Consider the following 72089-nt stretch of genomic DNA (forward strand, 5'->3'; position numbering starts at 1 on the left):
TGGCTAGAACTTCCAAAACTGTGTTGAATAATAGTGGCAAGAGTGGACATCCTTATCTTCTTCCTAATCTTAGGGGAAATGCTTTCAGGTTTTCACCATTGAGAATGATGTTTTCTGTGGGTTTGTCATGTATGGCCTTTATTATGCTGAGGTAGGTTCCCTCTGTGCCCACTTTCTGGAGAGTTTTTATCACAAATGCATGTTGAATTTTGTCAAAAGTTTTTCTTCATCTAATGAGATGATTATATGGTTTTTATTCTTCAATTTGTTAATATGGTGTATCATATTTTTTGATTTCCGTACATTGAAGAATCCTTTCATCCCTGGGATAAAACCTACTTGATCATGGTGTATGATCCTTTGAATGTGTTGTTGCATTCTGTTTGCTGGTATTTTGTTGAGGATTTTTGCATCTATATTCATCAATGATATTGGTCTGTAATGTTCTTTTTTTGGTATTATCTTTGTCTGGTTTTGGTATCAGGTTGATAGAATGAGTTTGGGAGTGTTCCTCCCTCTGCTATATTTTGGAAGAGTTTGGGAAGGATGGGTGTTAGCTCTTCTCTAAATGTTTGATAGAATTCACCTGTGAAGCCATCTGGTCCTGGAATTTTGTTTTTTGGAAGATGTTTGATCACAGTTTCAATTTCATTACTTGTGATTGGTCTGTTTATATTTTCTATTTCTTCCTAGGTTATGCCTTTCTAAGAATTTGTCCGTTTTACCAGGTTGTCCATTTTATTGGAATAGAATTGCTTTTAATATTTTCTTATGATGCTTTGTATTTCTGTGGTGTCCATTGTAACTTCTTTTTCATTTCTAATTTTGTTGATTTTGAGTCCTCTCCCTCTTTTTCTTGATGAGTCTGGCTAAAGGTTTATCAATTTTGTTTCTCTCAAAGAACCAGCTTTTAGTTTTATTGATCTGTGCTCCTGTTGTCTTTGTTTCTAGTTCTTTTATTTCTTCTGTGATCTTTATGATTTCTTTCCTTCTACTAATTTTGGGTTTTGTTTGTTCTTCTTTCTCTGGTTCCTTTAGGTGTAAGATTAGATTTTTAATTTGATATTGTTCTTGTTTCTTGAGGTAGGGTTTTATTGCTATATAAATTTCCCTCTTAGAAGTGCTTTTGCTGCATCCTGTAGGTTTTGGAACCTCATATTTTCATTGTCATTTGTCTCAAGGTATTTTTTGATTATCTCTTTGTTTTCTTCAGTGATCTCTTGATTATTTAGTAACATATTGTTTATCCTCCCTGTGTTTGTGGTTTTTGTGGGTTTTTTCCTGTAATTTATTTCTAAATCTATAGTGTTGTGGTCAGAAAAGATGTTTGATATGATTTCAATTTTCTTACATTTACTGAGGCTTGATTTGTGACCCAAGATGTGATCTATCCTGGAGAACGTTCTCTGTGCATTTGAGAAGAAAGTGTAATCTGCTGTTTTCAGATGGAATCTCCTAAAAATATCAATTAAATCTGTCTTGTCTGCTGTGTCATTTAAAGCTTGTGTTTCTTTATTAATTTTCTGTCTGGATGATCTGTCCATTGTTGTAAGTGAGGTGTTATAGTCCCCCACTATTATTGTGTTACTGTCGTTTTCCTCTTTTATAGCTGTTAGCAGTTGCCTTATGTATTGAGGTGCTCCTATGTTGGGTGCATATATATTTATAATTGTTCTATCTTCTTCTTGGATTGATCCCTTGATCATTATGTAGCGTCCTTTCTTGTCTCTTGTAACATTCTTTAAAGTGTATTTTATCTGATATGAGTATTGCTACTCCAGCTTTTTTTTGATTTCCATTTCCATGGAATATCTTTTTTCCATCCCTTCACTTTCAGTCTGTATGTGTTCCTAGGTCGGAAGTGGGTCTCTTGTACTCAGTATATAAATGGATTTTGTTTTTGTATCCATTCAGCGAGCCTGTGTCTTTTGGTTGGATCATTTAATCTATTCACATTTAAGGTCATTATTAATATGCATGTTCCTATTACCATTTTCTTAATTGTTTTGGTTTTGCTTTTGTAGGTCTTTTTCTTCTATTGTGTTTCCCACTTAGAGAAGTTCCTTTAACATTTGTTGTAGAGCTGATTTGGTGGTTCTGAATTCTCTTAGCTTTTGAATGTCTGTAAAGCTTTTGATTTCTCCATCGAATCTGAATGAGATCCTTGCGGGGTAGAGTAATCTTGGTTGTAGGTTCTTCCCTTTCATCACTTTAAATATATCATGCCACTCCCTTCTGACTTGTAGAGTTTCTGCTGAGAAATCAGCTGTTAACCTTATGTTATTAGCATACAAGGGTTATTGTATGTATTGTATGTATTGTATGTTATTTGTCGTTTTTCCCTTGTCACTTTCAATAATTTTTGTCTTTAATTTCTGTCAGTTTCATTACTATGTGTCTCGACATGTTTCTCCTTGGGTTTATCCTGCCTGGGACTCTCTGCACTTCCTGGACTTGGGTGGCTAGTTCCTTTCTAATGTTAGGGAAGTTTTTGACTATAATCTCTTCAGATATTTTCTCGGGTCCTCTCTCTTCTCCTTCTGTGACCCCTATAATGCGAACATTGGTGCGTTTAATGTTGTCCCAGAGGTCTTTTAGGCTGTCTTCATTTCTTTTCATTCTTTTTTTCTTTATTTTGTTCTGCAGCAGTGATTTCCACTGTTTTGTCTTCCTGGTCACTTATCCATTCTTCTGCCTCAGTTATTCTGCTATCGATTCTTTCTCGTGTAGTTTTCATTTCAGTTATTATATTGTTCATCTCTGTTTGTTTGTTCTTTAATTCTTCTAGGTCTTTGTTAAACATTTCTTGTATCTTATTGATCTTTGCCTCCATTCTTTTTCTGAGATCCTGGATCATCTTCACTATCATTATTCTGAATTCTTTTTCTGGAAGGTTTCCTATCTCCACTTCTTTTAGTTGTGTTTCTGGGGTTTAATCTTGTTCCTTCATCTGGTACATAGTCCTCTGCCTTTTCATTTTGTCTGTGTTTCTGTGAATGTGGTTTTTGTTCCACAGGCTGCAGGATTATAGTTCTTCTTGCTTCTGCTGTCTGCCCTCTGGTGGATGAGGCTGTGTAAGAGGCTTGTGCAAGCTTCCTGATGAGTGGGACTGGTGGTAGATAGAGCTGAGTGTTGCTCTGGTGGGCAGAGCTCAGTAAAACTTTAGTCCACTTGTCTGCTGATGGGTGGGGCTGAGTTCCCTCCCTGTTGGTTCTTTGGCCTGAGGCAGCCGAGCACTGGAGCCTGCAGGCTCTTTGGTGGGGCTAATGGCAGACTCCAGGTGGACTCATGCCAACGAATTCTTCCCAAAACGCCTGCTACCCATATCCTTGTCCCTGTGGTGAGCCACAGCCGCCCTGTCCTCTGCAGCAGGCCCTTCCACACTAGCAAGTAGGTCAGGTTCAGTCTCCTATGGGGTCACTTCTCCTTCCCCCTCAGTCCTGATACACACACTACTTTGTGTGTGCCCTCCGAGGGTGGAGTCTCTGTTTCCCCCAGTCCTGTCAAAGTCCTGCAATCAAATCCAGCTATTCTTGAAAGTCAGATTCTCTGGGAATTCCTCCTCCCATTGCTGTACCTCCAGGTTGGGAAGCCTGACGTAGGGCAAACATTATGGAGATGACCACCTGGATTGATTATGTAGTAGTATGCTACATGTACCTAGGACACAATCCACTTTCTTGAGATCTGCCCACCGTGTTATGAACTCTTTCTGCTCTGTCAAGTGCTCCAAAGCACTAGTTTGCCACATTTCTTTTTAAAAAGTCTCTTTTATTGCAAAATGGGCATGAAGAGTTGTAGAATTATACATTGATATCAAGAATTTGAGATCTTGATATATACTTGCTGCAAAGGTGGCAAAAACATATTTGTTAATGTGTCCGTTTGTCATTTAATATTCACTGAGCATTTATCATGTTGCGTGCTTTATACTAAGTATGTAGTCTACAAAGATTTGGTAAACATAAGCCTTGTTCCTCAGGAGCAGAGTTTAGCAGAATTGGGAGTGAAGTCAAGGAACAGATTAAGCCTGGTTGGGAAAGAGGATGGGGAAGACTCAAAAAATCTTCCATGAGTTGATCTCATTCTTAAAGGATGAATAGGAGTGAGATGTTAACCAGGAGAGTAGTTACAAAGGGAGTGGTGGACCAAGTGATTAGTTAACCAGCAGAAAAGGAGGGGAAGACCGTTACAGAGACAGAGTAGTATAAGCAAAGCAGGAAATTTCAAAGAGGTAAGTTCTAAGGAGCTCTAAGTGATTTAAAGACTTGGAATGGGGAATGTGAAATAAGCAGTGGCAGGAGATGAGACTGCAGAAGTATTTAGGGCTCAATTAGGGAAAATAACATTTTAATTACTTATACCTATATAGAAAACACAGAGTCACCAAAGCTTTTTTGGGCTTTGCAAACTATATATTATTCTTCCTCCCTATTCTTCCTCCTCCCTGAGATATGTGACGCATAGGCTGTGATTCATAGGGTGATCCTAGGGTTAACTAACCCAAGATAGGTAACATTTATACCCACTGTCCCAGCAGAATCATCAGTAGTGTCCAATTTCACTCTTGAATGTGTCCTGGTTTCACTTATAAATGATATAATTGTATTCAGACCATTGCACTATTTACTAAAGAAATATAAAAGCATTGCATAATTAAGGATGTGTCTCATTTTATTCCTTTTTTACGGTTCCTGTCATCTGAGACTAAAATTCTGTAAACTAAATTGGATTGATCCTTAAAGAAAGTGAATTGTAGGAAAAAATTTAGTGTATCTAGATTTTAGCTGGAATGCAGACATTTAGGGCAAAATTTTGGATGAGGAGGAAATAATGAAGGGTGACTGCAGTTATCTTACGCAGTTTACCACAGTAATTTTAGGTACAGCTCTAAATTTAGACTCTGTGAGTAATAATTCCAGTTCCAACATTCACCAGAGGTTGGAAAATGTACTAGACTTCCCTGCCCACAGTTTCTCCATTTTTGAAATAGCTATAATAATACTCATGATATTATTGTAAGAATTAAAGCAATAAGCATACATAAAACAGTTATAATACACTTGGTATAGCACTATATAAGATATTATTATTGCTAAGTGGTTTGCTTGTGCTGAATTGTAGACTCAGCTTTAGCTGTTGTGTAATACACACCTGGTCCTGATTTCCTTAAGTAGTCACTTCTTTCTTTGGGTCTCAACTTTCCCTGCTAAAACTGATAACAAAATTGTTATCAATACTATATACTTGATGCACTTTGTTATATCTTCCAGTGTCTTTTTCCCCACCAGTTTTTGGGCTCCCCAAAGGCAGGGCAAATCTACTTCTTATTCAAAATTACATCCTTCCTTAGGGCATTAAAAACTGTGCTTAGAATATAGCCCATGCTAAACAGATGTTTTTGAATGAAAGAAAGAATGAATGAATAAATGAATTGTTCCTATTATTTTCTGTGATGGTGGGAGGTTCCTGGGGGTTATCTGTAATCTGTGTGTTTCTCTGGCATGTTAGACAACCAGAGCAATATCTCATATCACTTTTCGTAAATTGCCTCAGGCCACTGGTCTCAATAAGGGGCGATTTTGCCATCCAGAGGACATTTGGCAATGTCTGAAGACATTTTTTGGTTGTCACAATTAGGGGAGTCTTACTGGCATCTCATGGATACAAGTCAGGGATAATACTTAACATCCTACAATGTACAAGGCAGCTTCCAACAACAAATAATTATCCAGCCCCAAATGTCAGTATGCTGAGCTTGAGAGATCCTGGTAGGTACATTGATATAGCACATCATTTTTGTGACACTTAACCACATTTGCTTAATACACCTTTGATTTCAGGTTTATGTCAGTGCGCCACCTTAAGCCCATGTGATATTTATGTGTGTGTTTTTTTTAACCTCAAGAATTTATTCCCAAAGGCTTAGGCACTTAGTTAGCCTGAAGTCATGTATGCTGGGCAACCCAGGAGTGGCAGGAAGTCAGTGGTCTTGGAGGACAACCTTAACCAATGCGGAATAGGATTTAGTGGATAAATGGCTGAGCATACAAGTATTTTAAGAGACTGGTTTTTTTCACCTACATTCTACAGGGTTATTCAGACCTTTCTCTGTGGGACTGAGACCCAGTGGTCTTAAGTAATAACTTTCTTGGATTTTTCTCCTTCCCTCTCTTGCTCTCCTTGCTCTATCACTCCTATTCTCAAATAAACTACCTGTACGCAAGTACCTGTCTTAGCTCTGTTTTGGGATGAACCCAAACTTAGGCAATGGATCTTCCTTTAAAAAAAGTAACAACACCCAGAAGTGATGAAATAAGGGTATGAAAGTTGGGCTATTCCAAATCCACTGTTGGGCACATTGGAAATATAATAGTGAAATTAGTCAAAACTAAACAGATTCCCATGAGTCACTTTCATTGATCTCAGTCATTTATATGACTAAGGCATGAGCTATGAAGGTTTGTGCACCCTGTGTACTGAGGCAGAGCTGGAAATTCCTACTATAGAAGTAATATCTACAGTTCTTACTCACTCATCTTACTGTTTTTGGTCTGAGTAGAGTATGTGATAAGGGGGTTAAGAAAAAGAACTAGCTATTGTAATAACTGGGAAAGAGGAGGTGAGAAAATCAGTATTCATTTACCGCATTCCCTCCTGTTCAGATGTCACAGATGTTCTTTAAATCACTGCACAAATTTATAGAGTCTGTCATTCAATTGAAAGCATTAATGAAACCCTATTGAAGGCATAATATTATGAAAAATGATGTAGAGAAATGAGGAAGACATATAAGTTCTCTAGATCGAGACAGGATCCACATTTGAAGTCCCATACTATACATTTATATGTAATTTTTCTGAGGGTAGATAAGAGTTGCCTTAGCAGGTGGAGTTAGCTGGAGACCTCGCAATATCCGGATCCTGACTTCCAAAAGCTTTCAGGGTTCAACGCAATCAGTCATATGAGTGCCTACATGCAATATTATTCTGCCTAGATTTCTTCATGCATTATATATAGGTTAAAAGAGGTTGCCATAAATAGTAGGTTCATAGAAAGGACAGATTGAACGTTTGAACTCTTTGCAAAAGAAAAAAAAAGTGAGAGAGAGAAAGACCATTTTTCACTTCCTTCCTGGACTCCCCGTCACCCCTCTAATGCAGGCAACTGCAGAAGCAACATTAGTTCAACATTAAAATTCGATCAGCCTTTTTCTTGATTCCAGTCTGACAGGCCTCCTGCATGGCAGAGAAGCCACAAGGTTGAATGAGTGGGTTTCTAAACAAATTGGGTCAGATGCTGCTTTTGCTTGACTTACTTAAGATTGATTGGTAATTAAGTGGTTTAAAATTGGTTCTTTCCTAGAGGAGCAAACTTGGAGCAGGGCTTCTCAGGTTTTTTGAGACCTGCAGAGAATTAGAAAAATAATAGTAAAGAGAAACAGATGTTTTTGAAGTGTTTTGGTGTCAAAAGAAGAATGGGATGTGATCTCCTCTTTTGAGTATTCCTCAAGCATGGGGAAGATACATTTAATGATAGAAAATCACTCCATGGTCAGAATTGCAGGGGGTAACAAGTGCTCTCTCTTCTAGAGAACACAGAATAAATTAATGTACACCCACCTTCCTCTTCAAATCAAAATCAGTGATTTATGGACTGACCAGCAAATGTGGAACTGAATTGACTCTCTCTGGTGGCTTAGATAGTGTTTGGTAAGTGAGTGTAGAGGCAGAAGTAGGGGGAAATGGAACCTGGGAAGAAGCATAAGTGACAGCCCAGGGTAGGTAGGTCAGCTCAGGGTGAGACTAAATAGATTGGGAGAAGAAATCCCAACACCACTTATTCAGGACCCAGTAGAGTACAACTAAGCATTACTAAAAATCACAGTTAAATCAAAGTCACCTATCCTGTACTCCTGTGGAAATGTATGCATATCTTACATTAAATATAATGGAAATTATAAACTTTATGAAATATGTATTTATTTGCTTATCTCAACCCCTAAAATATGCACCCTGATATTTCTTTTATATCTTTCCTAGGTGACAGGTCTTATTTATTTTTATTTATCTGGAATCTGATGGAAGTTTGTATAGAACTTAATGCAGGCTTGAATACTTCAAAAATATATAGAGCTAGGGCTTCCCTGATGATGCAGTGGTTGAGAGTCCGCCTGCCGATGCAGGGGACGCGGGTTTGTGCCCCGGTCCGGGAAGATCCCACATGCCGCGGAGCGGCTGGGCCCGTGAGCCATGGCCGCTGAGCCTGCGCGTCCGGAGCCTGTGCTCTGCAACGGGAGAGGCCACAACAGTGAAAGGCCTGCGTACTGCAAAAAAAAATGTATAGAGCCAGACAAAAGACACAGCGGAAACTTTGTGGTTATTGTTGGGGGGGTCAAGGGCATAGAGAATTTTATCTATTTTCATGCTTTGAGTTTCCGGGAAGCATCAGAAGTCTTTCTAATGCATATATTAATTTAATGAAAGTTTCTGGGGAATAAATAGTTGTAAGACACTGAAGGAAATAAGACAATCGATCAGACAGATATACTATCTTTAAAACATCTATACATCCTACAGGTAATAAGATGATAATGACTCTGTAAGGTAAAGGGTTACAGGGTATAAAAGTACAAATTATTATATTAGTTGGATTAATTATATAGAGACTTTTAAATGGAACAGACATCAGAGAAAGCCTGGAAAATAGACAAAATTAGGGCTGGAATTGGAGGACCGTTAGGATTTGAATCTGTGTAAGTTAGATGTACTCTGTGAAGAATTTTTTTGAAACACACACATGTGGAGAAGGATAGGGACAGGTACACAGAACATTAGATGGCTTGGCTGCAATGTACAGTTTGTGAAGGAAAATAAGTGTAAGTTGGGACAGATCATCTAAGGTCAGATAGTCAAGGGTCTTAAGTGGCAATTTGAGGTCTGGAGCTTTGTTCAGTAATCAGTGGGAACCTACCGAAGATTAGTGAGCAGAGTTATGCCCAAGGCAGGTACATCTGGTAATGGTATTCAGGATGGATTCAACTATGGGGATTGGAGTTAGGGAGTCTGAATTAGTATCAGAAATGTGCCAGGGGAGAATCCTTTCACAATGTATATGTTTATCATATCATTGTGTTACACACTTTAGATATTTTACAATTTTATTTTTCAGTTATATCTCAATAAAGCTTAAAAAAGTGTGCTAAAAGTGCACTTTAGCTAAAAGTGTGCTAAAAATTGCTGGCTCAGTAGTGGAAGAGAAAGACAAGAGAGAGATTGGTTTCAGACATGTTGAATTCAAGTACCATACCAGCTACTTCAATGACCTGATCTCCAGAGCTTTTGATTACCCATTGTTATGCCAAAGATATTATATGTAATAATACCTTTTTTTCAATGTGAGTTCTTTATTTCACTAAGCTTTATGCTAACCTTAAAAATGATTTTCATCTTCTAAGCAAGTATTTTTCAACCTGGGCTATACATTTAAATCTCCTGAAGAGTTCTTAAAACTAGGGAAACCTGGAGCACCTCCCCAGACTCATTTGGGATGGGGCCCAGGAATCTGTTTGTACTGTTCCGGAGCCGATTTAGATGTGTAACCTAGGCAAAGATGATAAATAGTGCTGATTTTGTACATTTATGCTCCCACATGGGAAGCAGTCCTGTATTATATGCTGCCTGTGACTTCAGGAAGGGACAGTAATTAGTGCAATCACAGATGCTTACACTGAGTGATTCATAGAACATCTTAAAATTTTATGAAACCCTTACAGTTTGTAATTATGCATTTCAACAGTTTTTTTTCTTTACTTTTTTCCTTACTTTACTAGTTGGTAACCTAGGATTATTCTTGAAAATTCATTTTTGAATGCTTATTTTTAAAAAGTTCATTATCATTTAATTGGTTGGAGTTAGAAATTGCTTCATAGTGAAGCAGTGAAACCACTTTTTTGGCCTCCAGTGTGTATATTGAACTGTATCCTAAGAAAGGGAATAGAGATTGCCCTGAATAAGACCATCATATTATGAGAATCAAAATCTCAGTCAATTGTGTATAAAAATATTAAACTTTAAATACAATTTCTAAAAAATGTGAAGAAAAAATTTCAACAAAGAATCCACAATCATTTTCATATTTATATGAATATAAATATATGTAAATATTTCATATGTAGGCTATTTTATTTTGTCTTCCAGTTCCTGTTCATGTATGCATATTTTTGCATAGTTGTAATATAGATATTCAATAAAATTTCCTGCTTTCTCATGAGTTACTTTAGTTACCATTATATCATTAACTTTTTTCAATATCTTAATACTGACTTTACAACAGCATTTTAATGAGTGCATAATACTTCATCAAATGGATACACTATAATTAAGAGATCATTCCCCCATCCAGTAGACACTTGGGTTGTGAGTATTCTTATGATAAACAATGCTGTTGTAAACAGGTCATCTCTTCTCTCTTTCGATTAACAAATATTCATTAAACAATTATTTATAGAATTTCCTGTTGGGGAAAGATTCAGATGTGAATAAACCACTACTTGGCTTCATAGAGCTAACAATCTCATAGGAAATCACATGAACCATGCCATAATAGATAAACATACAAATATGGATACACAATGGAGGGAAATTTAACTATGATATATGGATCAAATACAGTTGACATGAAGAAACAGCATTTGCATTGCGTCCTGAAAGATACAGAGAAATTTAGCAGGAAGACAAGGTGGGTAGCAACCCATTCTGAAGAAATTAAGATTTTTATAGAGGTTCAAAGCTTATAGAAAGGCACAGAGATAAAACTGGAAGGAGCAGTTTGCTTGGTGTGATAGTTTAAAACATCTAAGTAAGAATAGTGGAAAATGCATTTGCAAAGAGAGCAAAAACTTAATTTCTGTATTTTTTTTCTTTGTAATAAAATGAGAGATATTGTTATGAGGTCAGAAAAAAAGAGGATTTTCATAGTTCTGGGTATGTATTGCTAAGAACTTTGCAAAAGGTGTGCATAAGCACACCAGCTTCACCAGCACATGACTGGTGTTACAAATATAATTAGCATCTTAGGTGTATTTGGTTAACTTCATTTGGTTAACTCTTTATTGTGAAATATACATACTGAAAAGTATATAATATGCATAGTATGCATGTATCCAATACTAAGCTTAATAAATAAATAGTTTTCCAATGGAATAGAAGTCCTCCCACATTAACTCATCCTCTTTACCCACCCCTTCACAGGAATAACCACTTCCTTAAGTGCTGTACTATTCTTTATACTTACGCTGAGTTCTAACATATACGTATATAACCTTAAAAAAATATTTGGTGAAATTTTTGCCCATTTTGAACTTTACATACATAGAATCATATGTTGTATATTCCTTTTGACCAGCTACTTTTGCTCAACATTTCATTCTTGAGATCCATGTTGTGACTACTTGCTATAGTTCATTTATTTTCACTGCTTTATAATACTGTACTGAATAAGCAGAATATATACCACAATTTATCTGTCATCTATCATCTATCTATCTTCTCTACTGTTGATCAAATTTTTCATCATTATTACTGTTTTGAACACTTTGTACATGACTCCTTGTGGCCAGTCTCTCTAGGATAGACACCTAAGTATAAAAAGGCCAGGTGTAGATATGTGCATCTGCAGCCTTACTAAGTGATGTCAAATCTTTTCCAAAGTAACTGCGAGCTTACGTTCACACCAGCAAGTATGAAAGTTGCATTGTTCCGTTGCTCTACATCCTTGGCATCACATTTTAATTTTAGTCATTCTAGTACCTATGGAATACTGCTTTATTGTTATTTCATTTTGGATTTTCTTATTTTTTAAAGGTATTGAACAACTTCAATGTTTTTGAACCATTTATGTTTCTTATTCTAGTTGCTACTGCCCAGTCATGATTTTGCAGTTATTTTTTTTCCTTTGGGAATTTTGTAGTAATACATTTTACAAATTATTAGTTTGTTACTTGTTTCAAATGCCTTCTCCCTGTTTGTTGCTCATCTTTTCTTTTTTTTTCTTTCAAGTGTTTCTGATGAGCATTAAAAAGAGTTTTGTGCGATTATCTTATTCAAGAGAGAAGAGCATGCTTGATAATTGAGACAACACTAAGAAAGCAAAACAGATTTCTATAGAAAGAGAAGAAGCAGGCCATGATCACTTTGTTTGAACCCTGAGCCAAGGGCATGCCTAAATGTTATCGCTGGAATATCCAGATTCTAATAGGTTTCATTTTTTCTTAGAGCCCATTCAGGTTAGGTTTTCTTTCAATTGCAAATTATATTCCTGTAATGGACAGTGATGTCATGCTCGTGTCTAGGATTTTGTTTACACTACTTCATGTCCCCAAGCTGGAATTACTATGCAGTTGTTAAATAAAAACCCAACTAACTTTCATTTGTCTCATTTCAGAATCTGGAGATTTTTCTCTGCACAATCCCTCAGGAGTCTTTATTATTTTTCCAAGTATGTTTCTTACTTGCCTTGAATATAGGCAAGTCTCTAATGTAGGTCTTTGTGAGCAAGAACAAACTTCTCCCTTCAGGATACTGGGAGAAAAAAAAAAAATGCATTTCACATTTCCACACTGAAGGACATTTTCCTCAAGATGAATTGGTAACCTTCAAATATATTGGATGACTGACTTTCCAGGCCTAATTTGGAAAAGAATTACTTTGAGACCTATGAAAAAGACATCATCTACCAAAAGACCCCTCTGGTGGGCCAGTCTCTCCCCTTGGACCCTGGATCGCAATCCTCCTTGCCTTGTCAGGGACTTTGTTCCTTCATTTATTCCTTCTTTTCTGTCTCAGCACTCTCTGCTCTATTTTTTTTTTTTATTTCTATAAACAAAGAAACATTCTTTAGTATCTCTCATTAATTAAAAAAAAAGTCCCTTTTCTCCTCATGTCCCTCCCATTTCTCTGTTCCCCTTTAGAGCAACACTCTAAACAAATAAAACAGTTTCCTATACACAGTGTTTCCACTTCTTCCCTTGCCAATCTTGTCTCCAGGGCAGTTTCATCCTTATCACTCCAGTGAAAGTGTTCTTGTCAACAGACACGTTTTTGTCTTACCCAACCACTTCATATTCTCTTTTCTGAAGGATGTTCCTCTCTTGGCCTGTTGGACACCATACGCTCTTCCTGGCTTTCATCTATTTTCATTATCTTCTTGATTTACTTCTCTTTTTCTACTATTTGCCTAAATCAGGAACTTCCCCACAGAACAATATGGACCCCTTACTTATCTCCACCTTTACCCCTAAGGTGGTCCATTCATTACCATAGTTTCGATCAGTATCTGCGTGACAGTAACTGCAAAATTCATATCTCTAGCTGAGATTTCTCCATTAGACTAAAGGGACATATTTCAAACTTGTCTACTGTATATCTGCATTTGGATGCTTCAAGACCATTTCAAATTTAACATGAGGAAACTTCTTACTTTGAATATTTTCCAGAAAACATCTTCACCCTTATTCTTCCTCATCTCTTTTAAGGGCACCATTATTACTCAAGAATGATTTGATTATTACTCAATAAGTTGGTCAGATCAGAAATCTGAAATACATTCTTGATTCTTCTCTTTATCTCACCCACAAAATCAAATTTACTGACAACTCATTAGTGTTTTTACAGAATATGCCTTGAACCCACCCTTGCTCTTGATAATTACTTGTATAATCATATTTTCAGAAACAATCCTATTTCATCAAGATGGTTCCTATAGCTCCCTAATTGGTCTTTCCCATTTACTCTACTATGATCCATTTTCTTCGTAACAACCAGACTGATATTTTTTTCCAACATAAGTAAAATTATGTCATTTCCCAGTTTAAAAACTATTAGTGACTTTCTACTCATTTAAGGAGAAAACCCAAACTCCTTTTCTTGGCCTGCTTGGCCCTGCCTGACCTTTCCCTAGTCTCTCTCCATCCTTATCTCATGACAGTCTCCCTCTCCTGGCCGTGTCCTTTCTGACTTCAGAGACTTTGCATTTCCTAGGTGTTTTGCCTGGATTGTGGTACCATTACCCCATGCCTCCAGATTCCTACATGACTGGCTCCTTCTCATCCTTTAGTTTCATCTAGACCCACAACTACCTTATCTCAAATAGTTCACCCCAACATGTGATTTTTCTATCACCTTACTTTCTCATGTTAATGATAGCACTTGCCAAAAGTCTGGAATTATTGATATGTTTGTGTAGTACATTGTAGATACACAATAAATTTTTGTTGAATGTGTATTAATGGCAGTGTTTACTGGGACTGAAAAAAAAAACGATGTGTATATGGTAGTTATCAGTCTGGCATTAATTTTTTTTCAAAGCTGTGACTTCTTTTCACTGCCCTATTTATTCAGTGTACAAATCATAACCTGAGGGATGCTCTACAGTATTCCCCTCTATTTTTTAGGCGGTTGTACTAGTTTGCCAATAAGGTGAAAGTTTGGATGAACTAACCTACACAATTAAAATACTAACAAAAACGTTTAAATGAAAAAATCACATTGCTCAAGAAGTAAATAAGCAAGAAAAGTAAACAAAAAACAAAAAGTTTATTTGACAGTAATTTTACACCTATTATGAACCTGACAAATCTTGTTTGGCTCTCTGGAAACACGCTGGTATTAATGTGATCCCAGTATTTACACGCCAGGGGCAATGGATTGGTACTTTTCAGTCAAGAGACTAACTAATAACTACAGAGACTAAGTCCTATCTTTCTAAACTTTCCTTATTCCTTCAAATTTTTCCCTCAGAAAATTTTGCTAATATATTTCAGACTTTGATTAATCTGAATGCAATTTTCTCGACATCTGGCACTTATTTAAGCTTTTTGCATTTGTACGTAGTTTTTTTCTCTTTAATTTACTCCAGTTCCTCAAACAAGAAAGTAAACTTCAAAATTATAAAGCATGATGATCTGATAAGAGAAAATGAAAGTGTTTACGAACTCTTGAGGTTATTCTGTGTCTACATCTGGAGTAAGTGTGGAAATGTATATGGTTGTAAGCTAATTTAAATAATGTTGGAAAGTAGTGAAAAATGTTTCATGAATCACGAAACTTGGATTAGCATTTTATTCATCACAGTGTTTCTCACCTTAATAAAGGGCTGAATGGGCCAAGAACAAGCCGTGGTGCTAGTCACATCTTTATGAGTAAACACAAATTTGGAGACATGCCATACAGAAATCATGGGAACTCATTACAAAGAAACAAACTAAGGACATTGTTAGCGATGTGTTGTATTGATGTAAAACAAGTAAAATACTCATGGGTAGGGCAATTTAGGCACATACGATAGCTGAAGAAAAAAATTTCCAAAGTTGATATTCCAAGTTCATGACCAAGTTCATGGAGTTCCAAGTTCATGACCAAAGTTATTTAGTCTAATTCTTAATCTTATCATTATTATTATTTTGGCCACAGCACGTGGCATGCGGAATCTTAGTTCCCTGACCAGAGATCGAACCCATGCCCCCTGCAGTGGAAGCACGGAGTCTTAACCGCTCGACGGCCAAGGAAGTCCCCTAGTCTGGTCCTTTAAACCCACCACTAGATATTGAGCTGCTTAAGGACTATACCTTTTCATATTCACATCATAGATATATGACAAAGTTTTTTTGGCACATAATAGTCATCTTTGGAATTAACCAGAGAAATATGATTTGTCCAACCTTCATTTTTTTGTTAAATAATGAAATGTTATTGTCACTACTTTTAGCTTACATGACAATAGCTATCATTTGTGCTGTTTACAGATGGTCCCCAGTTTACAGTGGTTCCACTTATGATTTTTTTAATTTATTTATTTATTTATTTTTGCGGTACGCAGGCCTCACACTGTTGTGGCCTCTCCCGTTGCGGAGCACAGGCTCCGGACGCGCAGGCTCAGCAGCCATGGCTCACGGGCCCAGCCGCTCCGCAGCATGTGGGATCTTCCCGGACCAGGGCACGAACCCATGTCCCCTGCATCGGTAGGCGGACTCTCAACCACTGCGCCACAAGAGAAGACCCACTTATGATTTTTTTACTTTACAATGGTGCAAAAGCAATATGCATTCAGTAGAAACCGACTTTGAATTTTGGTCTTTTCAGGGCTGATGAAATGTGGTACAATAGTCTCTGGTGAGGCTGGGCAGTGAGCCACAGCTCCCAGTCTGCCACGTGATCACAGGGTAAACAACTGATACACTTACAACCGTTCGGTACCCAGACAACCATTCTGTTTTTCACTTGCAGTAAAATATTGAATAAATTACATGAGATATTCAACACTTTATTATAAAATACGTTTTGTGTTAGATGATTTTACACAAGTGTAGGCTAATGTAAGTGTTCTGAGCAGGTTTAAGGTAGCCTAGGTTAAGCTGTGATGTTTGGTATGTTTGGTGTAATAAATGCATTTTTAACTTATGGTATTTTCAGCTGTAATGAGCTTGTTGGGATGTAACCCCCTTGTAAATCTAAAAAGATCTGTATTTGGTTTTAGATTGTGTCCTTTGGGAATAAGCTACCTGAAATTCTATAAAGAACTGAGCATATATTTGATAGACACCTTTCTTGCCCTAAATGTACTTTTATTTATATTGCAAATATGCTAGTCCTTACTACTGTTTGTTTTTTAGGAATTGACAGAATGATAAAAATACAGTATTAGCAAAGTTAAACACAATTCTGTTTTAATAAATGTTATTGTAACTTTCAGACTGAGGAAAATGGCATATCTCAAGAAATTTCTGATGACAAATCTTCAAGCAGATTTTAAACTTCCAAGTAATCAGTAAAATTTAGGAGTGCCTTTCACTCTCCTTATTAACTTTAAAGATTATGTTGGAGGTCAGGGTAAGAAGACTGAACAAAATTATTCCCAAATTTTGATACACTCCCTTTGAGTGTACATTTATTTTTATTAGATAGGAAGAAAAAATAACAGTCACGATGAAGCCATTTTTAACTGAAACTTAGATGTATCTCAAGAAGTAAAAGAACAAGGTGATTGTTAGGGGTGCTAAGAAGGCAAATTCTTGTTGAAAAGTTAGCAGCCATTTAAAGGCTGCATCTGGCCCACATACGGTATTTTATGTTATTTTGTTTTTACCTTTTAAGGAGACAGTATTTTCTCTGTCCATGCTTATCACTGAAATGAAGGAAGATTAGAAGACTTTTAAACTTAAGAAGGGGGTCAGGGGATATTTGTTATTTAGATCAGGGAGATGCGATCAGATTTAAATTATTGAGTAATAGATAACAGCTGAAATTTACTGTGTGTGGGGGGTAATTGCAAATTATAGCCAGGTGTTTCTACTTTAAAAGTCTAGATTTTATCTTAAATGTGATATGCAAATAATGGTAGGGATTTATTATTATTACTATTATCATAATAGAAATATTAATGTGGATTAATTTAAATAACTATGCGTGCTATTCAGTGAATGGCATGTAGGTATTTCTGCTCATTAGAAACCAAACTGCCCCAGCCAGTACTAATACTTAAAGTCCCTTTTCACCCTGTGGCAGTGAATGGAAAATTTTACACAGTTCTGAAAATGACCTAGATTTTAGGAAGGTGATTTTATTGAAGAAAGCATAAGAAATGTCTGTCATCATAAATGATGTTTTTTAAGGAATTTGTTTTGTTGTATTTTTATTAGTCAAAAATGAAAATAATTTAATGTAAACAACTAGAAAAAATTTTTATTTAGAACAGAAGACATTATAACTGGCAGTTTATAAGGAGGAGGTGGTAATACCTTCATGAGAGACTACTGTTAGCTCTAAGTGATACATTACTTCTTCTGTGCATCTGATACTGCATACGCGTCCTACATCGGAACAGGATAAGCATGTGTTTTGGCCACATCCTTACGGATTCTGATCCAATAGCTCCAGGTGAGACTCAGAAATCTACACAAGTGCTTGAGGGAATTCTGATTTTGGTTCTTAAAGGAAAACAGATTGAGGAGCACAGATCTAAAATACCCTCCCACCAGCAGAGACCAGGAATGTGCCTCCATATGGCCTTTCTCTTCTCTACTGAATTTTCCCCCTTATCTCAACTGGTTCATTTTAACACCCTCTCTGAAACCTTTGCAGATCTCCTTCTGCAAGTAAATGCAATTTCCCAGTGCCCACTACATGTCCCTTCAGTTATACTGCCTGAGCACATTGAACTATACTTATTTTATACTGTTTCCAACTACTTTGTCGGTTCTTTGAGGACAGGGACTGGGACTATTTTTTTCTTTTTACTTACTTTTTAAGATCATTGGTCCAACGATAGTGCCTAGTGTATAGGATGCACCCAGTGCATATTGAAATGAATGAATATATTGAAATGAATGGATAAAAACAACTAAGCTGTATCTGTATAAGCATGGCTGTGGCTTTGAAAGAAATGAAACACATGGAAAACATCTTTGGTCGGAACTGTTACTTTTTGTGCTTCCAATTTCATGATCATTTTGCATTCTCTGCATATATTTTTTTTTTTTTTTTTTTTTTTTTTTTGTGATATGCGGGCCTCTCACCGTTGCGGCCTCTCCCGTTGTGGAGCACAGGCTCCGGACGCACAGGCTCAGCGGCCATGGCTCACGGGCCCAGCTGCTCCGCGGCACATAGGATCTTCCCGGACCGGGGCATGAACCCGTGTCCCCTGCATCGGCAGGCGGACTCTCAACCATTGCGCCACCAGGGAAGACCCTCTGCATAATTTTTAAGAACATAAGTTCTTGGCAGATATCCTGGTTTATGACTTAGTTAAGTGTCTAAGAGTCCAGTCATTGGTATCTGTTGTGTAAATCTATGTTTAGTATGATAAAATCTAATGGAATCCCAATTTACTGATCATAAGAAATAGCTGATTTTTAAATACTGAAAGTAAAACATCATGCTAAGTGCTTTAATTATTTTTTCCTTGAAACAGATGGTTTTATTATATCTGACACTATTAAGAAAAATGAATTCTTTGAGGGACTAAAAGCTGAAAAGGCTGCACATTTTAAGTGCTTTCTCTTTGGGTGAAGATTTATTTTATTTTAATGTGGGACCACTTAGTGAGTAAGAAGGTTGTAAAAGAGTTTTGTGTGCACATTAAAATTTTACGTGCTCTATGTTCTTAATATTTTACAATGTATATCAGTATATATTTCCTGAAAAAGTAGAGGATCCCTCAGCATGAAAACAATAATACTTAATATTGCTATTTTTGTGTACCTAGTATGTTACAAACACTCAGATGCCTGCCTTATGTATATAAATGGGAGACTTGGAGGGTTCAATGTGATATGGTTGTTTCTTGGTAGGTGGTTTTCATGTTGAATGAGAGAGTCAAAAGTTCGACTAGACCTGCTAAATGGCACCTGCTCAAGTTCCTTCATTAATATTCGTTAAGACGATATGCAGGTATACCTGGTTTTATTGTGCTTCACTTTATTGTGATTCAAAGATACTGCATTTTTGGGCTTCCCTGGTGGCGCAGTGGTTGAGACTCCTCCTGCTGATACAGGGGACACGGGTTCGTGCCCCGGTCCGGGAGGATCCCACATGCCGCAGAGCGGCTGGGCCTGTGAGCCATGGCCGCTGAACTTGCGCGTCTGGAGCCTGTGCTCCGCAACGGGAGAGGCCACAACGGTGAGAGGCCCGCGTACCGTAAAAAAAAAAAAAAAAAAAGATACTGCATTTTTTTACAAATTGAAGGTTTGTAGCAACCCTGCATCAAGCAAGTCTATCGGTGCCATTTTACCAACAGCATTTGCTTTTTCATGTCTATATCTCACACTGCTAATTCTCACAATATTTCAAACATTTTCATTATTGCTATATTTGCTATGTTGATCAGTGATCTTTGATGTTATTACTGTGACTCGCTGAACTCAGTTGATGGTTAGCATTTTTTATCAATAAAGCATTTTTAAATTAAAGTATATACACTGGTGTTTTTAGACATGGTGCTATTGCACACTTAATAGACTACAGTATAGTGTAAACATAACTTTTATATGCACTACGAAAGGAAAGAATTTGTGTGACTTGCTTTATTGCAATATTTGGTTTATTGTGGTGGTCTAGAATCGAACCCACAGCATTTCTGAGGTATGCCAGTACTTGGATATGTTTGATTTTTAATAAAGACCTATAATCATGAGAACTATGCTTAATTAAGCTTATAAAATGACACTGGAACATAACATTTGAAATTGGAACTAATTTGAAAAATGTGGGGAGAGTAGTCATCACAACTAGCAGTCTGAGCTTTCTGAAGCTATGTGCAAGTGCAGTGCAGGGTACATTCTTGGCTCTAAAGATGTTGCTCCTTCAGATGGAAACACCTAAGCTGAACTAAAAATGCTATGGGACATTAGGAATCATGATCTCAACCTGGTTTATGGAGGCTTTTCTGAGGGAGAACCTCTTGCCATGGACATGACAAGGCTAAATGAAAGTGAGTTTGGGGTCTGACGTCACAGTTAATAGTATAGATGATTATGTTATTTCCAATTTCCTTTGTGGATCCAAGGCAGAGGATAAATTTTTAAGTACATCAAATTGATATATTTTGCAATAATTTCCCTTGCATTCAGCATGTATGTGGTCTTTTCTTGTACCACTTGAACTAATATAATCCCAAGATGCAGCCAGTCTCAAAACTTGACCTACACATTTCTTTCCCAGATTGAAAACAAAAGTGTTTCTCCTCCATAATTTTCTCTTTTCTCGTTACTCAAAATGAGTAACTATTGCTAGTAGCTACTGAAAAAAAAAAATAAAAAGGTTTGAATAAAAGATTACACTTGCAAAGTGTGACTAAATTACAGGGATGTATGTTGAATTGCATGATGTTATTAAAGGCATGTTTTAATAGAGTTTCACATTCTAAGACAAAAGGATTTTCTGTAGAAAGTATGTATTTTGCAATAAAGGCTGAGATTGAAATAGTGTTCTTTTTTTAGTTGAAGTATAGCTGGCTTAATATTATATTAGTTTCAGGAATACAACATAGAAATTAGATATTTTTATAGAATTTATTCCATATAAAGTTATGAAATATAGGCTATATTTCCTGTGATGTACATTACATCCTTATAATGTATCTATTTTATACCTAGTAGTTTGTAACTCTTCGTTCCCCTCACTTATTTTGCCCCTCCCACCATGCCTCTCCCTTCTGGCAAAACAGTTTGTTCTCTGTATCTGTGAGTCTGTTTCTGTTTTATTTGTTCATTTGTTTTATATTTTAGATTCTACATATAAGTGAAAATACAGTATTTGTCTTTCTCAGTCTGACTTATTTCACTAAGCATAATATCCTCTAGGTCCACCCGTTTTGTCACAAATGGCAAGATTTTATTATTTTTGTGTCTGAGTAATATTCCACTGTGTGTGTGTATACACACAAATGCCAAATCTCCTTTAGCCATCAATCTGTTGATGGACACTTAGATTGCTTCCATATCTTGGCTATTGTAAATAATGCTGCCATGAAAATTGGGGTGCATATATCTTTTCAAATTCGTGTTCTCGTTTCCTTCAGATAAATACTCAGGAGTGAAATTGCTGGATCGTATGGTAGTTCTAATTTTAATTTTTTAAGGAACCTCCATACTGTTTTCCACAGTGGCTGTACCAATTTACGTTACCACCAACAGTGTTATATGGTTCCCTCTTCTCCATACCCTCACTGATAGTTGTTATTTCTTGTCTTTTTGTTGGTAGCCATTTTGACAGGTATGAGGTGATATCTCAGTGTGGTTTTGATTTTCATTTCCCTGATGATTAGTAATGTTGAGTATATTTTCATGTGCCTGTTGGCCATCTGTATTTCTTATTGGAAAACTGCATATTCAGGTCCTCTGCCCAGTTTTAAATTAGGTTGTATGTTTTCATGATATTGAGTTGTATGAGTGCCTTATATATTTTGGATTTTAACGCCTTATCAGACATATCATTTGCAAATACCTTCTCCCATTCAGTAGTTTGCCTTTTCGTTTTGTAGGTTTTATCCACTGTGCAAAAGGTCTTAAGATTGATTAGGTCCTATTGGTTTATTTTTGCTTGTTTCCCTTGTCTGTGGAGACAGAGCCAAAAAAAATATTGCTAAGACCAATGTCAAAAAACATACTGCCTAGGCTGTCTTCTAGGAGTTTTATAGTTTCCAGTTCATTTTGAGTTTGTTTTTGTACACAATGTGAGAAAATATTCTAATTCATTCTTTTTACATGTAATTATCAACTTTTATCAATACTATTCATTGAAGAGTTTGTCTTTTCTCTATTGTGTATTGTTCCTCCTTTGTCATATCAATTGACCATATATGTGTGGGTTTATTTCAGCTCTCTATTCTGTTTCACTGATCTATGTGTCTGTTTTTGTGCCAGTGCCATAGCCATACTGTTTTGATTACTTTAGTTTTATAGTATAGTCTTAAGGTCATTCTCATCAAGAGTTGCTGTATATTTAGTTTTAGTTTTGGTGTGTTGGTGGAGGGTGGCGAGCTCAGGGACTTCCTATTCTGCCGTCTTGATCCCTCCCTCTCCTGAAATCTCAAATGTTGTTCTTGTACTGGTAGCTGGGTGACTTAGTGTGGTCTATTTCTCTGAGACTCAATGTCTTGATTTGTGATATTTGTAAAATAAAATTATATGTACCTCAACTTACTTCCTATAAATATAAAATGAATCAAGAGATTTAAGCACATACCAGTGTCTGTCGCACATTAACAACCTCGGATATGTTCATTTGCATTTCTCCCAGCCCATACTGAGAGCCTTACTGATACTGGCATTGAGAAAGGACCACGAAGTTAAGATTTAATCAAATGTAAACGACCCATGTGATTTAAAGCTTTCACAAGTGTGTATAACCAGTTAAATAAATCAACTGAGCAACCAGTCACACAACAGATGCATTTCATACAGAACATTGTCATCATATCCTAATAAACACATTGCAAAGCTCCCCTCCCTACCACTGCTATTTTGTTGATATTGTTGCTGTTTTTATGGCAGCAGAAAAACTGAATAACATGGAACGTCTTCATTAGAATAATGGAATTTAGCAGGATTTCTTAGAGAAACATATATATCAATACATGTGTTAAATGTACATACTTTTTTTTTTTTTTTTTTTTGCGGTATGTGGGCCTCTCACTGTTGTGGCCTCTCCTGTTGTGGAGCACAGGCTCCAGATGCGCAGGCTCAGCGGCCATGGCTCACGGGCCCAGCTGCTCCGCGGCATGTGGGATCTTCCCAGACTAGGGCATGAACCCGCGTCCCCTGCATCGGCAGGTGGACTCTCAACCACTGCGCCACCAGAGAAGCCCTACATACATATTTTAAAAAGACTGTCCCTTGAGTACGTTTGAGAAAGTGATTGGGGAAGTATTATTATATAATATTTAATAATATTTATAGATAGTCTAATGTACCTGTTTATATATACATCTATCAGTCTTTGTCAGATTCCCTAGACCTCTCACTGGGATCTAAATTTCAGATCCTGTGGTCCCAAATCAAAATACATATATCTTGTAGAAATCTTGGGCAAGGAATTATCCAGAAATAAACCACATCCAGAATGGCTACAGCACTACGAACCGTGAAGAGTAAAGTGCAAAATTGCCCTGTAGGGATTCCTTCATCATCTGGAGCACATGTGGTGGATGTGGAATAGTACTGAAGATGAGTTCTCTGCCAAAAATGACAAATGTGCATTTCTTCAATTTAGTAATTATATTTTTCAATTTTGGAAATTTCATTCAGTTATTGACTTTTGATCCATTTTTCTTTTATCTCTTTGAACATAGTAATCATGTTTTAAAGTTTTTTCTCATTTAAGAATTTTTAATTTATATTTTGTCTTGGGGAAATCAGTCACCATACTGACAAATCAGCAAGCCGAACAAAGCAAAATTTTTGAACTTTGTTATTTACTGAATTGTGTCCCCACCAAACGTATACATTGGAGCGCTAACCCCAATGTGACTGTATTTAGAAATAAGGCCTTTAAAGAGATAAATAATGTTAAATAAGGTCATAAGAGGGGCTTCCCTGGTGACGCAGTGGTTGAGAGTCCACCTGCAGATGCAGGGGACGCGGGTTCATGCCCCGGTCCAGGAAGATCCCACATGTCGCGGAGCGGCTGGGCCCGTGAGCCATGGCCACTGAGCCTGCGCGTCTGGAGCCTGTGCTCCACAACGCGAGAGGCCACAACAGTGAGAGGCCCGTGTACTGCAAAAACAAAAACAAAAACAAAATAAGGTCATAAGAATGTGGTCCTAATCCAATAGGACAGGTGTCCTCATGAGAAGAGGAGAGACAACAGAGATCTCTTTCTCTCCCTTACTCCTTATGCACGTAGAAGAAAGGCCACGTGAATATACGAAAAGAAGAAGACTGTCTGCAAGCCAGGAAGAGAGGTCTCACCAGAAACCAACCTGCTGGCACCCTTATCTTAGATTTCTAGCCTCCAGAACTGTGTGAAAATTAGTTCTATTGTTTAAGCCACGCAGTTTGCAGTATCTTATTATGGCCACTCGAGCTGACTAATACAGCAAGAATTATAAATGCGTAAATTATCTTTAATTATCTTTAATAATCTTCCAAACAATTATGATGGCAATGTTTAAAGAGATAAAATCTTTAAAATAAGAAAAACAACGTGGCAAATAACTAATTAGAAATTCCAGATATAAAAAATATATTTATTAATTTACCTAAATGGACAATAATTATCAGAGTAAAAGTAGGTTTCTTATAACAGGACTGAAACCATTGCAAACCTCAACCCCACCTGGCTGGGTCCAAATGTAAGCATATACAAATGCCGGGCAGTATATAGCAAAAGTTATAGCTTAAAAATTAATGGCTATTTAGGTCTTCTGCCCATTTTTGGATTGGGTTGTTTTTTTGATATTGAGCTGCATGAGCTGCTTGTAAATTTTGGAGATTAATCCTTTGTCAGCTGCTTCATTTGCAAATATTTTCTCCCATTCTGAGGGTTGTCTTTTGGTCTTGTTTATGGTTTCCTTCGCTGTACAAAAGCTTTGAAGTTTCATTAGGTCCCATTTGTTTATTTTTGTTTTTATTTCCATTTCTCTAGGAGGTGGGTCAAAAAGGATCTTGCTGTGATTTATGTCAGAGAGTGTTCTGACTATGTTTTCCTCTAAGAGTTTTATAGTGTCTGGCCTTACATTTATGTCTTTAATCCATTTTGAGTTTATTTTTGTGTATGGTGTTAGGGAGTGTTCTAATTTCATTCTTTTACATGTAGCTGTCCAGTTTTCCCAGCACCACTTATTGAAGAGGATTTCTTTTCTGCATTGTATATTCTTGCCTCCTTTATCAAAGGTAAGGTGACCAAATGTGCGTGGGTTTACCTCTGGGCTTTCTATCCTGTTCCATTGATCTATAGTTCTGTTTTTGTTCTAGTACCATACTGTCTTGATTACTGTAGCTTTGTAGTGTAGTCTGAAGTCCGGGAGTCTGATTCCTCCAGCTCCATTTTTCTTTCTCAAGATTGCTTTGGCTATTTAGGGTCTTTTGTGTTTCCATACAAATTGTGAAATTTTTTGTTCTAGTTCTATGACAGATGCCTTGGTAGATTGATAGGGATTGCATTGAATCTGTAGATTGCTTTGGGTAGTATAGCCATTTTCACAACGTTGATTCTTCCAATCCAATAAAATGGTATGTTCTCCATCTATTTGTATCATCTTTAATTTCTTTCATCAGCATCTTATAGTTTTCTGCATGCAGGTCTTTTGTCTCCTTAGGTAGGTTTATTCCTAGGTATTTTATTCTTTGCTGCAACGGTAAATGGGAGTGTTTTCTTGATTTCACTTTCAGATTTTTCATCATTAGTGTATAGGAATGTAGGAGATTTCTGGGCATTAATTTTGTATCCTGCTACTTTACCAAATTCACTGATTAGCTCTAGCAGTTTTTTGGTAGCATCTTTAGGATTCTCTATGTATAGTATCATGTCACCTGCAAACAGTGACAGCTTTACTTCTTCTTTTCCGATTTGGATTCCTTTTATTTCTTTTTCTTCTCTGATTGCTGTGGGTAAAACTTCCAAAACTATGTTGAATAATAGTGGTGAGAGTGGGCAACCTTGTCTTGTTCCTGATCTTAGTGGAAATAGTTTCAGTTTTTCGCAATTGAGGACGATGTTGGCTGTGGGTTTGTCATATATGGCCTTTATCATGTTGAGGTAAGTCCCCTCTATGCCTACTTTCTGCAGGGTTTTTATCATAAATGGGTGTTGAATTTTGTCGAAAGCTTTTTCTGCACCTATTGAGATGATCATATGGTTTTTATCCTTCAATTTGTTAATATGGTGTATCGCATTGATTGATTTGCATATATTGAAGAATCCTTGTGTTCCTGGGATAAACCCCACTTGATCATGGTGTATGATCCTTTTAATGTGCTGTTGGATTCTGTTTGCTAGTATTTTGTTGAGGATTTTTGTATCTATGTTCATCAGTGATATTGGCCTGTAGTTTTCTTTCTTTGTGACATCTTTATCTGGCTTTGGTATCAGGGTAATGGTAGCCTCGTAGAAAATAGACATTTCTCCAAAGAAGGTCTACAGATTGCCAACAAACACATGAAAGAATGCTCAACATCATTAATCATTAGAGAAATGCAAATCAAAACTACAATGAGATATCATCTCACACCAGTCAGAATGGCCATCATCAAAAAATCTTCAAACAGTAAATGCTGGAGAGGGTGTGGAGAAAAGGGAACCCTCTTGCACTGTTGGTGGGAATGTAAATTGATACAGCCACTATGGAGAACAGTATGGAGTTTCCTTAAAAAACTAAAAGTATAACTACCATACAACCCAGCAATCCCATTACTGGGCATAGACCCTGAGAAAACCATACTTCAAAAAGAGTCATGTACCACAATGTTCATTGCAGCTCTATTTACAACAGCCAGGACATGGAAGCGACCTAGGTGTCTACCGACAGATGAATGAATAAAGAAGATGTGGCACACATATACCATGGAATATTACTCAGCCATAACAAGAAACGAAATTGAGCTATTTGTAGTGAGGTGGATGGACCTAGAGTCTGTCATACAGAGTGAAGTAAGTCAGAAAGAGAAAAACAAATACCGTATGCTCACAGATATATATGGAATCTAAAAAAAAAAAAAAAAAAAAAACAAGGTCATGAAGAACCTAGTGGCAGGACGTGAATAAAGACGCAGACCTACTAGAGAATGGACTTGAGGACACAGAAGGGGGAAGGGTAAGCTGGGACAAAGTGAGAGAGTGGCATGGACATATATACACTACCAGATATAAAACTGATAGCTAGTGGGAAGCAGCCGCATAGCACAGGGAGATCAGCTTGGTACTTTGTGATCATCTAGAGGGGTGGGATAGGGAGGGTGGGAGGAATGGAGATGCAAGAGGGAAGAGATATGGGGATATGTGTATATGTATAGCTGATTCACTTTGTTATAAAGCAGAAACTAACACACCATTGTAAAGCAATTATACTCCAATAAAGATGTTAAAAAATAAATATATAAAAATAAAAATTAATAGAAAACTTTTTAAAGAAAACATGGGACCACTAGTTAGTGGAAATAAAGAGGAATTTCAAAGTCATGTTCTTATGTTACTTATAATGCCAACCTGGTGCTATGATGTAAAGAGTCTTCTAAGCACTTCTGCTAACTAGGAGGGGTGTCTGAGGGAGGGGAGGTGGGATGAGGATGTGATGTTAAAACATTGAGTTAACTGTGAGTGCATGGAGTCCTGAGTGTTGGCTTATGGAAGCTGAACTCTTACAAAGTGGCACCAAAGTGACTGAAAAGAGAGAATAGTTATTTCTGGTTGCTTGAACCTCCAGGGAGGTTGATTGGAGAATTTAGAACAGTGGGCTACCTTCTTTAACCCTGGCTTAAATCAGACTGTGACCTCAATTCTTGTCTGAAACTTAGCTTTTCAGCTTCTCCCCTGAAAAGAGCCCTAGCTTGTTTCTGACCTCACTAAATATTATAAGTCACATATGCATTTCTCCACTAAAATGTCATGATGTTCAACTGGAACAGCCTGCTTATATATGTTGCTCTTTTCAGAAGAAAGAACAAAAAGGGCCCATGCTCTGTTTTTCTTTTCCTGTCAGGATAGGTTCATTGTGAAGAACAGAGCAGCAGCTGGACCACACCTGCCCCAGCCCAGTGGGAAGTTCTGGCTCCTCCTTGTCTTTCTGCCCAAAGGGCCCACCCCCGCTCACTGTGTTCCCAGGTTTGGGGCAGCTTACAAAGCAATGTGCCCCTCTCTGTCTTCTAAGAATCTTGGGAATACAGTTGTATTTCCAGAAGAGCAAGATGAGACTAAGTAGTACATTTTCATAGGGCTCCTGCTTTATCTGTGGTTGTAATTATTAGCTTTCTTAAACTCCCTTTCTTTATCGAAAAGTTGACAGCAATCCAGTTTTACAAATATTCTATGCGATAGCCATTTGAGATGAACTCTTTGAATCGATTTCTAAAATAAAAAGAAAATAATTCTCTTTGCTTGTTGCCATAAATTTAAATAATGTTTAAGCATCATTCTTCCACTCAAGGTGACATCAGTGATAAACCTGGGATGGGTGCTCTGTAAATATTAATAACATATCAAAATGTGTAATTTGTCAGTCAATATTGTTACAAAATTGGCCTGAATAATGGAATATAAGGCATCAGTGACCAACAGAACAAACTCAAAATGTGCTCAGATTGATTAAAAGAATTGGAGAAAAGTGTTAATATACAACTGCTTTTTAAATGTCTTTGCATTCTTTGGTTGAAAGATCTCTGCTGGCATCTCAGCTCTACATTTTAAAGTCATTAAAAGTGCCTCACTTTCTAGGAAAAATGTTAAGAAAATGTAATTTGGTAATGTTTTAATTTTTATAGCTAACACACATTACATTTATAACTAGGAAATAATATACATTAAAATAATAATGGCCCAGGAATTTTGCCTTTAAAAAAAAGGTGAAATTACAAAATGAAACTGTAAGCAATGCAAAATCTAACCCTCTGTTCAAAATACATAGACATGATATACAAAGTATGTTTTACAATTTGAAATAGATATATAGATAAATGTCTGTACTCAAAGTCATGAGCACAATTTATGAGTAACACAAAGAGAAAAAAACAGAGTCAAAGGACCTGTGGAGAGTCTGGACTACATATAAATGATCTGGTCCAACTTTCAATGCCAACTGAGCGCCAGCTGCCAAATGTATCTCATACTTGGAAGGAAACAAGAACCCAGTTTCCTATGTGTAAATAGGGATTAAATCTTGCACCTTTCCAGTATGCTGTGACTAAAAGGGTACCATCCCTCCAGGGTGCTGACTCTAGTCACATTGTCATTTCTATAGAGGATGATCAGAATAACAGCAAATTTCTCATCACCAATAATATCTATTAGAAGATAAGGATGCAATAGCTCCAAAGGGTTGAAGGAATAACTGTCTATACACATTTAAATTAGTAGTAGAGGTTGAGGGCTGTATAAAGACATTATCAAGCTTAGAAAAATTAAGATGCACTAAATGGAGACTGAAATGGAAAAAATAACTTCAAATTTAATAAATAAAATACAGAAATATTTATAAAGTAAATTGATAAATTTATTAGAAATTTCATTGCAAATTAATCATACATTATGATGATAACAGCATGAATTATTTTACTTTAAAGTGAGCCAGAATGGAAATTTTAATAATAATGCATGGAAGATGGGGAAGAGAATAGTTAGAATGAGAGAAGTTAAAAGATTCTGAAGCCTTATTCTTGGAGGAAGATAAAACACTGATCACATTTAGACAATGTGTTAAAGATATGAAACATATGTTAGAATTTTTTAAAACAAACAACAAGAATAAATACAATATTTAACTCTGATGTGGTAGAAGAATAAAGAAGTACTTTTTATTAACTAATTTATTTATTTATTTATTTTGGCTGCATTAGGTGTTCATTGCTGTGAGTGGGCTTTCTCTATTTGTGGCGAGCAGGGGCTACTCTTCATTGCAGTGCACGGGCCTCTCATTGTGGTGGCTTCTCTTGTTGCAGAGCATGGGCTCTAGGCACGCAGGCTTCAGTAGTTGTGGCACGTGGGCTCAGTAGTTGTGGCTCACGGGCTCTAGAGTGCAGGCTCAGTAGTTGTGGCGCATGGGCTTAGTTGCTCAGCCGCATGTGGGATCTTCCCAGAACAGGGCTAGAACCCATGTCCCCAGCATTGGCAGGCGGATTCTTAACCACTGCACCACCAGGGAAGCCCAAGAAGTACTTTTTAAAACTTATCGTTTTAAAGGATGTCAGCACTGAACAGCTGTGCCAGCTGTTGGATGATTTACTCAGACTTCTGCGTGTGAGACAAGTGATCTTCTGGCTCATTGGCGCTTTTGAATTTTATGTGTTCTCTGTTGTAGGCACTTAACTTTTACTTAACTAATACAGAATTTGGTTAACAGAAGTGGGATTCTGTCACAACAAAACTGTAATAAATGACATTGGCTTAATGTTGAGGCAACAGATAAGCAGGGCACAAACTGCAGGCTAAAGAGTGGTTACTGTATTTACTAGTCAGAGTTCAGCTTTTGACCAGAGAAACAGATACAGTAGGATCTCTCTAGTTATCAATATCTATCATCTACTTATCAACCAATCTATCATCTATAATTTATCTATCATCTCTCTGTCATCCATCTATCAATTATCTGTATCATCTGTCTATCTATCTTCATCATCATCGTCATCATCATCACCGTCATCTGTGTAACTATCTTCATGGCTTACATGACTGTGAGGGCTTGCTAGGCAAGTCTGAAATCCATAGGGCAGGCCATCAAGAAGGACAGGCTGGAACTCTTAGGCATGGGCTAAAACTAGTGTCCACAGGAGGAATTTCTTCTTCAGGGAAACCTCAGCTCTACTTTTAAGTTTTTTCAACTGACTGAATCAGGCCAACTCAGATTTATTTTAAAGTGAGCTAATAATGAACTTTAATCATATCTACAAAATAACTCCCTGGCAGTACCGATATTGGTATGTGACTGAATAACTGGGAGCCGTAGTCCAGCCAGGTTGCCACCTCAGAGACCATCACAGTAACCTTTGCTATGCTGGCAAGAACATGCAAAACTCATGCCTGCAACGATTTAGAAAACGTCACTGACCCATTGAACCTCCAACATTATTAAAACTTTTCAGAAAAACTCAAAATATGGATGTTAACTGTCTTATTCTTGGCAATTTTAGGAAACTTTTATGAGAAAGATAAACTCAACTTATACTTAGTTTGCAAGCAGAGATGGAAATGAATAAACTCTACAAAGGGATACTTTCTCTGCCTGAGAACTGTCTCTAATTCATTTGGGGATTCAAGAGTTAAAATCCAAAACTAAAGCAGTGATAAGAGATATCATCTTATCTAAGTTTAATGGAGAAGTTCACATATTACTCAGGAACCCTGAAATTGGAACCCTAGTAAATAGATGTAGTTATTAGGTGAGGCTTTGTATTGTTTTTCTTAGGGAAGAAGTGAGCTCCTCTCACTTTGGGAATAAGGGTTCATTTGAAAATTCTGATCTCCAGATAGGTGAATTGTGACAATGCCATGGTTTGTTACACCAAAGCCAACATCTCTTCCTTTCCATGGCATTAGGATTTCAGCTGTGTGCACTGGCACACAGCTGAGAACTGTATTTTGCAAACTCCCCTGCAGATAACCAAAGCCACATAACTAAATTTTGTCCAATGCAAAATGAAAACAAGTGCTGTGGGTGACAAAGTCATATCCTTAAGAAGAAGAGATAGGTCCTCCCCTTACAATTTCTACCTTCTTACCAGCTACGTGCTCTTATGATGGTAGGAACTGGATGGGTCATCATGAACTGTGAGATGGAGGTTTTAAGGACTACAGATAAGCAAGAAAGAAATAGCTTGGATGTCTTACAATACAAAGATATGGTACCAGCCTTGTCCTACCAATCTAGACTTTTATATTAGAGATAATTAAATATCTGTCTTGTTTGAGCCACACGATTTTAGTGCCAACTTGCTGTAACACCTTAACCTATATCCTAATTAATATGCATCACAGATTAGAATTACTACAGAATTTATAGTATATAAAGTGATAAAAATTAACTAAAAAAGATATCCCACTCTGTGTAAAAATGTAAAAATATGAACAGGCAATTCACAGAAAAGGAAATCTAAATAGCAAAGGCACATGTGGAAAGACATTCAACATCTCTAATAACAAAGATTATAAATTAAAACAACAGTGATGGTTTTTCAGTCGTCAAGTTTTCAATCAATAAAATTTTTGTCAATTGCAAGTGTTAGGAATGGAAATTGGTACTTTCACATATTGTTTTGGGGACTGTAAATTGTTGCAGCCATTTTGGAAAGTAATTATGTACTCTCTAATAACATTAAAAATGCACGTGTTCCATGTCTCAGTAATTTCCATTTTTGGATAAGTGCATCCCTTACTGCATGGTTTAGAGTAGCAAAAACTCATAAACAAATCTGGAAATAACTTAAATATACATTCAGTATGAACAGATAAACACAATGTGTTCTCTGCATAGTGTAGAACAGACTGAAACTCACACACACATAGAGAAATTATGATACTGAGAGGTAAAAGCAAGCTCAGATGGATAAATGAGTAGGGCACTACACCACTTACTGAAAATGTTTAAGCACATACACAAAATATGCCATATTATGTGTATAATAAAGGCTAGAATGCTCATTTTATTTTTTATTTATTTATTTTTATTTTTAGAATGCTCATTTTAAATCTATGATACCTGTTAACTCTAAGAAAGAGCATATGGAATGGAACTGGCTGTGAGTGGAAAAAGGAAACCGTCTCTTAGATGTTTTTGAAATTAAAGACATGACAATACTTTTTTTTAAATGATGAAGTGTAAACAGTCACCAATTCAGAGGGTTGGAAACATGAGTGTTTGTTATAGGGTACTTCTAGTATTATGACATTTTTTCTTAAAAAAATAGCACTGAAAAATTGATAAATATTATAAGGCCCATGCCATTATAAGAGGCTTCTTCATTTTATTTTGGCAAAATAGATATTACTTTGATTAACATGAAATTTAAAGGCATTATTCTGTGAGATTTATATATATTTAGTTAGAATTTTCTAGAACCAAGTTATTCAAAGTTATAAATACCCATATATTTTAGTTTTTGCTTCCGTGCCTAACAGAGACCTAAATTTCAACATTTTGAAATGAACAGCTCAGCTACTGATTGACTTTTTTTTTTTTTGGGTAGCCAGGAAATTCCAAACTATTTTTCATATTCTTTATCTTTTCCCACTGGAGGTGGTAAAGTTACTTTTAAAATTTGATTCCCTCCAGAAGTGATAACGGCATCCTTCTCTAACTACCCAGTATCACAAGACACAGTGATCCACTGAAATGATTTTTCACGTAGAGAGTTATCAAAATTTTATTTCGTGTAAGAAATGCCTCCAGAGCAATTAATTTCAAAGTGTTGATTAAAGATACCCTTTGTGGCAAGTGTGACTGTGGGGTAGTAAAGGATGTTTGGGGTTGAGTCTTTGTATATGCGATGTTTACATTTCCTTTAGGGAACCAAAGTAGAGACCCAAGAAATAGTTGGAGCACAAAGTAGCACTTAGTACTAAACTCTAGTGAGCATTCAAAGAGAGGTGTGAAATAGTGAGGACCTCAGAAAGGATTAGAGAATTGAGCTGGAGAGGCAGCAGGACAGAACTTTCCAAAGACAAGAAAATTATCTATTATATTAAGGAGGTTCAGAAGAGAAACCAAGCAGGTAAGAGACACAGGATGCACACTGAAAAGCAATGGAGGTCAAGTTTGTCTATGTAAGGTTGGCTCAGGTTATGCAAGGTCGTGACAGCCAGGTTAAAATTAGAGTTCAGCTGAAGATCAAAAGCCCTGGAATTCTCTGTGTTTGGGCATAAAGATAGTCACACTTGGGGCTTGGGAGCCAAATTGAAAACCTTCAGTTATTGGATAGTGATTATTTTCTATATGTTGGTCTTAGAACTGGAAACTTTTGGCTGAAGGATAAGTTTAGGAATTGCAACCAACAGCCATGAAAGTCTAGCATGTCAGAAATCCTCAATAAGTGATGGTGTCAAAGAAGAGTCAATAATGTCCATTGCCACTTTGAATGTCAATTCAGCATCTTTCTTCTCTTTCGTGATGACGGACCTGGTTAAAGAGGAAAAGTTATACATGTGGAGCCTCTACTACCTCCAGACGTGAGCATGCACCATCTGACTACTCCTCACAACTCCACAAGCCAGCATTGCCGTTGCTGTATAATAGGTGAAGCTGAGGCAAAGAGAATTTAAGCCATTTCCCAAGGTCACACAGTGAAGACGTGTTCAAGCCTGGATCAAAACTCAGGCTTTGGGGGGAGCTTTGACTTCTGTGTTCTTTCACTTGCCACTGCCTTCCGAAGAGCCAGGACTGTATGAGATAGCACAGCTAACGTAGGATTCCAGCCACAAATTCTGGCTTCCAGCTCCTTGCATTAGCCACTTGAAAGCCTGCTCCACTCTTTCTGTAAAGGAAGCCTCAAGACAGCGATTTAGAAGATGAAATGCGCAGTATTGGGGGGTGGGGGGCGAGCACAAATTGACCAAAGACAGGCATGGCTGTATCTGGAAATAGATGCGCTGCTTCACTGCCTCCTGACTCCGTGTGGATAGTTCCCTGGGAACACACAGGGAACTGTTACATGCAGTACTCAGATTATCAGCGAGTGCTGGGTACAGCTCTGTGCTGGGTGTCTCTCTGAGTTGCTGAGGCAAGAGATAAGCTTGAGGCTCACTCAGTTGTGAAATTGGTTGAAGGGGAGAAAACAAATACCATCCCCACCCCATACTCACATACCTACTCAATGCCAGCCATCTTCAGTGGGAAAAAGCAATTCTCTTGATATGGAAATTAACCATTTTGTTACTGCTGCCTGCTTCTCCCTGTGTTTGAGAAATGCTTAAATAACTTTTGGGGGGATCAAGGTAGTTCTAAGAGCAAATGCTTAATGGAGAGACAAAGTACATAGAAAGAAATTAAAGATTATAGTTGAGAATCCAAATAAAGTGTGTAGTTTGTAGTAATGCACTAAAGTTTATTTCATAGCTTTGACAGATGTACCATGGTTGTTGTGTAAGATGTTAGCGTTAAAAACAATAACTGAGGCCATTTGGACAAATGGAATATTCCTTTTTTGAGTTAGACTTTTTATAGATTTCAGTGTCTTGGAACTCATGTTTGAAAAAAGTGCTCTTTATAAACGTGAAGGGCTAAAGCTTGGGTTAGAACTGATGCACTGTTTAATCCAGGAAGTCACCCCAAAATTCCACTTCCTTCTTAACATAAGAGTCTTATGCAACAGGAAACTATTGTGCTACCAGAGTACAGAACAACCAGTTCAATGTACTGATGCATCTACCACTTCATGAATCTACCTAGGCCTTTGGCATTGTACGAATGACCTTAATTCTCAGGGAAAAAACATATATGTACCCTTATTTTAAAATGTTCTTAGCCTTTCTTGAATATGGTCACTATTCACAGCTTTATACTAATTTCCAGGAGTTACTCTGCATATTACTTTCTAGATAATTGACTTTTTCTGTGTTAGAATTAATATTTAGAGTCTGATTCTCTGCTTTTAATAGAATTACCATATGACCCAGCAATCCCACTACTGGGCATATACCCAGAGAAAACCATAATCCAAAAAGACACATGCACCCCAATGTTCATTGCAGCTCTATTTACAATAGCCAGGTCATGGAAGCAACCTAAATGCCCATCAAAAGATGAGTGGATAAAGAAGATGTGGTACATACATACAATGGAATATTACTCAGCCATAAAAAGGAACAAAATTGGGCCACTTGTGGAGACGTGGATGGATCTAGAGACTGACATACAAAGTAAGTCAGAAAGAGAAAAACAAATATCATATATTAACGCATATATGTGGAACCTAGAAAAATGGTACAGATGAACTGGTTTGCAGGGCAGAAATTGAGACAGATGTAGAGAACAAACGTATGGACACTAAGGGGGGAAAGTGGTGGTGGGGGGGTGGTGGGATGAATTGGGAGATTGGGATTGACATGTATACACTAATATGTATTAAATTGATAACTAATAAGAACCTGCTGTATAAAAAAACAAAATTCAAAAAAAAAGAGTTAGAGTTTAAGAAGGAAGATGAGGTAGTAAAGAAAATGAAGTAACTCTGGACTTAGGAGGCCTTTGGGGGCATATCTAAGTACCTTCGTTTCCTCAAACAGTTAGCATTAGAAAGAGGACCATAGTGTGACGATAGATTTTAGTTTGCCTGGAACAGCCTGATTTCTACCCATTATCCCAGCACTCCTTTTCATCCTCAGAAGTATTCCACTTAGGATGATTATATTGTCACCTAATTACAGACTGAGTAACAGCACTTCTTCACATTGCAGTGTGGAAACAGTGAGCCAGGATTAAATATTTTACATAAAAACAAACAGGATTAAAAGATTTATATGAGGCCACCCATATATCTCCATATTCAAGCCAGGTCCTAGAATCATCTCTGTAGTTGGTTAGGTCTCTTAACAGTATATGAGGATAGGGGATAGATATCAGCTTTTAGGGGGACAGTTTGTGAAGACCCAAGCATGAGCTGTTCATCTCGGCTTGAAGAACCTTCGAACAAGAAATGCAGAGGGCCCTGAATCAAACCTGAAGGTGCTCTTCATGCGATTTGTGGCATCATGGGGGCTTTTGAATTGGTGGCGTTGTAGAAGCACCCGAATTAAAAGCACTTGCCAAATGCTAACTTACACTTGGCACTTATAAACAATTTGAATAATATAAATTATATTAAACTTACAAGCGACTTTATCACATGGGAGTAGGGAGAACTAGCCATTCGTAATAGAGGATTAATTGAGAATTGCTCCCTCAAAAGCAGCTGTGTTTGCAGCTAAAGCTCACCTCCTCCCCTTCGTTCTCCTGCTCTGCCGCGGGTGATAGGAGTTGAAAATCATAATGCGCTGTAAATGTTCACAGACACAAAGCAGTCTAGTTCTGGGGCTGGATGGGTTCCAGTTCTTATGAACCTTCCGCAGAAAAGCTGCAGAATTAAATATGACAAAGCTCCTCCATATACGGCTGCTGTGATAGCAGAGGGCCCTTCGCAGCTGACCTTTAGATGAACTTAATTACAATCAGCAAGAGAAAAACATTAGGCCTTTCTACAACATAATGGAGTTTCTCTAATTTGTTTACCAGCAGTACCCAGCAAGGGCCTTCTCCCCACAGAAGGCTTTGGTGTGCAGAAATGAATCCAGGCAACCACATATTACAGAGTCTGGCAGATTAAGCTGTGAGGTGTGCATATTACAAAGGGATCCAGAGTCCTGGAAGACAAATCTCTCTTGCAGTCGGCTGTCACTTTGGGGGTTATTGTCCAACCGGATGTTATGAATTCATTCAGTGCTACGTACAAAAATATTTAAATCATCAGTAGCAACAGGAAACAAAAGTTTATGGCTACTGAGGTCTTGAAGGAATTTTGAGTGTCTGATAAGTAATTTTCAGGCTCACAGAATCAACATTTCATACCTTACATCTTATAAGGATTTTTTTGTCTTTTTAAACTAGGAGAAAAGAGTATCATTTTTTTTTTTCAGTTTAATATCTACTGCTATGTACTGGTGTAAAATCGAATTCTAACATAATTTAAATGTACATTGGTAGATGCCAGTGACTGGAAATTCTAAAATTATTTCTAAAATGTGTAGACCCTATTTCCCCATTTTTCTCTTTTAAGGTCAAGTCACACACACACACACACACATGCACACACATACACACACACACACACACACACACACACTGTAGACCACAGAACTCTTTGGCTGCAAATCCAAGATGAATGTCAGGATAGAGTCCATGTGTTTTTCTTTGCTTCTTCTTGCAACTTGGCTGAAGAAGAGTGCACCCATTGTCACGGTGAGGTTCACTGATGTTATGATGAAACGTTGATGACTAAATGCAGAGATAAATGCTTTTCAAAGCTACCAAAAGACAGAAGGATGGAAATATTCCAGATCACATATTTTTCAAGCAAAGACACCACACCATGAGCCTTTGTGGTGGTAATTCTGGCCCCTTGGTTGGATACGTCTGGCCACCTGTGCTCTAGGGCAGGGCTACTCAAACTATCTAACATGAAGAGCTCTTTAAATGTCCATTCCTTTATGCACTGATAAAATAATAATAAATTGCAGGGCACTACTTAAAATGATAACTAGTAAAATAAAGTGTAAAATGTAAGCCCAATATTTTAATAATTATTAGACTCAAGAGACATTGAAATTACTTTGTCAAACTGCTATAGAAGTTTCTAAACATTTACTCTCGCTTTCTGTATTTATTGAATCACAAACTGACATCTTTGCACAGACCACATTTTGAGTAGTCCTGCTCTAAAGCATAATGAGTTTTATATCCTCATCTTTTTTCCATGCTTTAGACCAGGAATTGGCAGACTTTCTCTGACAAGGTCCAGAGAGTAAATAGTGTTGGTTCTGCAGGCCATACGGTCTCTGTCGGTACTACTCAACTCTGCAAATGTAGCGGGAAAGCATCCATGGACAATATGTCAGCCATGAGCATGGCTGTGTTCCAATAAAACTTCATTTCCAAAAGAAGGCTACAGGTCAAATTTGGCCTGTGGGCAGTAGTTTGCTGGTCCCTGTTTTAGATAGTCTGAGTTATATTTCCACATGTCCTAAATATTTTATTTGTTTTCAAAAGGTTTTTATAATAGCCATCTCCAAAAGGTTTTTTTACAGCGGTCTCCATATACTTTAAATACATGTGCTTTGGTTTTCTCACCTTTTGGAAATGCTACCAATAAAAAGAAGTTCTAATATTTTAAGGATTAAAATATTCTGGGGGATAAAAGCCATCATAGCCAAGAAGCAGAGAAAGTACCTCAGATCAGAATCTGCATAGATACACAGCCTTTCTTTCCTAAGGCAGTGGGGAATTTTCAGTACTAGCTGGAGAGGGGGTGGGGTGGTACCTGATTCTTCCTTGCAGACTCAGCTCAAATATCACAACCTCTTTCATTCTGGCTCTTCAGAATATTTCTAAGTGGAACATTCTGTTAGAAGGATTGTGGTCTGAGACTTTCCCATTTCCCTTAGAAAGTGTCAACTGTTACCTCCGCCACAAGCTCCTACCACTTATCAAACTGAAAAGGGTTGTCTGTTCATATATCCCTTCATCCTCCTAGACTGTGAACTCTTCAGGACAGATTAAAATCTCTTCAAAGTTTCTTTGTTATTTACGATGCCTAGTACAGAACTGGAAACACAGTGAGATTATATAGATACACATCTGTGTGTGTGTGTGTGTGTGTATGTGCATCTATAATAAACAGACAAGAACAACCTGAACTGAATGACCACCAAGATAGTTGCAAAACACACCTAAAACTATATACACTGAAGTGTTTGTAATCTATGAATAATTATGCAAATGAGCTATTATTAGTACTTGTGGGAAGAAGATGGATTAAGATGAAATTAAAAACAAAAATAAAAGATGTGCACTGGAAAAATTGTGATACTAATTATATAAGTACTATGGAGGCCAGAGTACAGGACTGAGGCCACAAAGTAAGTGCTGATCGCTCAGTGCTTATTGCCTAAATGAAAAATGCCAAATTTGAAATGAGGTATTGAATTTAATTTCAGAAATCTCTCCTCTCTTTCCTACTCACCCCCTACAACCCCCTACCACCCAGTTAACTTGGCTTTACCTCCTGCTATAAATATCCTGTTCTCTGAATGGATTTGTCTCTTTGCTCAAGCAGCAGCTTCACAGGGTCCTCCTATGAATCCAGCAGGGACTCTGGCCAGTCAGCCTCTAGGAAGATTGGAAGATTTGGGGAAGATTGGTATGTTTGTAGAAACCAACCCAGTCCCAGGTGAATACGCCTTTGCCTCTGTTTGATGCACAGTTGTTGCCTCACTCCATTCCCGGTATGGGAAATGCAACCAGTTGAGGTTTTTTTGTTTTTGTTTTTGTTTTTGTTTTTGGTACGCGGGCCTCTCACTGTTGTGGCCTCTCCCGTTGCGGAGCACAGGCTCCGGACGCGCAGGCTCAGCGGCCATGGCTCACAGGCCCAGCCGCTCTGTTGCATGTGGGATCTTCCCGGACCGGGGCACAAACCCGTGTCCCCTGCATTGGCAGGCGGACTCAACCACTGCGCCACCAGGGAAGCGCAGTTGAGTTTTTTTAAGAGACTTTTTGAAGTTTTTTGATACTTCCATCTATGCAGCATTGTTCATTTCCAAGTACATCCTGTGATTAATCCTTACTGTCTCCCCAAAGGGTGAATGAGTGGGTGGGGACTGGTCTGTCAGTGCTGCCACAGACACAGCTAATGAACACAACCGTCACCTTGTACTGTGGTGTGGAACCTGTGGACTGCTTTTGGGACTGTGGTTACTCTATCTCAGCTCCCCAAACTACCTGAACGCTAGCACCTGTGTACCCTTAGGGAGGCTTGGTATTTATTTAGTCTCACATTGTCGCCCTGGGACTGAGTCAAGGTCAGCTCACCTCTCACAAAGGATCTCTACCTCAGCTTTCTGGGATTTTCCTTAGGAGAAGAGTGGTAAAACAGGATGCTGAGGAAACGAATCTCAGGAAATAGTACAGACATTATCAGATTGGTTAGACAATATCCCTACTTGGAACTCCTGGGATTTCTTGGTGACAGGTGGCTTTGGAGGCAATAAGTGAGGTATAGCCACAAAAATCTCAATTTTTCTCATTGTACATGTTAGAATAGGCTATTTTGGATACTGAAAAATTCAGTTGTTTATATATGATTATCATCATCATTATTATTAATTTTATTTATTTATTACTTATATACCAGGCATATCATTAAGAAGAGGTACTTATACATATGTATAAATTGGTGATTTTGTTGTCCCCAGGGACTTTTTGCTTTAGAAACTGAGGTTTGCAGTGTGGAGGGAGAGGGCATTTCAGACAGTCTGAGAAGTTGAGAGCTGAGGAGGAGTAGCTGATAATCATTCTTTTCTTCTGGGAGGTGTGAAGTCTATTAGGAAAAGAAAGATCAAGGGTGGGCTGAATCTGAGAAGAGAACAGAGGGGCTGTGGTTACGCCTGCCGGAGGCATGGGCAGAAAGAAATGAAAAACTGTTCCTGCTCTGCTTCCCCTTTAAACAGAGAACATGCACACCAGGGCTGGTCGTGGGTGGGGCAGATGAGGGGCTTAGGAGCAAAAGGCTGGCAGTGTCTTCCTCGGAAGAAGAGGAGGCCAGCCCATGGGCCTCACTTCCTCGGAACCCACAGCCTGGCCTCTGCTCTGCGTGTTGGCCTGCGGAAGGGAAAACTCACCAGGTAAGAGCTATGAAGAGTCTGCAAGCATTGCTGACAGTATGTCCCATCCTTGAATGATTCCTGATTTGGAAAGATTTATTCCTTTCAATACTTTATTATAGGTAACACTTTTTTCACTTGCGGAGTCTGTTGTGATATAATACAGCCCTGCATCAAAAGTCTGGTCTCAAGAAAAAGGGTGTATAACCCTCTTTATATGTTGCTGGGTTTGGTTTGTTGGTATTCTCCTGAGTGTGTTTGCATCTCTGTTCTTAAGAGATATTGGTCTGTGTTTGTTTTCTTATGGTGTCCTTGTCTCTTTTTTGGTATCGGGTGATAGTGGCCTAAGGTTAAACTTTCTAAAGAGATTTTTTATTTCAGTTTTGCCATCACACCATGTGATACTTAAGCTCCTGGAATCTGACACCCAGTTGCCTTCACCTAACATCAGCCTGGGGATGTTAGCAAGTGACTTCACATTTGCAGGCTCAATTCTCCTACTTGCAATATCAGAATGATGACTATATCTGCTTCTTCCAGTAGAATCTAGGAAGAACAAGATTATGATTGCTATCCTAGCATCCACAAGTATTAGCTATCATTATTACTGGTCCTTCTTTAAGGTCAGTTTTCAAAATACCAACAAGCACTAAAATCAGCAAATATTTATTTATTTACCACCTCATATGCAAATTTCTGATTTTTTCCCCTTTTTATTAACAGAGGGATCTAAGATAGACTCTATTAGCCTATAGCCTATCCTTTCAAGTTTCAGCCAAACTCCAGTTTTTTTATGGTTCAATCAAGCACATGTTATAGGAGAAATATCAAAATATCCTAATATACATAAATATATATTCATTAATGGGTTATGAAATTATTTTATAAGTGGTTACTAAGAAATTTCTTAATAACAAAGAAAAAAGAGGAGAGAAGATTTTAGTGTATATTAAAAAAAAGACCAGAAACATCAGCATCACTGTGAACTTGTTAGAAAGGCAGATTCTTGGGTACCACAGACCCACTGAATCAGAAACACTTGGAGTGGAGCTCAGGAATCCGTGCTTTAACAAGTCATCCAGGTGACTTTGATGCAGGCTGAAGAGGCTGAAGTTTGAGAACCACTAACAGAGTTTGGAGATCAGCGCTGTCAGTTAAAATCTTGGACCACTTCTTTAGTGCTGTTGTGAATTTAGGCAGCTTATTCACACTCAACAAAGCCTGTATCTCAGGGTTGTTGAGAGAATTTAAATGAGATAATGCATATGTAAATACTGAAACAACTGAAAGTTCCAAAAAACTCTAAGCAGATATGTTTATGAGAGAGACACTCCAGAGCAGCCATGCAAGTCTCTTCAGGCGAGAAAAGCAATATTCCATGGATGCATTCATATTTCTCAGCCTCCCTCACCATTAACTTGAGGCCTGGTAACTGGTTGCTAGTTCCGGTGGGTGGATGGCCTGTGAGTGGGAGTGGTGTGTGTCGCTACCAGCCAGAGGCAGTTACAACCAGGGTGCTTCCTCCATTCTTTTGTTCTCCTGCCATGAAGCATACTTCCTGTCCTACCAGACCCCTTGATCCAGAAATAAATCTTTGTTGTTTCAGCCACTGAGATTTCAGGAGTGATGTGTTGTGGCAGCTAGCATAAATTATCTGGGTCAGCAATGTAGGAGGAAAAGCGATGAGAAGGAGAGTAAGATTGACAGTGAGATGTCAGATGGGGGAGAAGCTGGCTCAAAGAAAGTGATATTATCTCTTGATGGGAGGAAACAGATACTGGGCCGAGTCTTTACCTCCATAAGTCCTGGGAAGAAGACAGAGATCTCTAAAAGACTTAATACCAAAGGAAGGATAGGTAATTTTCTAGAAAATTTTGTCTACTCAATGCCTGTGAAGATGATGAATTCAGATAGGTGTTCTCATTCTTTGGTGTAAAGTGGGAAGGGGATGGGATGGCTTGGGCCTGCTTCCCATAAAAACTAAGGATTCTATATGTTAAAATCAGACCCTATGCTTTTCTTACCTTTATTTATATACTACCAACCCATTCTTTAAAATGCATTTCTTTTCTTTTGCACCAAAAACTAGCCAGAAACCCACTGATGATCTGTTCACCTTCCTTTCTTCCCTTCAAGTTCAACATCTTGACATTTTTCTGAACATTTTCTTATTTTAAGTTTAAGTTATACTAGATGACTGGTATTTTACTGAATGCACCCTGCTCTTTTTAACATCAGTATATGTATCCCCCTGCAAAGTTTGACTTTCAGAGGTCAGATTATTATATCACATTTCAGGAAGGCTTCTCTGACTCCCTAATATTGAACAAGTTGTTATTACATGATGTCTCAAGGTACATATTTAATGAATTTTCATTGAAGAGGATAAAGAGAATGACAGCCTTTCCTGTATCTAAGGATGTATCTCAGGTTACCTAATTTTCTATTTAAAAACCTTTTGATAGACACTTTTTGTTACAATATAAGGTGTGTAGACAACCATTGTCTTAGACATAGGAACCCAAAATAATTTTCTATGGCTTGAAATCTGTAGTGCAGAGCTGATTTCCCTGGGAAAGACATGAATTAATCTATTTACAAACCATGATAACCTCCTTCTGCTTTTCCTTACAGCCTTGATTTTTGTGTTTCCATCAGGGATTATTTTACTATCATCTGAAATTATCTCAGAATTTATTTTAATTCAGGTATGCTGGCAATGAATTATTTAGCCTTTACATTTCTGAAAATGTATTTATTTCCGCTTAAATTTAAAATATGTTTTCTACATATAGAATTCTAGATTGACAGTCATTTTTTTCCAGAACATTAAAAATTTTTATTATTGACTTCCATCTTCCATAATTTCTGTTGAGATGTCAGTTGCTAATTTATTGTTGTGCCTTTAAAGGTACCTTTCCAAGTTTTACTGTTTTAGGATTCTTTTATTTTTATGTAGATTTCAACAGTTTTACTTTGTGTATTGGTGTGATTTTCTCCGTATTTATTCTGCTTGGAGTTTGCAAAGCATCATGAAACTGTGGATTGATATATTCAGCAATTGTTCACCCAATATTTCATACTTCTTCAAGTATTGCTTTCGTCCACTCTCTCTATCCTCTCTTTCTGTGAATCCAGTTATAAAGAGTTTTACTTTTTTTTTTTTTTTTGGTAACAAAATAATTGTACGAGATCGAGCTAATATTGTCTTCCTCAAAAGGATGTTTATCTTTTTTTTTTTTTTTTTCTGCTAAGCAGATCGATTGAGAGCCTATGCATATAAATTCTTAGAGACTGAGTTGACTTGAAGCTGGGTTGCTTTTTAGGTAAGCCTCCTACTTCTGATTCACTGCCTCTCTCAGGACATATCTCTATAGGAAACACAGTTAAGAGCCTGTGGTGTTCACTGAGCCCTCTTCACCTAATGGGTCCTGAACTCTAGGCCTTTGCTCCTCAGCACCAAAGACTGCCAAATACTTGGCTCTACTTTTCAGAGATTTTTTTTTTTTTCCTTAGCATATTAGTCTCTTTCAGTGTACAGTTTACGAAGTTGGCAATTATCTAATTGTAGGACTCAGTGATATTCTCCTTATTTTTAATCAAGATTTAGCTCTTCTCATCTCTAGGTTTTTATTTCCATTAGATTGTTTGCTTTAGTTTTTCTTGCTAATTCAGTGAAAGTTCCAGCTCAGTTTCTTTTTTTTCTATCCTTGAGTGGCAGACCTTCTACCACGGCCCTTTGCCCAGGGTCCAGAGTCCACAAAGGCCCTAAGGTTAAAAGGAACTACAGGATGTTGGTTCACTTCTTTGACGTTTCCTCTCTTATTAGATCCTATGTTCTTGATTCCTGGATGCCTCAGAGAGCCTTCAATGCCTTCAAATAAACTTATTTTGCTATGTTTTCTGTTTTTCCTTGTTGGTTCTTGTTGACAGAACTGTCTAGCCATAAACTACCTGCCCTCCCCTCCATGTTAGCTGGAAGATGTGGTGTTCTCCTTGATGTTTTGCAGTTCTCTGTCTACTGGTGAACTCATGCATTGGGTTGTATACATGATGACCAACTGGATATCATAATCTGTGTATTACCCTTTCTTATCAGTTTTACTTTTATACAGTATTTCCTGTATTTCTTATTACTTTCAAGGAACTCTTTTAAAATATATTTTAGATTTTAATTCCCTATCATTAAAAGACATTTCAAAAAGCTAATCCTAAACCATCTCCTCTCTGCTTATACTGTGCTGTCTTCCATGGAAGATTCCATTTCTTTTTAATATAGAAATTCATTATTTTTTTCTGTATGGTTTTGCTTATTTTATTCTTATTAAGAAATCTGTCCCTACTCGAAGAGTCTCTTCTGGTATCCTTCTATGTTCTCTATTATTAACTTACTTTACATTTTATGTTTATGCAATTTAGACAATAGGGAGTGACTGTGAAAACTCTGGACTTCAATCTTGTTTCTAATATAATTCTCCAATAAAAGGAATAGAGTCTCTTTAGAGAAATGTTTCATTCTATGACTAGGACAGGAAATGTATAAAATAAGCTTGTAATATCTTATAGAGCCATAAATAAGAAAGTGCTCAAAAAAAATAGATGACAGTACATTTCTTATCAGAAACAGTGCAAGTGAGAAGATGGTGAAGAAAAAAATCTTTAAAGTATTGCAAGAAAACACTGTCACCCTAGATTTTATACCCAGTGAAAAGTTTTTTTTTCAATAATAAACATAAAATAAAGACGACTTCTTAAATAGAAAAGAGAAGAAGTTCACCAGCAGCAGACCTGCACAACAAGAAATGTTCAAGGAGGTCCCTGAGGCCAAGGAAAATGACACCACAGAGTTATGTGGACATTGAGGACACCAAAGAACAGAAACTTTAAATATAGTAAAGATGTGGGCAACTATACATGATTTTTTTAATTGTTTAAACATCTTTTTAAAATAATTGACTATTTAAACAAAAGTAATAGGAATGAAGTGAGGATTTATAATATATCTATATGGAAATATATGGCAACACTAGCATAAAGGCCTAGAGGGACAAAATAAAAGTATACTATTGTAATATTCTTATATGTGAAGTAGCATAGTACCAGTTAAAAGTAGACTGTGATAAATTAAAGACATATACTATAATCTCTAAAACAACCCCTAAAATAACAAAACAAAAATTATAGCTGATAAGTCAGCAAAGGATATTAAATGGAATTATTAAAAAATCTATTAACAGAAAAGAAAGCAGAAAAAGAAGAAAAAAATGGAACAAAAAATTGGAAAAGTTAAAAACAAAGAGTAAGATGATAGAATTAAAGCTAATTAAATGAATTATCACATTACATACAAATGGTCTAAATGGTTAAAAACATTTTAATGATTAAAAGACACAAGACTCAGCTATACACTGCACACATATAAGATATTTAAATTACATAGTCACTAATAGACAAAAAGGAAAAATAAAGAAGTACTTTGCTCAGATTAGTCAAAAGAAAGTTGTAGCAGCTATATTAATACCAAAGTATAATTCAGAGAAAATAATATTACCTGGCATAAGGAAGATCATTTCAGCCAATAAAGGAGTCAATACATCCAAGGCAAATGCATGCCTAAATGTGTATGTACTAATAACAGATCTTCAAAATACATGATGCTGGAATTCCATGGCAGTCCAATGGTTAGGACTCTGTGCTTTCATTGCTGAGGGCCTGGGTTTGTGCTTCACTGTTGAGAGCCTGGGTTCGAGCCCTGGTTGGGGAACTAAGATCCCACAAGCTGCGTGGCCAAAAATAAAGTACTAAAAAAAAATACATGAGGCAAAAATGAATGCAAATACAAGGAGAAAGAGATAAAACCAAATTATACCTGGAGATTTCAATAACCTCTTTATAATTGATAGAACAAGGAGATACAAAATCATCAAGGATATACAAGACTTGAACAACAATAGCAACCAACTGACCTACTGACATCTACAGAACACTCCAACCAATAGAATATACATTCTTTTTTCAAGGGCACATGAAATATTTTCCAAATTAAACAACATTCTTGCCCACAAAAAAAGCCTCAATAAATTTAAAAATGATTCAAGTCATATAAAGTATGTTCTCACACCACAATGAATTTAAATTAGAAATCAATAACAGAAAGCTTTCTGGAAAATTCCTAGATATTTGAAAATGATATAAGACATTTCTAAATAACCCAGGGACCAAGGAAAAAAAACGATAGTAGAAAATATTTTGAACTGAATGAAAAACGAAAACACATCATGTTAAAAATTGTGAGATACTGCTAAAGCAGTACTTAGTGGGAAATTTATAACACTAAAAGCCTATGTTAGAAAAGATAAATGGTCTTAAATCAGTGACCTCAGCTTCTGCATAACTAAATAAATAAGAGCAAATTAAAACCAAAGTAAGCTGGATAAACTAAATAATAAAAAACAGAGTTGAATTTGCTGAAAAGAAAAAGAAAGACGATAGAGAATCAAGTAAATCAAAGTCTGGTTCTTTCAGAAGATCAATAAACTTGGTAAAACTTTAGACAGGCTAATAAGAGAAAAGGAGAGAAATACAAATTACCAATATTGGGAATGACAATTGACGTCACTATGTATTCTAAGAAATATTAAAAGGGTAATGTGAAAATATTATAAACAAATTTATGTCAATAAATTTGGCAGCTTAGATAAAAATAAACAAATCCCTTGAAAGACATAAACTATCAAAGCTTACTCAAAGATTAAATAGATAATATGAATAGACCTGTTATCTATTAAATAAATTAAATTTATAGTTAAAACCTTTCTGCAAAGAAAACTCCAGGCCCATATGTTTTTACTTGTGAATTCTACCAAGTAATTAAGGAAGAAATTAAAACAGTTATACACAAAGTGATCTAGAAAATTGAAAAGGTGAGAATATTCCCAACTCAGTATATGAGACCAGAATTATTGATACCAAAATAAGACAAAGACATAAAAATAACAACAGCAACAAACATTTGGGTGTAATCTCCTTCATGAGTATTGATTACAAATATTCAAGTAAAATGCTGTTAAATCATGTTTAACAGTATATAAAAAGAATAATAGATCATGATCAGTTCTGGGGTTTATCACAGAAATGCAATGTTGGTTTAGCACACAAAGGTCCATCAATGTTATTCAACATATTAACAAATTAAGAAATAAAACATATGATCATCTTAAGTAGATGCAGAAAGAGCATTTGATAAAACCCAACATTCATTCCTGATAAAAACACTCAGCAAACTAGGAACAGCAGGAAACTTCATCATTTTGATAAAGGGAATTTATTAATACTAACATCATACTCGATAGTAAAAGGCAAAAATGCCTTTCCTCAAAGATCAAGATCAACAATAAGATGTTCTCTCATCACTCCTTTTCTCTTTCTATTGCACTGACCACTGCAATAGTGAGAGAGGATAAAATAAAAGACATTCAGTTGAAAAGGAAGGAGTAAAAGTGTTTTATTCAAAGACAAAATCATCTACGTAGAAAATTCAAGGGAATCTACCAAAAAAAACCTATGAGAACTAAGAAGTTAATCTGCAAGTTTGTAAGATAAATGAGTCATACACAAAACTCAATTTTATTTCTATGATTGGAAATTAAAATAAAAAGATACCACTTAAAATAACATAAAAATAAATTATATAGGCAGAAATCTCGCAAACTATGTATAAGATTTTCAATCTGAAAACTATAAAATGTTGCTGAGAGAAGTTAAAATATATCTAAATAAATGGAGAGATATACTATGTTCAAAGGTAGAAAGATTTGATAGTTTTAAAATTTTAATTCTCCTCAACTTGATCTATAGATTCAATGAAACAATACTATACTCTTAGCTCATTTTTTGTAGATATTGCTAAGCTGATTATAAAATTCATCTGGAAATGCAAAAGACTCAATAGACAAAATAAGTTTGAAAAATAACAAAGTTTGAGAGTTCAGTACTTACTCTAAGGTTAAACAAATGGTGAGGCATTAGCATAAAGATAGACAAATAGATCAGTGAAACATAGTGCATACAGAAATAGAACTACACATATATGTCCTTTCTGTGTGTCACTGATTATTACAGTCCCATGGGACCAGGCACATAAGCTTTTCTGGCCTCCAGTGCCAGGTGATCAAGAGGCATTTCCTTGGTACAGCTGCAAAAATTGGAGCACCAGACTCATGCAAAAACTCTCCTCCAGGAGACACTGTTGTTCTGGAGCTTGGCTGAGGGAGACTGCAAAGATGGCACCAACCAGTCTCTCTCCCAGAGAATGTTCTCACAGGCTCCTGGATGTGTGTGTTAATATAGAAGCTCACCCTTCAGGCCAGCACTTAATATAAGCAGGTGAGCTTCCTTTACTTTAAGTGTGGGCATGAATGGCTTTTTCTGAGCTGGGCCCTGGGGCAGGTCAGTCCAAGCACCAGACCCCTTTAAGAGAAGCTTCTCAGATTGTTAGAGTCTTTTAGGTCTTGGAATGTGAGTCCTAGTTGGTTTTTAAAGCCCCAGATGTTTGGGGGGCTCGTCTCTCAAGTGTACTTCCCCAAAGTCTGGATGTCTGATGTGGCATCCCAACCCCTCCCTCCTCAGGGAGAAGCTCTGGGCTCCACGTTCCTTCCTGGTTGTGGGTTGCTGCATCAGGGGTGGGGTTTATGGTGAGATTGTGTCCCAGCCCCTCTTACCCACCTTGACGTGGTTTTCTTCTCGTTTACCCGATGTATACTCGTCTCTCAGCCAGCCTTTAGTTTTTTTAAGCAGAAATGTTCCATATGTACCTATAGAATCAGTGTGTCTGTGGGAGGAGGTGAGTTCAGGATCTTCCTGTGCTCCCTTCTTGAACTGGAATTCCAAAACAGACCTGAAAACCTCATTTTGACATAGATGCAAAGGTATTTCAATGGAGAAAGAGCAGTCTTTTCCAAGAACAATAGTGGAACAATTGTAGTCAGAATTTTAAATCAAATTTTAAATTAATCAAAGTTTAAAGCTTTTGTCTTTTGAAAGATATCCTCAGGAGAATGAAAAGATAAGCCATAAATTGGGAGAAAATATTTGCAAAGCATATATCTGACATAGGACTTATATTCAGAATATACAAAGACTTTTCAAAATAATAAGAAAACAATTCATTTTTTAAAAAATGTAGCCAAAAAACTTGAATAGAAAGTTTACCAAAGAAGACACAAGGATGGCAAATAAACACATGAAAATATGACCAAATAATTATTAGGGAAATGCAAACTAAAACCACAATGAGAAATCACTACAGACCTATTTAGAATGGCTAAAATATTAAAAAGACTGACCATACCAAGTGTTGCTAATGGTGAAGTAAATAGGACTTTCATACATTGATGATGGGAATGTAAAGTGATGAAGTAATTTTGGAAGCAGTTTGGCAGTTTCTTACAAAGTAAATCATTCACCTACTATGATCCAGCCATTCTACCACTGGGTATTTATCTAAGAGAAAATATGTTCATACAAAGACACATTCATAGTCACTTATTTGTTGTAGGCCGAAATGGAAACAGCCCAAATATCACTCAATAAGTGAATGGATGATATTTTTAGTTGCAATATATCTATAAAATGGAAAACTAACTAGCAGAAACTAACACAACATTTTAAGTCAACTATACTCCAATAAAAATTTTTCAAAAAAGAAATGAAACAACAATGCAATTAAAAAAAGCAGAATGAACAACTGATATATGATTTAATGTGGATGAATTATGGTGAGTGAAAGAAGTCAGACAAAAAGGATACATACTCCAGCAAATGATTTTGTGGATATCAACAAACTGATTCTAAAGTTTATATGGAGAGGAAAAGGACTCAGATAAGTCAACATAGTATTAAAGGTGATGAACATCGTTGGAGGCCTGACACTGCCTGATTCAAGACTTACTATAGAGTTACAGTAATCAAGACAGAGTGGTACTGGTGTAAGAATAGACAAATAGATCAATGGAACAGAGTAAAGATATCAGAAATAGATCCACTTAAACATAGTAAACTGGTCTTTGACAAAGGGAGAAAAGACTATACAATGATCTCTTCAACAAATGGTGCTGGAATAACGGGAAATCCATATGCAAAAAAAGTGAATCTGGAAACAGACCTTATGCCCTTCACAAAAATTAACTCAAAATGGATCACAGACCTAAACATAAAACACAAAACTATAAACTCCTAGAAGATAACATAGGAGAAAACCTAGATGACCTCGGATATGGTAATACTATTTGGCTACAACATCAAAGGCCTGATCTGTGAAAGAAATCATATATAAGCTGAATTTCATTACAATTAAAATTTCTGCTGTGTGAAACATAATGTCAAGATAATTGGAAGATAAGCCACACACTGACAGAAAATACTTGCAAGAGATACATCTAATAAAGGACTGTTATTCAAAATATACAAAAAACTTAAAATTCAACAATAAGAAAACAAACAATCCAATTAAAAAATGAGCCAAAGGTGTTAACAGATACCTCACCAATGAAGATGTACAGATGGCAAATAAACGTATGAAAAGATCCTCCATATCATATGACATCGGGGGAATGCAAATTAAAACAGTGAGATATCACTACACACCTATCGGAATGGCCAAAAATCTTAAACCAGAACAACACCAAATACTGTCAAAGATGTGGAGGAATGAAAAATGGAATGAAGCATGGAATGAAAAAGTGCAGCCACGTTGGAGGACAGTTAGTTTGGTGTTTTTTTATAAAAATACATATAACCTTACTGTAAGATCCAGCCATCACACTTCTTGGTATTAACACAAAAGAGTTGAAAATATATGTCAACACAAAATCTGCACAAGAGTGTTTATAACAGCTTTATCCATAATTGCCAAAATGTGGAAGCAGTCAAGATGCCCTTTAGTAAGTGAATGGATAAACAAACTGGTATATACAGACAATGAGATATTATTCAACTCTAAAAAAAGAACTGTCAACCAATGAAAATGCACGGAGAAAACTTAGATGAATCGTACTAGTGAAAGAAGCCAATATGAAAAGTTTGCATGCTGTATGTGTGATTCCAGCTGTATGACAGTCTTCAAAAGGCAAAACTATGGAGACATTAAAAAGATCAGTGATGAAGGAGTACTTCTCAGAACTTCTGCTGCCAGTGTTCTCGCCCCCACGGTGAGCCACAGCCACCCCCAGCCTCTGCAGGACAACCTCCAACACTAGCAGCCTCATCCATCAGAGGGCAGAGAGCCGAAGCAAGAAGAACTACAATCCTGCAGCCTGTGGAACGAAAACAGCATTCACAGAAACATAGACAAAATGAAAAGGCAGAGGACTATGTACCAGACGAAGGAACAAGACTAAACCCCAGAAACAACAAAATGAAGTGGAGATGGACAACCTTCGAGGAAAAGAATTCAGAATAATGATAGTGAAGATGATCCAGGACCTCAGAAAAAGAATGGAGGCAAAGATTGAGAAGATGCAAGAAATGTTTAACAAAGACCTAAAGAATTGAAGAACAAACACCTAGAAGAATTAAAGAGCAAACACAGATGAACAAAATAATAACTAAAATGAAAACTACACTAGAAGGAATCAATATCAGAATAACTGAGGGAGAAGAATGGATAAGTGACCTGGAAGGCAGAATGGTAGAATTCACTGCTGCAGAACAGAATAAAGAAAAAAATTTTAAAAAATGAAGACAGCCGAAGAGACATCTGGGACAACATTAAATGCACCATCATTCACATTAGAGGGGTCTCAGAAGGAGAAGAGAGAGGGAAAGGACCCGAGAAAATATTTGAAGAGATTACAGTTGAAAACCTCCCTAACATGGGAAAGGAAAGAGCCACCCGAGTACAGGAATGCAGAGAGTTCCAAGCAAGATAAACCCAAGCAGAAACAAGCCAAGACACATAGTAATCAAATTGACAAAAATAAAGACAAAGAAAAATTATTAAAAGCAGCAAGGGAAAAATGACAAATAACAAACAAGGGAACTCCCATAAGGTTAACAGCGGATTTCTCAGCAGAAATTCTACAAGCCAGAAGGGAGTGGCACGATATATTTAAAGTGATGAAAGGGAAGAACCTACAACCAAGATTACTCTACCCAGCAAGGATCTCATTCAGATTCGACAGAGAAATAAAAAGCTTTACAGACAAGTAAAAACTAGGAGAATTCAGCACCACCAAACCAGCTCTGCAACAAATGCTAAAGTAACTTCTCTAAGTGGAAAACACAAGAGAAGAAAAGGACCTACAAAAACAAACCCCAAATAATTAAGAAAATGGTCAATGAACATACATATCGATAATTACCTTAAACGTGAATGGATTAAATGCTCCAACCAAAACACACAGGTTCGTTGAATGGATACAAAAGTAAGACCCATCTATATGCTGTCCACAAGAGACCCACTTCAGACCTAGGGACACATACAGACTGAAAGTGAGGGGATGGAAAAACATATTCCATGCAAATGGAAATCAAAAGAAAGCTGGAGTAGCAATACTCATATCAGATAAAATACACTTTAAAATAAAGAATGTTACAAGAGACAAGGAAGGACACTACATAATGATCAAGGGATCAATCCAAGAAGAAGATAAAGCAATTATAAATATATATGCACCCAACATAAGAGCACCTCAATACATAAGGGAACTGCTAACAGCCATAAAAAAGGAAACTGACAGTAAGACGATAATAGTGGGGGACTTTAACATCTCACTTACACCAATGGACAGATCATCCAGACAGAAAATTAATAAGGAAACACAAGCTTTAAATGACACAGTAGACCAGATAGATTTAATTGATATTTATAGAACATTCCATCCAAAAACTGCAGATTACACTTTCTTCTCAAATGCACATGGAACATTCTCAAAGATAGATCACATCTTGGGTCACAAATCAAGCCTTGGTAAATGCAAGAAAATTGAAATCGTATCCAGCATCTTTTCTGACCACAATGCTATGAGATTAGAAATAAATTACAGGAGGAAAAATGTAAAAAACACAAACACATGGAGGCTAAACAATACGTTACTAAATAACCAAGAGATCACTGAAGAAATGAAAGAGGAAATCAAAAAATACCTAGCGGCAAAATGACAATGAAAACTGATGATCCAAAACCTATGGGATGCAGCAAAAGCAGTTCTAAGAGAGAAGTTTAGGCAATAAAGTCCTAACTCAGGAAACAAGAAAAATCTCAAATAAACAATCTAACCATACACCTAAAGGAACAAGAGAAAGAAGAAAAAACAAAACCCAAAGTTAGTAGAAGGAAAGAAATCATAAAGATCAGAGCAGAAATAAATGAAATAGAAGAAAAAAAAGCAACGGTCAATAAAACTAAAAGCTGGTTCTTTGAGAAGATGAACAAAACTGATAAACCTTTAGCCCGACTCATCAAGAAAAAGGGGGAGTGCACTCAAATCAATAAAATTAGAAATGAAAAAGGAGAAGTTACAATGGATACCACAGAAATACAAAGCATTGTAAGAGACTACTAAAAACAACTCTATGCCAATAAAATGGACAACCTGGAAGAAATGCACTAATTCTTAGAAAGGTACAACCTCCCAAGACTGAACCAGGAAGAAATAGAAAATATGAACAGACCGATCACAAGTAATGAAATTGAAACTGTGATTAAAAATCTGCCAACAAACAGAAGTCCAGGACCAGGTGGCTTCACAGGTGAATTCTATCAAACATTTAGAGAAGAGCTAACACCATCCTTCTCAAACTCTTCCAAAAGACTGCAGAGGAAGGAACACTCTCAAACTCATTCTAGAAGGCCACCATCACCCTGATACCAAAACCAGAAAAAGATACTACAACAAAAGAAAATTACAGACCAATATCACTGATGAATATAGATGCAAAAATCCTCAACAAAAATACTAGTAAACAGAATCCAGTAACACATTAAAAGGATCATACACCATGATCAGGTAGGATTTATCCCAGGGATGCAAGGATTCTTCAATATACACAAATCAATCAATGTGATACACCATATTAACAAACTGAAGAATAGAAACCATATGATCATCTCAATAGATGCAGGAAAAGCTTTTGACAAAATTCAACACCCTTTTATTATAAAAACTCTCCAGAAAGTGGGCATAGAGGGAACCTACCTCAATGTAATAAAAGTATATGCAGCAAACCCACAGCAAACCTCATTCTCAATGGTGAAAAACTGAAAGCATTTCCTCTAAGATCAAAAACAAGACAAGGGGCTTCCCTGGTGGCGCAGTGGTTGAGAGTCTGCCTGCCGATGCAGGGGACACGGGTTCGTGGCCTGGTCCGGGAGGATCCCAGATGCCGCAGAGCGGCTGGGCCCATGAGCCGTGGCCGCTGAGCCTGTGCATCCGGAGCTTGTGCTCCGCAACGGGAGAGGCCACAACAGTGAGAGGCCCGCGTAACACAAAAAAAAAACAAAAAACAAAACAAGACAAGGATGTCCACTCTTGACACTATTATTCAACATAGTTTTGGAAGTCCTAGCCATGGCAATCAGAGGAGAAAAAGAAATAAAAGGAATCCAACTTGGAAAAGAAGTAAAACTGTCACTGTTTGCAGATGACATGATTCTATACATAGAGAATCCTACAGATGCCACCAGAAAACTACTAGAGCTAATCAACGAATTTGGTAAAGTTACAGGATACAAAATTAATGCACAGAAATCTCTTGCATTCCTATACACTAACAACAAAAGATTAGGAAGAGAAATTAAGGAAACAATCCCATTCACCATTGCAAGAAAAAGAATGATATACCTAGGAATAAACCAACCAAAGGAGGTAAAAGACCTGTACTCAGAAAACTATAAGACACTGATGAAAGAAATCATAGATGACACAAACAGATGGAGAGATATACCATGTTCTTGGATTGGAAGAATCAATATTGTGAAAATGACTGTGCTACACAGAGCAATCTACAGATTCAATGCAGTCCCTATCAAATTACCAATGGCATTTTTTACAGAACTAGAACAAAAAATCTTAAAATTTGTATGGAGACATAAAAGACCCTGAATAGCCAAAGCAGTTTTGAGGGAAAAAAACCAAGCTGGAGTAATCAGACTCCATGACTTCAGACTATGCTATAAAGCTACAGTAATCAAGACAATACGGTACTAGCACAAAAACAGAAATATCGATCAATGGAACAGGATAGAAAGCCCAGAGATAAACCCATGCACCTATGGTCAACTAATCTATGACAAAGGAGGCAAGGATATACAATGGAGAAAAGACAGTCTCTTCAATAAGTGGTGCTGGGAAAACTGGACAGCTACAATAATGTAATTAGAGCACTCCCTTACACCATACACAAAAATAAACTCAAGATGGATTAAAGACCTAAATGTAAGACTGGATACTGTAAAACTCTTAGAGGAAAACCTAGGAAGAACACTCTTTGACATAAATCACAGCAAAATCTTTTTTGACCCACCTCCTAGAGTAATGGAAGTAAAAACAAAAGTAAACAAATGGGACCTAATGAAACTTAAAAGCTTTTGCACAGCAAAGAAAACTATGAACAAGACGAGAAGACAACCCTCAGAATGGGAGAAAATATTTGGAAATGAATCAACGGGCAAAGGATTAATCTCCAAAATATATAAACAGCTCATGCAGCTCAATATTAAAAAAACAAACAACCCAATCAAGAAATGAGCAGAAGACCTAAATAGACATTTCTCCAGAGAAGACCTACAGATGGCCAAGAGGAACATGAAAAGCACTCTATCAGTAATTATTAGAGAAAGGCAAATCAAAACTGCAATGAGGTATCACCTCACACCTGTCAGAATGGCCACCACCAGAAAATCTACAAACAACAAATGCTGGAGAGGGTGTGGAGAAAAGGGGACTCTCTTGCACTGTTGGTGGGAATGTAATTGATACAGCCACTATGGAGAACAGTATGGAGGTGCCTTAAAAAACTAAAAATAGAATTACCATATGACCCAGCAATCCCACTACTGGGCATACACCCAGAGAAAACCATAATTCAAAAAGACACATGCACCCCATTGTTCATTGCAGCACTATTTACAATAGCCAGGTCATGGAAGTGACCTAAATGCTCATTGACTGATGAATGGATAAAGAAGAAGTGGTACATATATATAATGGAATATTGCATACCCATAAAAAGGAACGAAATTGGGTCATTTGCAGAGACGTGGATGGACCTAGAGACTGTCATACAGAGTGAAGTATATCAGAAGGAGAAAAACAAATATTGTATATTAACACATATAGGTGGAATCTAGAAAAATGCTACAAATGAACTGCTTTGCAAGGCAGAAATAGAGACACAGATGTAGAGAACAAATGTATGGACACCTGGGGGGAAAGCGGGGAGGGGGCTGGTGGTGGTGGGATGAATTGGGAGATTGGGATTGACATATATACAGTAATATGTATAAAATAGATAACTGATAAGAACCTGCTGTATTAAAAAGAATAAAAGCAAATTCAAAAAAATAAAAATAAAATAAAATGATCAGTGGTTGCCAGGGGCTCTGGGGGAGTGAGGAACAGAAGAGCACAGAGGATTTTTAGGACAGTGAAAATACTCTGTATTATATTGTACATGTCATTATACATGTGTCCAAACCCATAGAATATACAACACCAAGAATCCAAGAGTGAATGCGCGCACACACACACACACACACACACTCACACACACACACATATTTGGTCCATCAAACAAATGCTTTGTGGGACAAACATTAGGGACAGTTTAAGGAAATTAGTTTAGTTCAATAAATTGTTTTTTGATAGTCTTCGAAGTGTCTTTCGGCTGAATAATCCTGAGAATCATTCAGAAGATGGAAAAATCTTAAATAAGGGCACGGATGCTTAGTCTTTAAAATGAATGTTAGGAACTAACAGTGGCAATAAAAATAATGTAGTGATATGTAAAAATGGCATGCAGCCTAACTTAGTCACGAAGCCACCCTCCTCGCACAAGATACATTAGTCTCCACGTCAGTTTTGCTATTGAGTACCTTCATAGAAATGCATGCAATGTAATGGAAATGTACCTGTACATTATTATACAAGTCTTCTGAATATAAATAATGTAGGAGGCCTGTTCCTTGCAAAAGATGTGTTAGAAGATGAAAACCATAAGCAGATTTCTAGTGATAGGTATTGGATATGCTCTAGACAGCATCAAGCTTTAACACAGGTGTGAATTTAAGCGTGGATGTGCTCACACACATACACATACTCTTTTAACAGCACTGGATTTGGCCCTGGTTTTATTTTGTTTTGTTTTCTTCCTTTTTCTTTTCTATTCCTCAGTGAATCTCTACAGAATCTGTAATGTAAGTGTTCTTTGTACATGATATTGTATGCAAGGTTCCCCTGAAAATTAATAAGGCTGTCTCCAACTCACAGCCCAATTTGCATACTTCTCCCTTACCAGTTAGTTTTTGATTTTCCTGTATCTCTTTATCTTCAGGCTATAGCTGAATGGTTCTTCTGCCAAATCCCAAATCAACCTTTCACATGGATCTCACATAATCCTCTTCTTTAATTCTGGACCTTGTATTTTGGGTATTTACTCCTATAAGGTTCATATGATTATTTTATAGTCCCTTTCCTTTTAAATATAAAATGTATGTGTCAAATTAATTTGATAAGCCATTGCTAATGGCTTAACAGAACCAGAATTCTATAATGACAATCAGGATTATAACCAAGAGCTTTCCAGTAAAGCTAAAGTACTAACCTTATAAGAGTATAATATTAAGCCAAATCTAATTGAGTAAAACGTTGAATTGATAAATATTGGTCTCTTTTTAAATTGCTGGGACTGTCTCTGAAAAGAACGTGGTGAGAGGAACACCTATTTCTCCTTCATGACCTGAAATAACTGAAGTCTTTGCTGCATGGACAACTAGAATAACACCTGCTGAGGATAGGCTTCCAATATACTCTCTCTCTTCTTGGAGTAACTCTCATTTCCCAAGAAAGCTCTATCGCATATCATTAGTTAATAGTATTTACAGGACTATTATTTAGTAACTCATGATTTTGAGATTGGGGTTAGCAGTGCCTTTTAACCAATGAAGGGTACATCAATTCCCCTGCAAAGCATAGATTCAGCTCATAGGAATTTCATGGTCCTTGGCCTGTCCCAAGATTCTGAGAACTTCTTCCTTACATAAAACCTGTCTTCCCTTTCTAGTTGCAAAAATATCCCGGGATGGGTAGCATGCATATAATTATCTTTCTAGTCAGAAGAATAAGAAAGCTCAAATACTTTACTCTCTTAGATTAAATCAAATGCACTTTGGATGCCAAAGCAATATCTTTCAGAAAGCCATGATCAAAATTTTGAATTGTCTCAAAAGGCAGATTGAAGAAAAAAAGTAAGATCTTTACATTTTAAAATTGCTACTGGGTATTGTTGGAGAAGAGTGGTAAAGGGAATGAAGATCCTTTTGTAACAGATCACATCTCACATGTCAACGGGCACAGAAAGGCCATGTGTGAGCAGCATGAAATAAAGGGAGAACAGTCCTGCTCTGTACAGATGACACATATGTGTAAAGTGCTACCTCTGCAGTGAGTCGGAGCAGCTGAACAGACTAGGTGGCAGTTAAGAAAATGTTTATCTTGTAGCTGGATTTTTACTTTTCTGTCTCAGAAAATGCAAGGTTTGTCTTTGGAAGTGGTGTCTGTGTTTGACTCAATAGTTACTATTTGGATGATTAAGAAGAGAGCAATCATCTCTGTACCTCACACTAATGGGGAGACATCACAGGGTCCAGAGCGGTACTGAATGCCAAGTTTATCCTAGCTTGTTCTCTAGACATTCTCCTCTTCCCTATTTATTCTGTGGTACTATTGTAGTATGAATTACTTATGCTTTGGAAAACGTACTAAAGCAAATCAGTACACAGATTTTCTCAGTGAAGGGAGAATTGGTTGGCTTGTAGAGTCAGAAAAGCCCACTCCGATAAACGACTGGGGTTTCTCTGAATAGAGGAGGGATTTGCATTGTTCAGGTGTGAACAAGAGACACTCTCCAGGAAGGTAATGGATCTCAGGACAATGGGAGTAAGCCAGAAACTGGACTGTGTCTATAAGACAAGTCACGTGAAAGGTGCCGTTTTCTTGTGCTGATATTGTGGCACCTTTGGACTGGAAGGTAGTCCCATGCAGCATGCGGTTCTTATTTTGAAATATTCCTTAATACATTGCCAATTCCTTCTGTTACCCAAATTCCCTAGTAAAATCAGTATATCCATAGAAATTGGTGATTGTGTTGAGAGAAATAAACACTGGGCACTTAAAGAGAGCACAGCCCGCCCTGTGTCCTTCTTTCCTGATTTTGAAGTCTGTGAGGAAGGAGTGACATCTTGTTGAAGAACTGTGATAGAGTGGTTCTAGGTGGTTGCCAAGATGAGTAACCCCAAAGAATCTGGGCAAAGTATGCCTTCAGAAGCTCACAACAGAGATGCACATCAGCCCAAGGATACAACTCGGGGGCTGAAGGAAGACAACTCCTTTTCTCAAATGCCTTATAGGAAATGTACCCTTGCCACCAAGATTATATTATATAATCGTATATATATATATATATATATATATATATATATATATATATATATATATATAACTTTTTGGCCAACCCAGTGCTTTCCTACACACTTAAAAAGGAGTGACAGCATTATTTAGCCTTTTATTAAATGTCTGTTGCAGATGTGATGAATTCTCATTCATTACTGCCTTTGAGAAATATTGAGATGTGCAAGATGATTTTTCCTCTTTAAAAAGTCCTGAGATGGGGGTGCTTTGGGGGATCTGCACTGATTTCCCCTATTGGCTTATCTGTTGCTGTCAGCTCTCAGACTCACTTCTTTCTAAACAGTAGTCATGCCCCTACAGATTTATTTTGTTCTGTCTAATCTATTGGTTTTAATCAGGTATGAACTAGAAGACCATTCATAGTGAACTAGAATAAGAGAAAAAGATATTGTTAAGTTGTGCCTAAACAGATTATTTATGAGTAAAAAGCAAATCGGTTATTAGTTTGGATATCAGCTTCTCTGGGCAGGTACCTCTGACTCCCTGGAGCTCCCCTAACATTCCTGCTTGATCTCCTTGAATCTCTTAACTCTGTGCACTATGTCCATCTTTTTCTTGATGATCTCTGTTCCTATATCCTATGTTCCTTGAATATCAGTATTGGGCCTGTTTTGATCATTACTGATCCCCATCAATTATTAAGTAGCCTGGCAAAGTATAGGTTTTCAGTGATGTTCTTAGGTGAAAGAAATGAATGAAACATCAATTATCATCTCCTATTCATGAGAGATAAGAAATATAACATTTAAAAAATTATGTCCTCCATATCACTCCTATCTCCATCCCACATATCCATATGCCCACCAAAAATAAACAAAATTACTTAAAGTTCCCACTTCTGTACATTGGAATCACCAAGAGCACTCTACAAACTTCCATTTCTGGGCTCCTGCAAAACAGCAGTTTAATAACATCTCTGTGAATGTGGCCTGTGAAGTCCTTTTATTTCTTTATATATTATTTGTTCATTTATATATTATTTTAATGCTACCAGGTAATTAAAATGTATGGTCAGGATTGCCAACCACTGAGTTATTCCACTTTGGTTTACTGATTTTTATGCTCATCACCATGTATTTTTGTAGGCACTGTTTTTATTATTTTATCATGAGTTCTTTTACTCAGTTTATTTGAATATTTTTTTTTAAGAAGAGACTGCAAATAAAATACTTTAAAACTTTTCCATGTTTGATTTTTTTGTTTGGTTCCCACAAAGTACAAATGAAAATTTAGCTAGATATACAGGGTAGTTATTGGGTACAAACAATTTTCCCCTCATCAATTTATGGAAGTCCCACTTACTTCTAGAATTTACTGACACTGAGGAGAAATATATCAAAGCAGTTGCTACATTTTCATAAATAACTCCTTTAGCTTAACAAATGTAATATCTCCTTGAATGTCTTTAAAAACAGGAATTGGATAATTTATAAAATTTCTTTGATAAAATAACTTTGCTTCTTTTTCATTTTAAATCTTTGCAGAGTGTGGCATTTGAACTCTTTCTTCAAATTGGTTGCCTACTTTTAAACTACGGAATGTTTTCATGTGTCTGTCAGTTTTTCTCAGCGGGGATTGTTTGTCCAGTATTGGGATTTAGCATGGGTTCTTTCAGAAGTTGTGTGAGTTCCTATCAAATCTCTTAAGCCCCAATGAAGGGGTAGAGAGTTTAAGCCAACTACAGACTTTGTAAATGTGAGTTCCAGGTGCTCACTGAGAGGAGGAAATAAGCTACAGTGGGAGGCTGCTTGACCAGAGAATCGCTGCTGGGCCAGAGAGATTATTTCCTTGTGTACCAAGGAGACTTAGTAGCTCTTTTAGAAGCTACCTACAGTTTGCACCTGTGGTCTCAGGAGAAGTCAGGACTCATAGGAGCACATGACTCTTTTGTTTGGAAAACACCTTAATGGGCATTGTGCTAGGTGGTGCAGTTCCTCTTGGTGGAAGAGACTGACAAAAAAGGTGACTAGCTCTGTATAGCAGAGTAAGGGGAATTAGAGTTGTTCACTGGAGGATCAAAAAGAGGCAAGGACCATGGAAAAAAGAATGGGTTTGGGAAGAAGAAGGAGCCCTCAGTCTGTCTGGGTAGCCTAGGAAATTCAATATAGTTATGCCTAACCTTTAATTTTAAGTTGTTCACTGTTATTTGATGTGGTATAGAACTCTTTGGTTACGCTTAAATCTTCAGAAGTCATCTGTTACAAACTGTGGGGTTGTATTAGTGGTGCTTTAGAGAATAGAGACTGTAGTCGGGACTGGAGTGGCCATTCAGAGGGCCTGTGGCATAAGAGCCAACCATGGAAACAAAATTTTCTCCACCCCCAGGTACCTTCCAAAATATTGGGAAGGATATTGGACTGTACATACTACAGTATTAGTATACTGGAGTCATTTTTATTTCCATTAAAGAGAAAGTTCTGGAAGAATTGGAGACAAAAGATTATGCTTGACTGTGGAAGTGGAAATGACTCAACTCTTTAACTTTTCTAAGTACTCTAAACAATCGCCATGATGCTCCCACTTCACCTAGGATGTTGTTAGGGCCAAGGGTAAGCTAGGGCTAAGTCTTCAGTCACTTGAATCTTAGGAGGACCCAAGGCTCAAGACTATACTTCAACTGATAACTCTCAGACTCCTTGGTTGCTGTCAGCCCCTGCCATTTTGATTTAGGAGGTATAAGTATGGTTCCTATGGGGACTCCATCCACTCTCCCTGGATACACTTCTTATTCAGATGTTTCAGGATTTGCAATGTTCATCATAAACTTTTATCTGTTGTAAGCTATAATGTGTCTTACGGGAATTTCTTAACCTTTCTCTAATGGAACTCTCCCATATTGACAATTTTATTTTATGCTTTATTTTATATTCCTCTGAATCCAAGAAGGTAACTGGATAACCCAATTTCGCTCTCGTACATTTAGATGACGTCTTCATGTTTTCATGAAGGGAGTTTCAAAACTCTTTTTACTTGATCATTTTAAAAAATGACTTTCTCTTAAATGCAAACAGGAGATATTATACCTATTGTGCTATTTAATTTGTTTGTCATCCTTAATGCTTGGAATAGAAATATGAAACATTAAGATACTGATGAATTTATTCTGGTGAGAGATTGGTAAATTATTTGTTTCCTATTGCTGCTATAGCAATGACCACTAACTTAGTATATTAACTTACTGTTGTGGAGGTCAGAAGTCTAAAATGGGTCAGCAGGGCTGTGTTCCTTCTGTAGCTTCTAGATAGGAATCCCTTGCCGTGTCTTTTCTAGCTTGAAGAGGCCCCCTGTGTTCCTTGGCTTGTAGTCCCTCCTCCCCTCTTTAAAGACAGTATCATAGCATCTTCAAATCTCTGTCTCTCTCTGTTTTTCTCTCTCCTTTTATTGGCCTCTACTTTTGTTATCACATCTCCTTCTCTGTCTGTGACCCTCCTGGCTTGCTCTCATAAGCACCCTCATGTTTATATTGTGCACACCTGGGTAATACAAGATACTCTTCCCATTTCAAGATCCTTAACTTGATCACATCTGCAAAGTCCCTTTTGCCATGTAGGGTAACATATTCACAGTTTCCGGGGATTAGCACGTGGACATCTTTGGGGTGCTATTATTCTGTCTACCAAAGTGAAGAAAAACTTCACTACCTGCATGCAGATATTAGGACAACTGTTGAGGCTTGCCGTGAATGGAGAATCCTACCTAGGTATTAAATTATTGGACTTAAAAATTATTCCAAGGAATAACTCCAGTCCCAGGGAGCCAGTTGACACCACATAATAAGGATGTGCTTCCCCAAAAAGATAAGGAATCATTTTGCAAAAACACTATGCTTTCTCTTACTTCTGTCTTCAAAGATCCAGTTTTTTCCACATAGAATGTTTTACTGTATCCCCATTTTTCTACTCATCCTTCAGATCTTAAAGTTAATTAATGTTGAAGCATTGTCAGATGGAGTTTTGCAGGCCTGATGATTTTGGACTACACTTTGTATGTTCGTACCTCATAGTCTCTGGAGTTGCTCACTGAGTAATTTTAGATGACTAATAACTTCATAATTAGATAAATAATTGATATGGTTCAATTATCTTCTACTTTACAACTTTATTAATATTCTTGTTTAAGCTGTAGATGTCTTTCTGCCCTTTAGCTCCCTGGGAGAAAACATACCCTCCACGGATTTGGGGAAACATGATGGAGAACCTCTGCCAGAGTTCAGGATATGTAAATTAGCCATCTTGTTCCAAGGCATTAGCAGCTGTGGTTTTTATTTATTAATAAGATGGGCAGTACTTGCTGTAGGAGAGTGAAACCAAATGAATGGATTTGGTGTTTATGTTGTTTAAAATCAATTTATTATGCAAGGATTATCAACCAAAGTAGTTGAGCTGCCCAGAAGGGATACGGAAGTCTGCTGGCTTTGGTGGTTTCTTTGTGTCTCTAGACTATGCATGGGAGTGTGTCCTTGCATTCTTCTCTTGTGAGCTAGACTATAGTTAATAGGTAAAATTAATAAGTCACTGAAATGTTATCAGTTGAAATAACGAGTGAAAGTACTTTGAAGATGCAAAAGATATTTTTATTATTACCTATCACAAGGTTAATAAGACAGTAAGTATACAGTTGCTTGATTAACAGGAAAAGCAATGTAGAAACATTAAATTATAGAAAATTGTATATATAGCTGGCATTAAGTAGTGGAAAACAGTAGTTGGGAAATAGGTGGAGGTGGTTAAAAAGTACAAACTTCCAGTTATAAGATAAATAAGTCCTGAGGATGTAATGTACAGCATGATAACTACAGTTAACAACATTCTATGGTATGTTTGAAAGTTGCTGAGAGAGTAGATCTTAAAAGTTGTTGTCACAAGAAAAAAAGTGAAACTATGTGTGGTGATGAATGTTAATTAAATTTATTGTGGTAATCATTCACTATATATACATATATCAATTCATTATGGTGAACACCTAAAACAAATATAATATGTCAATTACCTCTCAATAAAAAAAGAATTAGCACATTTCAGTGCTGGAAAGAAAAAAAACTAATTTCTCTTAAAGGTACTATCTTAAAGTCCGTTTTATCAATCATAGTTTTTATATATTTAAAATTATTATCTGTATAGCACACCACAATCTTATTTTAAAAAAGAAAGCATACTTTCTACTTTTTCTGGCTTACCTTGGACAGAATTTTTTTGGAAAGGTCTATGTGTATGTATTTTCTAAGATTTTATATATATATATAATATATATATATATATAAATTTAAAAATAAATTTAGGAAGTAACTATCACAAACAGAAAAACCATTGCTACTTTACTGTAGAACTTTTAAGAAAAAAAATCAACATTTGCTTTGAATATTTCTTAATGAATTAGTTTCACGGACTTAGCACAAAAGTATATAAGAAACAATGTATATATCCACTCTCTTGATTCAAATTATATTAGTCCAGAGAGATCTAATTAGCTGATTATTGGTTTAGATTATAGAGCTCTAAGAGATAGACCCTATGATATTTCTCTAGAACTTTAAACTGTTTATAGGCAGATGTTTTCAAGTAATCAAGATACATGCCATGTTTCCATATATACCAGTGTAAGTTTGTTTTATGATAGCATGACTTCTTTGTGCTTTATATGCATTGGAAACTACACTAGCTTGGGCAAAGTTTGCAATTTAACAATAAAATGAAGTGGTCAGAAGCACATGGTACAGACAATGCTCAGGAACGGGAAAGATTTAAAAGGAGAAAATTTTCACCAAGAGTCATTGTGGGCTCTTTAATTTACTGCTGAAAATGGCATTCCTTGAATTTGACATTCAATTAAGATAATGAAGCAAAATGGTAGATATTATTTTTGGTGTCTGAATGTTTGTTGTAGATGTCAGTTTAACAAACAAATAAGTGTGGAGAAGATCAATACTCCCTGATTAGAAACAAGTTGGCCTGTACAGAGAGACATGGGCATGCGAACGGTGGGCTTGTTATCAAAGGCCACTCATCAGAAGGCCGTGACTCTCTACTGGTTGGAGACATTTCAAATCATTTGGAGCAAGGATTCTCCCTGACTCCTCACTCTGGTTCCATTTTAACTTTTAATCGATCAGATGATTTCTGATTAGTCGGAAACTTAAGAACTCTCTACAGCCATGAGAGCAAATGTAGATAATCAGTGATCAGTGACCATGTTAAATGAATGACTTATTAATACCTTAGGCAAGTGCAGTGAGGCAGAGACCAACTGAATCCAGCAGTGATAGCTGGTTGCTCAGTGAAGTCATATAACCATACAGCCTGTGCTCTTGCTGGACGTGGGAGAGGGGTAGAAGCTGACCCCGCCAAGGATGTCTCAAACTTCACACATGAGAAGTCCTCTCTCTCCACTTTGTATCTTTTCTTAAAAAAATTTTATTATAGTATAGTTGATTTACAATGTTGTGTTAATTTCAGGTGTACAGTAATGTCAATCCATTATACACATACATCTATCCACTCTTTTTTAGATTCTTTTCCCATATAGGTCATTACAGAATATTGAGTAGAGTTCCCTGTGCTATACAGTAGGTCCTTATTAGTTATCTATTTTGTATATAATAGTGTGTATATGTCAATCCCAATCTCCCAATTTATCCCCCACCCTTGTTTTCCCCCTGGTAATGGAAATTTTCTTGATTCTCACTTCTGGAAGACTTAATGAATTTGAAAGTGTTTATCTTCTTAAGTGGGTTGAGAATGAGGTCATCAAAACATATAAATATGGCTCTAAGTCCATTGCCTTCTGGCATGGAGGGATGGTGGTGATGCTGAGTGTCAAGTTTGACACGTTGGGTTTTATAGAAGCGGAAATCAGTAGTTATCACTAGTGATCCCAAGCAAGAGGAAGGGGTAGGGACATGTATTAGAGGTGCTGTCTACACAAAACGTGGCCTTTCCAGCTCATCCTCATTGCCTCCAATCTTCTCCTCTGTACCGACCTCCTTTCAGTGCCCTTTTATGTGGGCTTATGATTTTAAGACTTGAAGAGGGACTTGATCTCCCTAATCCATCTGTAAGGGGGAACAATAATACAACTTTCATTCTTAAAGGAATTGATGGGATCATTAAATAAGTTGATACTCTAAAACAATGTGTGCTCAGATCTGGGTAGTCGAAACTACATGTTTTTCAAGATGATTTCATGTAATGCTATCATACTTGCCATGAGAACCATAATACTTCTTTTTCTTCAAGGACATAATTTTAAAACTGCCCCAATCCAGTGTTTGTTGCATATTCAATGAGTAAAAATGATTAGAAATGTAGGGCTAATCCTGTAAGATAAATATGTCACTCTTGCTAGCAAGACTACAAGGGTGAGTCTCTCCCTCCCACAAGCAGAGACTGAGGAGAGGTACTGCATTCTGTTAAGTCATAAACTATAATTTCAAAGTTTAAATTAAATCATTTGCAATAAAACAGGAAGCATTACATTAAGTCTGAGGTGGACGCCGTAGAGACCTGCACTGAATAGTTTTGCTTACAAAAATGAAAGTGTTTTTGTTTGGTTTCATCTTTTCTTTGTTTACTTTGACAGGAATGGGGAAGAGTGAGCCAGTGGGGAAAAAAGGGAGAGGAAAGATTGGGTGAGTAACTTAGCTGTAGGGGAAAATGCTCAGGAGGACAGGGAGACATGTATTGTTTCCTGTGAAATCTTTGGAGTTGTTAAATAGAAGCCTGCTTTGTCTCCCCAAGGCAGAATAAGCTCCCCACCCTAAAGAATTAAATGTTATTGTGTGTTTGCACATGCGTGAGAGCATAAGGGGGGTGGCTAGGAGAGAAGATAATAGATCGATAGATTGATCCATGGATAGAGAAATAGATAAAATAGTTACTCATTGTGATAAGTCCCATAAAGATTTACTCATGGAATTTTGGTAGATATTATCAGAGGGTATCTTTCTTATATTGGGTGGTCTGGATAGGTCTATTTGAGAAGGAAGGAGTCAGGTTTACAAACAAACATGGGAATGGAGTTCCAGGGTGAGAAACTAGTGAGCACAGAGGCCCCAAGGAAGGTCAAAGAGACCTTGTGTTTTAGCAACAGTATGGAATCATCACGAAGGGAGAAAACTGATTCAAGGAGAGAGTATAACAAGAGGAGGTGGACCTAATCTGCTTACATGTTAAAAAAAAAAAAAAAAGCAATCACCCTGGCTACTACGTGGAAAATGGATTGGATAGGGACAGACCAGCCTCACTGACATCAGGATTAATCTTGCATTCAAATATGATTCAGAGTCAACATTCATGTGCTTAGGAGAGTACATCTTTATTAATCAGAGAATAAGCATTCAATGAATTTCTTGAGTGAATGATCAAATGAAAGTATGAATGAAAAATAAAAACACGATATAAACAATCATTTAGCTTGACAGTGGTTTCCGAACCAAAACGAATTTAGTGTGCTTCCTCATAAAAATCTAAACTAGGTTCATGGCAGGTGGACATTATGAAGAGGGGAGCTTATCAGTAGGAACAGCCCTCATGATGAACGGTCAGAATTAATGCAGAGAGTTAGTCATCTCTGGTTTTTGTTTTAAGTGGGGCGATCTCTGTTAAGCAATATGGATTTTGCCAGTTGAATGAATTTGTAGTTTTATGAATACCTTAGTCCTACATTTTAGGGTTTTTCAATGCTAATCTCGAATGCAAAATATATCTGAATCACAGTCTCAGAGCAGTTAAATATTCCAGTGTGGGAACACGCAATTTTTTCATTGTGTCTTTTGGAGTTGTTTTGTGCATCTCAGCACAAAGTAAAAATGTGAAGGGATCATCACTTAGGTGATAAACTGTAGACTTCCAGAAAAACATTTTAACTGATTTACATCTACTTTTCCTCTAGGATAGTTATAGTTATTTGATATATCTCTTCCCCAACTGATCAGTGATGGCTGGGGGAACATTTCTTCAGCTGTATGCAAATTGACCATGAAGTGCTGAATGCGGAGCTATGTGCCTACAGAGTGAGCTCTGTTTTATCAGCCACAGAAATATTGATCTCTCCATCAAGGGAGGAGCACTCCAAAGACATTAGGAGTAATTATTAGTGGAATCACATAGTGGTATCAGGACATATACTGAAAGAACCCTGAGCACTCCTGGGATGGCCAATAATTGACCAAAAGTAGCCTTATCGTAAATGAATCAGAAGTCAATCATTGCTTCATTGCTTAGATACATAGAGATGGCTTCATTTAAAGTAGTTGTCTTGGGACTTCCCTTGTGGTGCAGTGGTTAAGACTCCACACTCCCAATGCAGGGGGCCCGGGTTCGATCCCTCGTCAGGGAACTAGATCCCACATGCGTGCCACAACTAAGAAGTCCACATGCTGCAACTAAGGAGCCCACCTACCACAACTAAGACCCAGCGCATCCAAATAAATAAATTAATTAATTAATTAAAAAACAAGGTAGTTGTCTTGCAGAATTTCTGAGAGAGGAAAAATGTAAGCTTTAAACCAGTTCTCTTAGTTGCTGACAAACTAAAATGAGTTAAAAAATCAAGAAAAATCATTTCCGCATTTTCAAGGAAAACACAATTTAAATCATCTTCTTTTGTGTCATTATTGTATTTTTAGGCATTCATGGTCAATTTGCACTGAACCTGTGTTGTCTAGGAGTTTCTTTGAAAGGGTTAGAGTAAAATTTCTAGAACCAATGACTTGAGAACAAGGTATATTTCCATGGCTCCAAGTGAATCAGAACCCCATCATTCGGAACCCAGCACAGAAGAGCAACAGGGAAGATTCAAACAAAGAGTTGTTGGATGAGAGTACTTTCAGGAAATAAAAGAGAGAATTAATAGGAAAAGGAAATTATTTGGGATGTAACCTGCTTCTAAAAATGCAAGTGACCTTTAAAAATAATTAACAACTAAATGAATTAAGGTTAATAGAGAATGAATTCCAGACAGAATATTAGAGCTGATATGCATCACATCCTGGACTTTTTCCAGGCATTGTACTAAATGATTTTCAAACATAATTTTATTTAAGCTTTATAACAACTACATGAGGTAAGTGCTCTCATTACTATCACCATTTTGCAGATGCAAAAGTAAAGCTCCCATATTTTAAGTTCTGTGGTACTCAGCACATGGCGTGAACCTTGGCTTTGAACCCTCAGAGTTTACCTTTAGATACTGCACTGTAAATGACTACCACATACTGCCTCTCAGTGATCTGTAGGACATTTTTTTCTGAACAGGGAACTGTCACATGCTGGCTAGAAGAGCACCTGAAAATGGATTCATCCAGTCGTTCTGTAGCAAGGGCAGTTTTTCCTCTGGGGGACATTTGAAAATGTTTGGAGACATATTTTTATTGTCATGATTGGGAGTGGGAGGGTTGCTATTAGCATTTAGTGGGTAGAGGCCAGAGTTCCTGCTATGCCTTCTACAATGTGCAGAATATCACCTACAATAAAGAATTATCTGATTGAAAATGTCAGTCCTGCCAAGATTGAGAAACCCTGGGTTAGACAAATATTTTCCAAACTGTCCCATGGAATTTCTGTATACTATGAAAAACAGGTTTGTGGTTTTAAAAACAGAACTTTGGGATGTGCTATATATTCTATTCCCTTTTTGAACAATCTCTATGAAGGTTATATTTTCAATATTATTTTAACATACAATTTGAAATTCTGAAATACTCTGCAGCAAAGACACCTGCTTACCTGTGTTTTCTCCATAGTTAGAGATGCAGAGTGAGGATTGCAGATGGGGGTGGCCATGCCAGTCATATGTGACTTACTCAAGGGATTGGGATAAAGAGCCCAAATTTAAATGCTGTGTTTTAGATGACAACTCTAGAAGCTGT

The sequence above is a fragment of the Phocoena phocoena genome, chromosome 14 (genome assembly GCF_963924675.1).
Source record: "Phocoena phocoena chromosome 14, mPhoPho1.1, whole genome shotgun sequence".
Classification (NCBI taxonomy): Eukaryota; Metazoa; Chordata; class Mammalia; order Artiodactyla; family Phocoenidae; genus Phocoena; species Phocoena phocoena.